This window comes from Phalangium opilio, unplaced genomic scaffold, assembly GCF_054372755.1.
Source record: "Phalangium opilio isolate 3A_F unplaced genomic scaffold, DU_Popi_V2 ptg000059l_1, whole genome shotgun sequence".
Lineage (NCBI taxonomy): Eukaryota > Metazoa > Arthropoda > Arachnida > Opiliones > Phalangiidae > Phalangium > Phalangium opilio.
Genome location: NW_028324176.1, coordinates 419,954 through 492,042, shown reverse-complemented (window position 1 = coordinate 492,042; position 72,089 = coordinate 419,954). Strand labels below are relative to the sequence as shown.

At 38.1% G+C, this 72,089-nt stretch overlaps 2 long non-coding RNA genes and 9 other non-coding genes across 11 annotated transcripts in view; 2 read left to right on the top strand and 9 right to left on the bottom strand.

The window, feature by feature from the left end:
• Window positions 1-45,898: 45,898 nt before the first annotated feature.
• Window positions 45,899-45,971, bottom strand: TRNAT-CGU (transfer RNA threonine (anticodon CGU)). Its single transcript has one exon. It is a non-coding gene; the product is annotated as a tRNA-Thr (tRNA).
• A 124-nt stretch (window positions 45,972-46,095) lies between these two features.
• TRNAT-CGU (transfer RNA threonine (anticodon CGU)) lies at window positions 46,096-46,168 on the bottom strand. The gene has a single exon. It is a non-coding gene; the product is annotated as a tRNA-Thr (tRNA).
• A 321-nt stretch (window positions 46,169-46,489) lies between these two features.
• TRNAT-CGU (transfer RNA threonine (anticodon CGU)) lies at window positions 46,490-46,562 on the bottom strand. The gene has a single exon. It is a non-coding gene; the product is annotated as a tRNA-Thr (tRNA).
• A 313-nt stretch (window positions 46,563-46,875) lies between these two features.
• Window positions 46,876-46,948, bottom strand: TRNAT-CGU (transfer RNA threonine (anticodon CGU)). Its single transcript has one exon. It is a non-coding gene; the product is annotated as a tRNA-Thr (tRNA).
• Window positions 46,949-47,261: 313 nt separating this feature from the next.
• TRNAT-CGU (transfer RNA threonine (anticodon CGU)) lies at window positions 47,262-47,334 on the bottom strand. The gene has a single exon. It is a non-coding gene; the product is annotated as a tRNA-Thr (tRNA).
• A 124-nt stretch (window positions 47,335-47,458) lies between these two features.
• TRNAT-CGU (transfer RNA threonine (anticodon CGU)) lies at window positions 47,459-47,531 on the bottom strand. The gene has a single exon. It is a non-coding gene; the product is annotated as a tRNA-Thr (tRNA).
• Window positions 47,532-47,654: 123 nt separating this feature from the next.
• Window positions 47,655-47,727, bottom strand: TRNAT-CGU (transfer RNA threonine (anticodon CGU)). Its single transcript has one exon. It is a non-coding gene; the product is annotated as a tRNA-Thr (tRNA).
• A 124-nt stretch (window positions 47,728-47,851) lies between these two features.
• On the bottom strand, window positions 47,852-47,924 carry TRNAT-CGU (transfer RNA threonine (anticodon CGU)). The gene has a single exon. It is a non-coding gene; the product is annotated as a tRNA-Thr (tRNA).
• Window positions 47,925-48,046: 122 nt separating this feature from the next.
• TRNAT-CGU (transfer RNA threonine (anticodon CGU)) lies at window positions 48,047-48,121 on the bottom strand. Its single transcript has one exon. It is a non-coding gene; the product is annotated as a tRNA-Thr (tRNA).
• An 11,871-nt stretch (window positions 48,122-59,992) lies between these two features.
• On the top strand, window positions 59,993-60,368 carry LOC149667219 (uncharacterized). Its single transcript, XR_016368177.1, has 2 exons — window positions 59,993-60,083; window positions 60,143-60,368. It is a non-coding gene; the product is annotated as an uncharacterized LOC149667219 (long non-coding RNA).
• An 11,445-nt stretch (window positions 60,369-71,813) lies between these two features.
• Window positions 71,814-72,089, top strand: part of LOC149667218 (uncharacterized) — a 1,474-nt gene continuing 1,198 nt past the window's right edge. The window contains exon 1 of the long non-coding RNA XR_016368158.1: window positions 71,814-72,047. This is a non-coding gene — a long non-coding RNA (uncharacterized LOC149667218). The remainder of the gene's footprint in view (window positions 72,048-72,089) is intronic.

Genomic DNA, 72,089 nt, shown 5'->3' with positions numbered 1-72,089 from the left:
ATTCAATTTATGAAAACTATTAAGTATAAATTAAGGTCATATTTTAATTCATTTTGTCGCTCTATTTACAGAGTCAAGTGGACTCATGTTCCAATTCCTTACTTAAATTCATTATATACCGAATCTATGCTACACTTGTTCACTGTAAGTGATTAAAACGCTTATAGTTAATTACGTAATTAAGAGTTATAAATACCTAATCCTTAAGATGGTTTTAGAAATTTCATATCTTCACGTTGGATACGCCACGCTCAATTTTCGACAAACGACTGGAATATTTCACTCCGTCTTTTCCCTACGGAACGACCAACACGATTATCCTTTCGGCTGTTCCGAAGAGAGTCACGTCCACTTCTTTGTCCTTCTTAAACATGGACACGCCAGTAAATTTCGCTAAATTAACATTCCATTCACCACCAAATAATTTTCTTTTCCCACTCTCCGTTCAATTAGGTGGTGATTTTAATTGTGTTCACTTTGGTGCTTCTCTCACTTTTGCTCGTCGTTCACTCCATCGTAACCAACAAATACGAATCGGTACCCAGCAGGAAAGTTGCCAAGAAAATGGCCCGAGAAACTTTGAAAAATGTTTGGGAGAACGTGTCGCTCTTCTGCGCTGAACGTAAGCGATTAAGCGCACCCCTAACAGTTGATAACAATCGACCCTCAAGCGAACCAGTTTCCAATGAGGGACATTCTAAACAAAGAAAATGTCCCGATAAAGAAATATGGCTGGCGCTTTAACCATTTATGGTAAAGCGAACTAGATAATTTTATTTCCTACAGCGATTCCCTCCGTTTTGCCTCACATTACTTGTCGTCTGCTGGCTTCGTCGTGGATGATCGGAGTGACTTTCATTCTGTTCTTCTTGGGTTGTTATTTGCGGACGGAGTTCACGACGGAAAGCTACAATTGCATCGACACTCTCTCGGACTTGATCAAATCGGGAATTGCACCTACAATGTTGCCGGAAACATACGATCACCTCCGAGTTTTGGTGAATATCCATCTGTATGTTAAGTTTACCAATTCTTCTGACATCATTGTTGCGTGTCTACAGGCAGCCCAGGACCCGGCTGTTAAAGAGTGGCTTGGCGCATTCGATAAGCCGAAAGTATATGAAGAAACTGGAATTACTTTGAAGAAAAATTTCGAACCCATTAATTCCGGGAAAAAAGCTATGATAGTAACGGTCGAAATGCTGCTTTGCATGCTACCACATTTAAGTATGAACATGGGCCTACACAATTTCGAAAAGGACATCAAAAATTTCGTAAAGCTCATCAAGAGCAAAGGAGGACTTTACTTTTCGCAAGAAGACGTCGTGTTCGACTACGTACACACCATGTTCAACACCTCTTGGGTGAGAAGCAGTCCCCAACTGCACGAGTCCGTCCAACTGAGGTCTGTAAGAATTTTATCGTAAAAATATAAGTTGGTTTGACGAATGTTCTATTGCAGTATGGCACCCATTTTCGAAACAAAAGTTTTCAAATTTCTGAACTTTGAGCTCGATTACAGGATTGAACAGATCAAGTGGGAAAAACCGTTGAAAAGCGTGAATGATTTGGACCTGAGTAGCGTCTGCGTTCCTTTCTACTTTCTCTTCATGTTCTTGTCAGGAACAGCAGTCGTTGTTATAACCGAAATTATCTTCTATTATTTAACTTGAAAGATGCAAACTAAATACGCCTCGAAAGGAAATGGAATTCCTCGAGGATTCACAAATTGTGTCTGTTCTTCAAAATAACTGCACGTTACGTCACTTCAAATCTACCCTTTTAACGTATAGTACACAAAAAACAGTGTTAAGGATCTAGAGACTTAAACAAGAATACGTAACAGATTTTTTTATCATGTTTAAAAACAGATTTTTTCATGTTTAAAAACACTGTTTCAATAGCTTAGGTTTGCAACACCTTATGTTTAAATTATAAATTATGTATGCATTATATCATAATTGCATTGCCTTTAAATGATGTAACGTATGCTAGTGTACATAATTGTCAAAGTAAATAATTAATATTGATTATATGTAATTAAATATTTAAGAAAAACCACTAGCTAGGAATCTTGAGATTGAAATTGAAATCTCGGGTAGAAAACCACTACCCTATTCTACCCTTCCGAACCTATTCTTTGTGTTAGAGAATTTGGGCTAGAAGTATTATATCATGTATTTTACTTCAGAAGTGTTAGTTATAATCAGCACGCCGGAGCTAAAAAATCTCTGTAAAGGAATCTGTTAAGTCCTTTTCTACTTCCAAGGTACGATAAAATACCACCAGAAGCGCTGAAACTCTAAAAGGTTTCATTATACACCTTATATTTCCAAAATATCTTTTACGAAATCATATAATACCCGCACTGTGAGACAACTAATAGAGTACGTTCATGGGTACTAAGAAGGTAGTACCTTCAAAATACCTTTTTTAACAGTGAACTTTTTCTATTATTTTAGATCTACTTGATTATTTTGGTTCTTTTTCTCTTCCAGATGTCCCAGAACGATGAACCATCGACTCCCGCTCGATCCACCAAACTTCAAATTCGAAGCGGCTTAAATTTAAGGACCAGAGTCGTAACCCCTGTTTCCGAAACCAAACTTGCGAAGGAAAACCTAAATTACTGCCGTCCTTTGCTGAACCAAAACTACCAGAAACCAATGAAGAACTTGCACCATTGGAAACCGTTGAGAAATCTAATTCAAGTCAAATCGTTGATGAATCTGTGACCGTCCACACCAAGAACCCCCTTCCCGGGGAAAGAACTGCGTCATCTGCTTTGTTCATTCTTCATTTTTTAAATTTATTTTTGTATAATGTTAAACTGCCCCGAAGTGGCGCCTTACGCGCCACTGCTGTAAAACTTACTAAAACACGTTTACGCGGGAATAAACACCCCCGCCTCCGTCTGTAACGGGGGTCAGTTCCGGTTAGTTCTTTTTGTATTCGCGCTCCTGTCGAGACGTGTCTTTTTTTGGTTGTCAGAATAAATACGAGTGTTTACTGCGTATTTCACACTGCGTTTTCGTCTGCAATGGCCTACCTGGTAAATATTGCTAGTCATGAATAATAAGTCCTTTAAACGGGAACCTGGGAACTTCTTAGTTTTGCTAGTTTTAATTTACATTCTTTGTGTGCCGTGAAATTAGGCCCCCTTTCCTACATTTAATTTTTACGGTTACATAAAGTGGCGAGCTAGCCAGGACTCGTTAAGACTATCATTACCAATTGTACTTCCACGCGAACTTGTGAATATTACTTGTGCCATTGCTTGAACTAACTGTCGCGTCATGAATCCCGCCGATCCGCATGCTTTAATCGCCGCGATTAACGCGCAGTTACCGGGATCCTATACTCCCCCGAGGAGGAACACTCCTCCTCCAAGCCTTGGTACTAGTCCGGCCCATGGACAAGGACAAGCGGCAGGAGGAATCCCACCTCCGCCGCCGCTACCGCAAGGTGCAGCGTCCAATGTTCTGGTTCAAACTATTCAAACACTGGCGACTACGTTAGCAAACATAGGAACTAGACCAGCCGCCAAAAATAGGCCAAAACCACCCCGCACAAAGCGTGCCAGAATTCCTGCGGACTTTAACGGAATTCGCTGAATATCACAGCATGACAGACAATGACATTATCGCGCTTCTCCCACAAATATTAAGGGGCCGTGCCTTAATTTGGTTTAGGGACATGAATAGGCCAAATCAGACACTAACGTGGCGTACAGTGAAAGGCGCGTTTAGAGACTATTTCTTTTCGGTTAGAGCGGAGGAATCCCTTCGCCTTGAAATAGCGCAGTTTATACAACCCGCCGGTGTGTCTTTTGACGCGTACATCGCGAGTATTACCGCGATGAATCAGAACCTACGTGTTCCGTACACTGACTCCGAACTTGATGGTATTTGCAAGAGAAATATCCTCCCCGAAATACGCATCCATGTCGTCAACGACAACATAAGGACAACGCGCAGTTTTATAGAGAAGGGCCGCGTAACAGAAGAAATTTTACGAGCGACCCCCTCTAGCTCATTCTATCCTAGAGACAGTGCAAAGTCTACCTCGCGTAAATCCAGTGGGAGAAGAAATTCTCCCGCAGCCGCGGGGGAGGTACAAAATCAAAGGTTGCGACATCAAATGCAAGAAATACCAATAGACCAAAGACTCCTACGCAGGTTAAGCCAGAATGTTATAAGTGCGGACTATTAGGGCATTATGCCACAACTTGTCCGGATAAACAAGAAGTCGCGCAAAAACCGGCTTCGGAAAACGCGAAAGCGGGAAGACCAAAAGGGGATCGTCTTCCCGCCGCACGAAGAAAATAAAGCCCCTTATGGAAATTGGCTCTATGGATGTGCGTCGCTGTGAGGTTGATCCTCCCGTGGCCATAGAAGCCGTGTATTCGCATGGGACTTTCGCGACCAGACTAGATTCAGGCGCTGATGCATGGTTTATCAGCTTATATCAGTGGCGTAATTTAGTCAGAACTTTGAAACCAGACTTAGTACTTCCGGAAGAAGAAGAGACTCAATGTATAGTGTTAGGCGATGGACGTTATACCTTTACAAAGGGACGCGCGCGAATAGAATTCCGCTTAGGACAGTTGAAACTAAAGCAGGAATTTCACGTAGTTCTCTCACTACCAAACGACTTTATTTTGGGAAAAAATTTCCTTTATAAACATCGTGCCGTTTTGGATTTTGGTAAAAAGACTTGTCAGATTGACGGAACTACGTTTCCATTCGTGCTTAATCTCCCGGGGTTAAAGACTCCAACTCCTCAGATTATCGAGGATATTGAACAAGCTGTCGCGTCGCCTAAACTGAGTCCGAAACAGAAGGAAGACTTAAAAACTTTATTATTACGATTTCCAAAACTATTTTCGGAAAAAGCGGGACGTACTAATTTAGTATATCACGAGATACATACTACCACCGATGTTCCCGTTAGTCAACGCGCGTACCGTGTTAGCGACGAGAAAAACCGGATAATTGAAGATCATCTTCACGAAATGATCCGCGACGGAATCGTGAAACCATCCGTTAGTCCTTACGCGTCGCCTGTGGTACTTGTACACCAGAAATGCGGAAAGATACGTTTCTGCGTAGACTATCGCGCATTAAATAAAGTGACCGTGAAAGATCCGTATCCGCTTCCGCGAATAGAAGAACTGTTAGGGAAAATGGGCGCCCCAAAGTTCATAACAGCACTGGACCTTAAGAGCGGCTATTGGCAGATAGATCTCTATCCGCAGGCAAAAGCAAAGACTGCTTTTATCACGCACGCGGGGAAGTACGAGTTCGAGGTACTTCCGTTCAGTCTATGCAATGCGCCGTCGTCGTTTCAAAGACTCATCGACGAAGTGTTCAGGGATGGACATCACTTTTCCATCTGTGTCTATCTGGATGACATCGTCATTCCATCCAGTACTTGGGCAGACCATTTACAAGCCTTGGAATATGTCTTTCTCCGACTGTCTGAAGCGGTACTTACGCTTCAGACCAAGAAATGTTGCTTTGCGCAAAGCGAAGCGACCGTGTTAGGGCATATTGTCAATGAACGAGGGATTCATATTGATCCCTCCAAGACTAGGGCTATAGTAGACTTTCCCGTCCCAAAGAACGTGAAAGAAATCCAAAGATTTCTGGGCATGGCGGGATGGCACTCTCGATTCATCCCGCAGTATTCCAAGATTGTTGCCCCGTTAAACCATCTCAAGAAGAAAGACGTTCCGTTCCAGTGGCAGAAAGAACAGCAGGAAGCGTTCCAGGCCATCAAGGATGCGATCTGCATGGCGCCTCCTTTAGCGGCTTACAACCCCAAGTTGCAGTGTATCCTGACAACGGATGCTAGCGACGCCGGACTTGGAGCTTTCCTTTCACAAATCCAGGATGACGTCGAGGTACCTATCGCCTATGCCAGTAAACAACTGACCGACGTCCAGCGAAGATATACCACCACGGAAAAGGAATGTCTTGCCATCTTGGGGAGTTGGAAAGTTCAGGCCATACTTGGAGAATATACCGTTCACTGTGATCACCGATCACAAAGCACTCCAGTGGTTGTTCACTCTGAAAGAACCAAATTCTCGACTTGTCCGTTGGGCAATGTACCTGCAGACGAATGATTTCAAGATCATACACAAGAAGGGAGTTGAGAACAAGGTTGCAGACGTATGACTTCAAGATCATACACAAGAAGGGAGTTGAGAACAAGGTTGCGGACGCATTATCAAGAGCGCCTGTCTCGCTATTAGCCATGTCCTTGGAAGACATGACTTCACCGTCCTCGTCAGAAGATTCCAGTCCAGCGGAATCCTCTTCAATGACGTCGACTTCGTCCTCAACCAGTAGCGGATTAGCTGCTCCCGCCAATCACGCATTGTACCACTCTTTCACGCTGGAAGAAGTACGAAAAGCCCAACAGGATGAACAAATCACCAATGACATCATAGTCCAGTTATCAGGAGATAATCCTCAACGACATCGGTACTACGAACTAAAGAACGATGTCTTGTATCGAAAGGCCTATGGTAGACAACCAGCGAAAATCTATTTGCCACAGCGGTTCCGGCGGGACGCCATCCGCTTATTTCACGACCACCCTCTATCTGGACATCGAGGTCGAGATCGTACCTTCGACAAAGTACGAGCCAGATACTGGTGGCCATCGTTAAGGCAGGACGTTACCCAGTACGTCCGCGGATGTCCTTTGTGTCAAATGCATAAGGCCCGAAATAGAAAACGTCCAGGTCTCATGCAGCCTACGGCCATTACTGAGCCATTTGATTTGCTGGGAGCGGACATAATGGGTCCTCTACCAAGAAGCCGTCACCATCACAAATACCTCCTGGTTTTTACGGACTATGCTACCAAATTTGTTGAACTGTACCCGATGAAGAACATCACCGCCAGAACGTGCGCGAAGAAACTCGTCTCCATGATAGTTCGCTACGGATGTCCGAAAGCCATCGTAAGCGACAATGGGACACAATTCGTTTTTCAACTTTGGAAGGACATTCTCAAGATGTTCAAAGTCAAACCACGATACATCACTCCGTATCACCCTCAGAGTAACATCGTGGAACGCACAAACAGAGTTCTGGGCGAGATTATTTCGATGTTCGTTGGTCAAGATCACCGAAGATGGGACGAGAACTTACCATTTATCCAGTTCGCCATCAACTCGACTACACATACCCCAACAGGAAGAACTCCTTTCTACCTAAACATGGGTAGGGAACCGAGATTTCCCTGGGACTTGGACGTAGGTATGCCAGTAGCGGACTTTGTTGAAAGGTCCGCATCGCTCTCAGCTTTAGCGAAGTAGCTTGCTTTGTCTAAAGAACTTGCCAAGAAAGCGCAAGCACACCTGGGACCCTATTCTGTAAGCGTTTTTGGCCGTAAAGTTTTCGTGAACCGTAAAGATTACGGTCGGCTAAAACCGTTTTGAGAAAAAGTCTACTCTGTAACTTTTTGGACGAAAACTTAACTGTAACGGTAAACGTTAACTTTTCGTGAGCTCGAAGGCATCTGTTAGGAACTTTACGGACTAAAAACGAGTTGTTAAGCCTATTTCTAAACCGCTACTAAACTGATATATACTTAATTGTTACAAATGTATTTATTTTTGGTCATAATTTCAATTAAGTTTGAGAGCGATATTTAAAATGACCTACAGATTTATGAAATTGGGAATTCTTCACTTTGCTGAAGAAGAAAAAAGGTAATGTTCTGCGTAACAACGCGTTTTCGCGATAAATGAAAGTGAATTAAGTTGAAAATTTATAAACAATTATAGAAAAACCAAGTGAACTATCTTTCAATAATTCTACTTAAACTTAACGAAAACCCTACGGGAATTGAAACATCAACGGGAAAAAAGTATTTAATTAACGGAAAAGTTATAGAATAGCATTTTTCTGGATTTTTCAGTTGACCGTTATGCGAAAAACGGAAAACTGGAAACTTTACCGGAACCGTAACGTTTACGGTCGGGATCGAGAAAATTACAGAATAGGGTCCCAGAAACGCTACTACGATCAAAGGCGGGAAGGAATTGAATTTCCCGTTGGTGCACTTGTCTGGAAGGAGACGCATCCCTTGTCTCAAGCGGCACGTGATGTCGCCGCTAAGTTATGTCCCAAATGGGATGGTCCCTACAAGATCGCAAAGAAGATAAATCGATTGCGATATCAATTAGCAGACCCAGAAACTGGAGAAAACAAAGGAATCGAGAATATCGCTCATCTAAAGATGTATTGGTCAAACAAAGATGTCTGCCAACCGAACGGAAGCCAGACATCCTCAACTTCAAGCAGTTCCTCTTCTAGTTCTACAACGTCACAGTCCGTACCTGTACTTCGGGATGCTGAAGTCAGTACTGGCGACGAACGTCGTGAGACTCGACGAGAAAGAAGACAACGACTGTTGAGAGACCAAGAAGCACAAACTGAGTCGTCTGGAGAAACCTCTTCCTCAACATCATCTTCATCCAAGGAAGAAGTACCAGATCTACCTGCGGCGGAATCTGAACAAGACGCTTTCGCCTTATTCTCAGATCCTCCCGCGGTTTTCCGAGTGAATCGGATACCGCCAGACCTTTCTCCTCCTTCCTCTCCCGATAGGAGCTCGAGGGAGAAGTCTCTTCCTCTACCCTCTCCTCTATCTCACCCTGACGATTCCAGTTCTTCCTCTGAATCTGAGGAAGACGATAAGGAATTGTCCAACCCTGTTCCCATAAATCCTATGAGATTTGTCAATCCTTTTCGTAAAGGATTGAAACGTGAGATAGTGCTGTGGAAGCATCCAAAGCCTGGAGGTCCTGAACTGGACATTTATTATCACCCTCCAGCAAGATATCCGCATCAGACTCTTCGGTCTCGCCCAGACGTAGAACAATATCTACGCCTGCATTCAATCACAGATGTGACGTCTAGTGATTTTAATTTTGCCCGACAAGCAATCTCGCGAGAACCATGGGAGACTATTCGGAACAAACCATAACATTTTGACGAGCCCATGGAATTCGCCATCGCGAGAACTAGCAGCGACAGAAGACTGCTGCCGAGGCCAGGAGGCCCTCCTCGCCGCTTGCCAAAGACTCAGCGGATTGGCAACAAGAGTGCCGCAGCAGACGACTTTTCTTTGGGGGGGAGGATGTAACCGTCCACACCAAGCTTCTCCTTCCCGGGGAAAAACCGCGTTGTCTGCTTTACTAATTTTGTATTTTTTATACTAAATTTTGCATAATGTTAAATTGTTCCGAAGTGGCGCCTTAAGCGCCACCGCTGTCAAACTATTAAAAAATATTAGTTCGCGGGGATAAAAACCCCGCCTACAATCTGTAAAAAAGGAGTAGTCTATCGGCAGTCTCAGCAGTCAGTCAAGTTTTGTAACGCGCACCAGTTCGGACGTGTTTGTTTTTGATTAAATAAAATTCCAAGTATTATTTCGAATACCACGACGTTTTTCTTCAAAATGGATTATTTGGTAAATATGTTTTAGTCATGGACAATAAGTCCTTTAAACGGGAACCTGGGAACTTCTTAAATTGCTAGTTTTAATTTCAATTCTTTGTGAGCCGTGAAATTAGGCCCCCTTTCCAAGTTTTAAATTTTACGGTTTCATACCAATTTTTATCTTTATTTTCAAATGTTCTAGGTCAAACCCTAAAAGTCCTGGGCTATAGCCCAATAGTGAAATAAATACACAGCCCACCTTTTTTCGGTGTCCATTTACGTGTTTCGTGATTTTCGTTTGCTCTACAATGTGTTCCTCGTAAAACAGTAAATCGAAGTCATACCAAATTAATTCAACTGCCACTTTTAAAACAGTACTCACAAAACGCAATAATATACCAAAGGTTTTTTTAATAATATATTTTATCGAAAGTTTAATGTTTGATTCATAAAACATTTTGAATCATCGACACAAAAAGGGAGCCAATGAAATCATCGCCGTATAAATGCAGGCACAAAACGAAAGCACCATAAAGCGAAGTTTAAAATTACAATCATGATGAAACAAAAGATTTTATCCTTCGGTTACAATTAGTCGTTTGAGGCAACGTTTTTTCTTATAGTTCGAAAAGACAAACCTTAAAAAAAAACCCATATTCATATTCAGATACTTACACTAATACTTTTCATTCGAAAACTGTTAATACCAAAAAGTAATATAGAAAGAATATTCTGTCTTTCGAAAACAATGCCAATGTATTTTTGGTGAAAAACACAAAGATAAGTATTTTGTTCAAATAATTTATGTATTATAATCATTTCTTTCTAAAATTTTTAATTCCACTTTGTTCTCTTATCAATTTCTTTTTCAAGTCTTTGTCCACTTGGACATTTTTTATTAATATCTGGTCGTTCAGTCCTCATTTTAATTAGGGATGTTAAGAAACTGTTGGGTTTTTAAAATCTGCAGTTAGCAGAAACATTAATAAAGGGGAGTGCTACTTTGGCTGTATTAGACATTTATCTATAATAAGACTTCAAACAATTCAAAAAACTTTAATCTTTAAAAGTTTGTATTATGATTATAATTAACATAATAAAAAGTTTTAGAAGCGTGTATTAAAACGTGAGGCGCTCCCCTTAAATAGCTTTGGTCCCATTGAACCGAATTCCCATTCGACAGAACGGCTTTTTTTGGGGTATCCCATTCGACCGAACGAAGCCAAAAGGTGCGATTTTATTATAGTCCCATTGGACCGAAATTCTATTGAGCTGGAAGAAGACATATTGTGTAGTTTTGCATTAAATATATTTTTAATTAATAGGAAAAAGTTTTGGAAAAGGTGGCAGCTAATTAATAGGAGAATATTTTAGAAAAGTTGGTAGCTAATTAAAAGGAGAATATTTTGGAAAATGTGGCAGCTAATTAGTAGGAGAATGTTTCGGAAAAGGTTGCAGCTATTTAATAGGAGAATATTTCGGAAAAGGTGTTAGCTAATTAATAGGAGAATGTTTTGGAAAAGGTGGTAGCTAATTAAAAGGAGAATATTTTGGAAAAAGTGGCAGCTAATTAGTAGGAGAATGTTTTGGAAAAAGGTTGCAGCTAATTAATAGGAGAATAGTTTGGAAAAGGTGGCAGCTAATTAATAGGAAAATCTTTAGGAAAAGGTGGCATCTAATTAATAGGAGAATGTTTTGGAAAAGGTGGCAGCTAATTAGTAGGAGAATGTTTTGGAAAAGGTTGCAGCTAATTAATAGGAGAATATTTTGGAAAAGGTGGCAGCTAATTAATAGGGAAATCTTTTGGAAAAGGTGGTAGCTAATTAAAAGGAGAATATTTTGGAAAAAGTGGCAGCTAATTAGTAGGAGAATATTTTGGAAAAGGTGGCAGCTAATTAATAGGAGAATGTTTTGGAAAAGGTGGTAGCTAATTAAAAGGAGAATTTTTTGGAAAAAGTGGCAGCTAATTAGTAGGAGAATATTTTGGAAAAGGTGGCAGATAATTATTAGGAAAATCTTTTGGAAAAGGTGGCATCTAATTAATAGGAGAATGTTTTGGAAAAGGTGGTAGCTATTAAAAGTTAGAATATTTTGGAAAAGGTGGTAGCTAATTAAAAGGAGCATATTTTGGAAAAGGTGTCAACGAATTATTGGAACCAAACCAAACCCAACCCACCCGAAACCAAAATATTAAAATTTAATTTAAAACTTAAAGACATTGATGGAACTACCGTTAAGACTGTACTTCATTTTAAGCACAATTTGTTTATTTTTATTAATTCTATATATCTCTTGCCTTGAAAGGAATGAAAGTGAACGTTTTAATTAGTTTCACGAAACATTTACTTTTAATATTATTAACATACCTTTCGGAGATTCGAACCAACAACCTATCGCTTCGCAGTCCAACATCGTATCCGCTACACCACCGAATCGATGACGGCTACAGTGTTTCAAGTTATATTCATGTATTTTTTAGGGGCATATTCGGACGATTGGGATTTTGGTCCATCGGGAATATAGCCATTGGGCTGGAAATCTAAAATCATTGCGGGATATTCGGTCGAATGGGATTTCGGTCCATTGGGAATTCTGTTGAAAGGAACGATACCCTTAAATATCCATAAATACGACCGAATTGATAGCTTTGCACAGTTTGTACAAATGCTGTCTTTCTCCCGTTTCATATTTAGCTCAAATTTTTCTAAAGCCCAATATGGAGTCCAATTACCCTTGAAACTTTACAAAGGCGACCCGAGAGGGCCGAGACTGTCAATTACAAACTCTTTTCGAACATTAACTAACGTCTGTTTGACATTATGCTAGAAAAACTTCACACACAATATAGTATGGGACTCGATGCTTCCCTAAAATTCCACAAAGGCGACCAAAGATTTTAAATACGCCTCAAAAAAGCCCTCTTCAAAATATGAAGCATGGGAAATGAGAGCGTGATCGACTGGGCTATGCTGGAGGAATTTGGGTTGGAAGTCTCAAGGCTCGGGACTCTGGGAAAATTAAATCTTCTCGTCACTTGTCAGGCCAGTCCCCAGAAGACTCTCCACCCCAGTCCGCGGCCCAGGCTTAGGTATAAGGTTTTCTTCTAAACTAGTCCACCGTACAAGTGGCAGTGACCCCTGGTGTCTTAAATATTAAACTGGTCCCGGGGACCCTTTCTATATTTATTTTTCTACGGGTCCTAAGACTCCGGTAAAAGGGAGGGTGAAGTGGAAAATCGAGTGTTTTTTATTGATTATTGTATTAATTATAAAACCATTCTCACAGATGGTTTCCAAGTGAACAGCAGTTAAAATGGGTCATTCGGTCCTAAGGAACAGGAGAAATCCGTTCTGAGGCAGGACCTCTCATTCGTAAGTCCCGCTGGTGTGACCGAAGGGGAATCGGGTTAATATTCCCAAACATGGATATCGTCCCCTTCGGGGGTACATTGCGGTAACACAAACGAGCTCGGAGACATCGACGTGAGTCCATAGGCGTAGAGTTTCGTAAATGTTTGGTGGGGCCCGGCCTGGACGAATACATAGATAGCCTCATGCATGATGCATGCATATGATGTATATAAATTCCTAACGTATATTAAGTACTAAATTTATGTATACTACATTATACAGTGTGGAAAAGATCAGAGTGCCCACATTTTTCGGACATTTTATAACAAAAAAAAGCTTGAGATCAATGAGGAAATTAATTGTAGTACATTTTTCAGACTCATGGAAATTTAATTAAAGAATTCTCTGGCATCCACTAAACAAATCGTTCATGTAGTTTCAAATTATCACAAAAATGAGAATTTGTAAGAAATTAATACAATAATGTTAATGAAAAATTAGTTTTTGTAAGATATCATAAATTTTGCAAGATTAATCCTGTAACAAACAGGAAATTAATGTCCTTTAGCGCAAATGTTCGATGTGTCTACCATCTTGATGTAGACATTCTTCAAGTCTACTGGCCATTGATTCGCGGGCGTGGCGAAGCATTCCTGGCAATGGCGATTCTTATTCTGGCTTTATGGTCGTCGGGTGAATCTTGTTCAGTTGCGTATACCTTTCCCTTGAGGAAGAAATCTAACGGAGTTAGGTCAGGAGACCTATGAGGGCAGGGCGTTGGTCCACCCCTACCAATCCATCGGTTAGGGAACTCGTTAATCGTTATTCAGCCACTCTCTTACGGGTACGGCGAAGTGCGGTGGCGCCATCCTGTTGAAACCACATATCCCTCACTACTGCCAAGGATAAATTATTAATGGCATCAGTAAATTATTGACGCAAAAACTTCAATTAACGTTGCCCGGTGATGTTCTCGTCAAAAATGAATGGCCCAATGATTCTGTCGCCAATGAAGCCAACCCACACATTGGTTTTCAAACGCACCTGATAATAATGCTCCCGAAGCCAGTGAGGATTTTGCTGCGACCAATACTGAAGGTTATGTCTGTTGACTGTTCCATCTTGATGGAATGTAGCTTTGTCAGAGAACATAACCTTGCTAAGGAAACCTGGAATTTCTTCATTGGCATACAAAGGTCCTGACGCCTAAGATAGTCATCCCCTGTTAACGCTTGGTGTAGGTGATTTCGATAAGGATGGAATTGGTTCCGATGCAAAATCGACAGAAATGTACGATGGCTAATGCCACACTCGTCTCCTACCGCTATACTGCTGGTGTGAGGGTCGGCTTCGAACCTTGCCACAATGTCCATCTCTCGGGCTTTGTTTCCAACTATCCGGTCAACCCTACGTTGCATGATGTTGAGGATTGGTGTAGGGGTGTTAACCTAACCGTCAATCCCAACAAGACTGTCCTTATACCGTTTACTCGGAAAAGGACTAATGACCTATTCAACGATATTTCCTTCTTTGGACAGGTTTTAAAGAAGTCCTCCGAGGTCAAATACCTTGGCGTGACTTTCGATGCCAAGCTTACATGGAAGTCCCACCTTGATCTGAGTATCAAGAAGGCCAAAATTTTATTTTGGCGTTTAAGAAGTTCAGTCAGCAAGTCCTGGGGCTTAAGCCCTAGCGCTGTAAACTGGATTTATACCAGGATCATCAGGCCAGTGGTCTCCTATGGAGCTCTTGTCTGGTGGCCCAGGGTTCGCCTTAAAACAGCCCAAGATGAACTACGCAAGCTTCAAAGGCTGGCGTGCATCGGTATCACGGGGTCCATGAGAACAGCCCCCACAGCTTCTCTGGAAATCCTTCTCAATATGCTTCCTCTTCACCTTTTTATTGAGGAGGAAGCTATTATGGGAGCCTGTAGGCTCAACAACCTCGGCTGGTGGAAGCCCAAGCATTGGGACTTCAGTCACACCAAGCTTTTCAGTGAGTACAGCAGTACTGAGCCATCACTCGTGATGGTCTCAGATAAATCTGTTATATCATACCACTTCGACAAGCCCTTCAGCGTGCACTTTCCCAGTCGCGCTGATTGGGAGACAACCCCAGTCCTCGGGACTGGGGGGGAGTCCGTCTGGTTCACGGACGGCTCTAAGACGGACTCTGGAGTTGGTGCCGGGGTCTACTGCTTGACCAAGAAGTTTGGTTTTTACGAGAGCCTTGGCAACTATGCCAGCGTTTTCCAGGCAGAAATCATGGCCATTTGTTTATGCGCGGATTTCTGCAACAAGAAAAACTATCGCGGACGGACGATTCAGATCTATTCGGATAGTCAGGCCGCCCTCAAGGCGCTGAATCAGTGCCTTGTCGATTCCAGACTGGTGCTCAGCTGTCTGGATCTGCTGGGTTCTTTGGCTGCCTGCAACAAGGTTCAATTGCTGTGGGTGCCAGGGCACTGCGGATACCTGGGCAATGAGAGGGCTGATATGTATGCCAAAAGGGGTGCTGAGGCGAAGTTCTTCGGACCAGAGCCTGCGGTTCCCATCCCCCATGGCATCATTCGCCATAGGATTCACTGCCGGATGTCTGCACTTCAACTGCAGCTCTGGCTTGACATGGATGGACAGAGACAGGCCAAGGAGTTTGTCCCGGGTCCTTCTATCACTAGGGCAAAGGAACTGCTTGCCCTCACCCAAAACAAAATTAGGCTGGTCACCAGTCTCCTCACTGGACACTGCCGGCTGAATAGACACCTGCACTTATTGGGCATCGTTGATGACCCGCTCTGTAGGTTCTGCCGGGAGGTAGAGGAAACCTCCTCCCATATCCTCTGTAGCTGCGACTACCTCGCGGCCATGAGGTTCGAGCATTTCGACATGCATACTATGGAACCTCACCAGTTCTCTACTGTCTCGGCCAATCGGATTCTCCGATGCATCGAGGCGACAGGACTCTTCGTAGTCTAACAAGCTCGGGGCGCACAATATACCCTTGGTATCGGTGCTCGGCGCGGCGACGCGCCACCCCCTTCAACAATAACAATAACATGTATACTACATTATACAGTGTGGAAAGATCAGAGTGCCCACATTTTTCGGACATTTTATAACAAAAAAAAGCTTGAGATCAATGAGGAAATTAATTGTAGTACATTTTTCAGACTCATGGAAATTTAATTAAAGAATTCTCTGGCATCCACTAAACAAATCGTTCATGTAGTTTCATATTATCACAAAAATGAGAATTTGTAAGAAATTAATACCATAATGTTAATGAAAAATTAGTTTTTGTAAGATATCATAAATTTTGCAAGATTAATCCTGTAACAAACAGGAAATTAATGTCCTTTAGCGCAAATGTTCGATGTGTCTACCATCTTGATGTAGACATTCTTCAAGTCTACTGGCCATTGATTCGCGGGCGTGGCGAAGCATTCCTGGCAATGGCGATTCTTATTCTGGCTTTATGGTCGTCGGGTGAATCTTGTTCAGTTGCGTATACCTTTCCCTTGAGGAAGAAATCTAACGGAGTTAGGTCAGGAGACCTTGGAGGGCAGGGCGTTGGTCCACCCCTACCAATCCATCGGTTAGGGAACTCGTTATTCAGCCACTCTCTTACGGGTACGGCGAAGTGCGGTGGCGCCATCCTGTTGAAACCACATATCCCTCACTACCGCCAAGGGTAAATTATTAATGGCATCAGTAAATTATTGACGCAAAAACTTCAATTAACGTTGCCCGGTGATGTTCTCGTCAAAAATGAATGGCCCAATGATTCTGTCGCCAATGAAGCCAACCCACACATTGGTTTTCAAACGCACCTGATAATAATGCTCCCGAAGCCAGTGAGGATTTTGCTGCGACCAATAGTGAAGATTATGTCTGTTGACTGTTCCATCTTGATGGAATGTAGCTTTGTCAGAGAACATAACCTTGCTAAGGAAACCTGGAATTTCTTCATCGAGGAACCGCATTGGCATACAAAGGTCCTGACGCCTAAGATAGTCATCCCCTGTTAACGCTTGGTGTAGGTGATTTCGATAAGGATGGAATTGGTTCCGATGCAAAATCGACAGAAATGTACGATGGCTAATGCCACACTCGTCTCCTACCGCTCTAATGCTGGTGTGAGGGTCGGCTTCGAACCTTGCCACAATGTCCATCTCTCGGGCTTTGTTTCCAACTATCCGGTCAACCCTACGTTGACGTTTTTTGAACCGTAAAGCTACCTTCTGCTAGTAGGTTAGCTTCTAGCTTACCAAAAGTCCTTCGAGCAGGTGGCCTTCGGTTCGGAAAGCGTTCGGTGTACAAAATAACTGCCTGGCGAGAATTTCCTCGGCATTCACCCATAACGTAAATCATATCGAACTTTTCGCGATTAGTAAAACCCGCCATCATAACGAAGTACCAAGCTAATTTAATTCGTAGGTGGGGCACACTTCCGAAGTAAACTACCGTGAGATAACCTCGTATTTACGGCCTTAAGGCCACAAACCTAAAAAATAACCCTTAATGCACATTGACCCTTGTTAACAGCCGCAATAGTTCTGCCTTCCATGGCAGTAGGTGTTTTTTTGTTGTCGTTAGAAGGACATTAATTTCCTGTTTGTTGCAGGATTAATCTTGCAACATTTATGATAAAAAGCAAATTTTTCATAAACATTATTGTATTGATTTATTAAAATTTCGCATTTTTGTGATTATTTGAAACTACATGAACGATTTGTTTAGTGGATTCCAGAGAATTCTTTAACCGATTCCATCCTACACCAAGCGTTAACAGGGGATGACTATCTTAGGCGTCAGGACTTTTGTATGCAAATGGGGCTCCTCGATGAACAAATGCTAGGTTTCCTTAGCAAGGTTATGTTCTCTGACGAAGCTACATTCCATCAAGATGGAACAGTCAACCGAGATATCCTTCACTATTGGTCGCAGCAAAATCCTCACTGGCTTCGGGAGCATTATTATCAGGTGCGTTTGAAAACCAATGTGTGGGTTGGCATCATTGGCGACAGAATCATTGGGCCATTTTTTTTGAGAACATCACCGGGCAACGTTAACTGAAGTTTTTGCGTCAAGAATTTACTGATGCCATTAATAATTTACCCTTGGCAGTAGTGAGGGATATGTGGTTTCAACAGGATGGCGCCACCGCACTTCGCCGTACACGTAAGAGAGTGGTTGAATAACGAGTTCCCTAACCGATGGATTGGTAGGGGTGGACCAACGCCCTGGTCTCCAAGGTCTCCTGACCTAACTCCGTTAGATTTCTTCCTCAAGGGAAAGGTATACGCAACTGAACCAGATTCACACGATGACCTTAAAGCCAGAATAAGAATCGCCATTGCCAACATCACCCCAGGAATGCTTCGCCACGCCCGCGAATCAATGGCCAGTAGACTTGAAGAATGTCTACATCAAGATGGTAGACACATCGAACATTTGCGCTAAAGGACATTAATTTCCTGTTTGTCACAGGATTAATCTTGCAAAATTTATGATATCATAGAAAATCTAATTTTTCATTAACATTATTGTATTGATTTCTTACAAATTTTCATTTTTGTGATAATTTGAAACTACGTGAACGATTTGTTTAGTGGATGCCAGAGAATTCTTTAATTCAATTTCCATGAGTCTGGAAAATGTACTACAATTAATTTCCTCATTGATCTCGAGTTTTGTTTTATAAAATGTCCGAAAAATCTGGGCACTCTGATATTTTCCGCCCTGTATAGTATATTTATTAAGTATATCCATGTACTATGTTTTCCTCTAAAGATAATCTAGGACGTTTTAAAACAAATTTATCCGTATTTGCGCATTACAATGCGAATGTAAAAATCCTTACAAAAATTTCGAGACCACTTTCAAAACTCGGGAAAATCACCAAATTAGGAAACTATGAGAGCGACTTAACCCATAAGACTAATTTATACTTGTGCTTCGAAAAACATTTTGAAAATTGTTTATCTACTCTATGGAGTTTTACCAGCGCCGCGCCTTACCAGGGATACTAGATGTTTAAAGAGGGATTATCAGCTTGAGCCTTTTACGAACGTTCAGACGAGACTGCGCCAGAGGGTTTTTTAACGGGGATCTATAACGCGCGCCGTCTTGTTTTTCCCTATCAAGGACAAGTTGAATTCTTATTCCGAGTTTTCCCCCATTTTTTGCGTTCCACCGGACCTAAGCCGTTCCACAGCGCGCCTATTTCTCTCAGATTTCGCATCCTCCCGCCATCATCCTTGATTTGGCTTTGAATTGCACTAAAATCTACAAGTCCGGTAGACTGTACAGCGCATGACACGCCGATATCTCTGTCGCAATTTCCGTCTCCCTACGAATCCCTCTTAAAGTATCTAGTATCCCTGGCCTTACATTTGTCGCACTATTCAAAAAGCGGATTATGCTTCACACATAAAGCACGTAAGTCCCACTTTTCCATAGCTTTGGCCATAGATTTCATGACATTCCCGAAGTTAAAACCAAACAGACGAACAAAAAAGTTTTTAACCAATCGTAAATCCCCTAACCGTAGATACCCTCTTTAATGCCAGACCAATCAGCGACGGCTATTACTATTTTCTTGCATGGGACCTCGACTCGACCTCGCCGGCAACATAACCGGAAAGATCGAAAGGCAAAATTGTTTTATCGTTCGTTAGTCGTTATATTATATTAAACGTTTCAAAGCTCAAGTTTCGAAAATTTTCGAGCCATTTAATAAGTCTTCAACTAAATATTATGAGAATTTTTTTAATTTTAACAGAAAAATAGCTCTGCGAATAATCGTACACTCGAAAACTAAACTAAGCCTCGGCTAGGTATCGGCGGTATCCCGATTTCTGAGCCGCCAGCGGCTGGGCTCGACGTAGCCGCGACAACAGAAAAAAATCCTCGTAAAAAAACAGATACACGGCGTCTTAAATAGTCTAAGCAAAAGCTTGACTAGATTGATAAGATCTTCATGCCTTACTCCCAAATAACCTTTGGTATTGTGTATAGTTTTAACTAAAGAATATTCAGTCTTTATAGTTGTTCCCTAATTTATGTACCTTGTAAATCGGTTCTTAAAGCGGAAGAATCACATTTGCTCTATGTTTCAAGCGAGAGAGAGAGGATTATGATATAGCCTTAAAATGGAAGGTTTAATACTCCCTTTAAAATTCCTATCACCCGTCGACAAGTATTTCACGCTTTCAATCCCACTCCCCTATTTCAACATTCAAAGAAATCGTGGGGAATTTTAAAAGCAAAAGCTTCTCGGAACCGGGTTTTACAATTATAACATAAGTAAATTTCAAGTTCTCTGTTTATGTCGCACTATTACAATTATAACATAAGTAAATTTATTGAAGTAAGAATAATTAAGTAGATAACGATGTGGCTACTATTATGGCCCAGCCCTTGGGTCGTCTTGTTTACATTTTATAGAACAAAATAAAACTATTCTGTGCGGAAAACACTGCTCTGTAGTGGTTTTATTGGTTTTTTGCAGTCAGCTAAACGCAAAAATTATTTTTATGAGGTCTCTATCTTCATGATTTCGGTATTATGGATGACAAATTTTTGGAGGGGCCCGTGGCCACCTCTAAAAGTTTTGGGGGGGGCTCGGGCCCCACGGGCCTATAGAACTCTACGCCTATGGCAAATAGAGTTACGGGGCCGGAATTTACGCGTAATTCGAAGAGATTATCTTTTAGTTACATTTAGAAACTACGTTTAAATAAACGCGTAAAAGTCCAACTAACCGCGAGACAAAAACTACTTATATAACTCTGTTTCACGAATTGTTCGTTAAGCCAAGGTCTTTATTCAACGAGTTAACAATAGGAACATGGGTCTCCGAGGACCAATGATACTCATCATTTTCTTACTAAAGTTACGTTTAACAACGGATAAGTAGACCCGTGGCACGACGGTACGTTTTGTTAATATGCGCGTCTTGAAGGTGAGGTCATGCGTGACCTGGACGATTAAGGCCCGAAATTCATTAACACGTTGATTATTTTTCCCGGCTAGGTAGTACGGGTATGGTAACGCAGGATTAGCTTTGGCGCGCGCAATTGAAAGTACCATGGATTTTTGACTTTCGAAGGTAAAACCATTATCAACAGACCAGGTCGAAAGCCGAGTGAGGTCAGCTTTTTGAAGACTAATATCATTAAAAGTGTGAATTTCGCGGAAAAATTTAAGGTCATCCGCAAATAAATACAGGGGGATGCTAAGGTGTCCGGAAGGTCGTTGATATAGATTAGGAATAATAACTAGCCAAGAACACTGCCCTGGGGTAAAGCAAGCTTTGACGTGCACTGACTGTGATCTGTTTTGGAGGTAAGATTTTATGCCAACATAAGATATTGTTACGGACGCCCAAATGGGGGCAGTATCGAATGCCTTGGCAGGATCAAGATATACAACATCAACACGTGTGCCTGAATCATAGGCGGCCAACCAGGTATTAAAGGCGGATAGCAGGTTTGATTCCACTGACCGGTAATTAAGGAATACGTGCTGAAAGCAACTGAGGACGGGGCTAACGAACTTTATCAGCGGGGCGCGAATGCATTTTTCCAAAACCTTACAAGCTGTAAAAGTGAGACTAATAGGTCTGTAATTATCGGCATCATTTTTTTCCCTAGCCCTTTTAGATAGGGGTAACATGTGCAGCATGAGATTTTGCAGTAGCATAATGGAGGAGTTTTTTGACAAGTCGTGATTCTTGTTTGTAGGCCATTTACGTTAAATTATGACGAAGTGAGTTACCACACTTCGAATGCCGACATAGTTTCTTCCAAAGTCTTTTTTTTGGGGGGATCGCGCGTTTGGTGGATACTGATATCCTAGGACGGGTTGAACGGGCATCCGAGTGGTTAAAGAGGGGGTTAGACTTGGCAATGTAGTCAAAGAGTGTATTTTTAAAATAAGTCCAAGCCCCTCCAGTAGATAAACCGGAGATGGCGGACATAGTCACCACGCGTGTAGTCAAAGTCCAGGGTGAAATGTACAGAGTTAGATTGAGATGTGCCAAGAAGGGGATATATAAAACGTGTAGTAACGAGTGGTCACTAACCCCAATTGGTGGTAGGGTGGCGACCGTTGGTATTATAGTAAGTTTGGTTAATATAAGGTCTAGTGTATTGGCACTCACTAAATGGGTTTGGCTGAAACGAGTGGGGAAATTAACTTTTAGCTGGAGAGCCGTGGAATGTAATAGTTCAAGGAAAGCTTTATGAAGCTTTGTCGATCCTATGGTACATGTTAAAGTGGACCAGAATATTTTAGGTAGGTTGAAGTCTCCCGTAATGATAATTTCTCCAGCACGAGTTGAAAATGACTTGATATTTGGTAGAGATTAGAAGTGACCGTTACAGACGTATTGGGAGACGTTAGACGGAGCCAAGTATGATCCAGGAGGCTGATGAACGAAATTTTATTTCAAGCCAAACAGCTTCAGATTAACTCACATGGGAAGTTATTCGATGAAGACTAGATCTTGAGGGAGATAAATAAACACCTCACCACCAGGGCGATCAGAACGGTCTTGACGTAATAGGGTATAGCCAGGCAGATAATAGACCGCATCACTAAGTGAGGGAGTAGCCCAGGTTTCGGCTATGCATCATACAATCAGCATTCCAAGTGTGAGATAACGCAGATAATTCTTGACGTTTACCATATAGATTTTGGGCATTAAATGAAATTACGACGAGGCTGGTGGTGGAAGGTGGGGTATCAGTTAGCTTTCTTTCATGGTCAAGATGTTTTTGGAATGAAGGGGTTGGTATTGAACAGGAATGGAATTAGGAGAGGAGAGAGGTATCAGCAGACAATGGATGGGTTGAACTTCCAGGGCTGGGCGTGACATGTGAAGCAGTTCCACGGATAATTAATTTGCCCTGACGAATGACAAGGTTTGTTTCACCCCTGGCGCGACGGTCGCATAGTTACGCTTGTAAACTACGATGGAGGAGACGCTGGGACTCGGTAAGGTCAGAGGAGACCGCGTATTCATAGATAAGGTGTGTCTGCCAATTAGCAACGCCGCGAACAAAGAATTGGCAGTAATTGACTGAACGATACTCATGGCGTATAGAACGGCAGTAGCCAGGACGAAATTGCCGAGACGCGTGACGCGAATAAAGGTCCATTAAGCATGGGTAAACTCCATATCACGAAGAATGTCATAGGCTAGAGAGGTGTCCGCGCGTGGATCAGCGGTATCAGGAACGTGAAAACGAAAGGCATTTAGTTTTCACTAGTGGTATTTGTAGGGGTTTTTGTGGTGCTCATGGTGGAGCCATAGATATGTGCATTCAAGGCACAATGGGGAGGGTAACAGTTTTCTTTGGCAGTATTATGCATTGTACTTGGCGTAATTGTATTTGTCGAGGCCGGAGGACCACCATTACGGTAGATGGTAGGCCGGGTAATGTTTGAATTGATGCTGGAGTTACTGGGTTGAGAGGGCATCGTCGCGTTTGAGACGTAGTGGTTTGCGGTGCTTCAGGTCGCATCATTGATGATGTCACTTAGTAAAGTACTGTCAATATCAAAGGCAGAAGTACGTGACAATTCAGTTGAGAGATTTTGGAAGGTAACGGATTTAAAGTATTAACCGTTGTATGTGCTAAATTAGCTCTAAATCAGAAGTTGATCAGACTAAGTACACGTCCCGACCCAGTGAATAAAATTCACTATAAAGCAGAGAATATATATATTCTAGCTCTGGAGAGATAAGATATATATATTATATCTCCGATCCCCCACCCTTATAAAATCGGTTCGGAATTGTTTCTTCAATAGTGGATATCATAAAAACTCAAGACTTTTAAGTAAAAACAAAAAACACATTTTAGGGTCCATGTGGTAGATATGTATAAAAAAGACTCTATTGGCCATTTACGCTTGTGCCCAAAGCTTACGGACAGTCACGTTTATTTAGAAGCTTTTTCAGCAATGAGGGTGAAATTGGCTACCCAAATAATGAGTAGCACCGTAGCCGAAGCAATAAATGAATTAATTGGGGAAAAAGCCACCGAGACTGTAAAATTTATCATGATTTTCAACAGGTTTTTTGGTATCATGAATTCGAAAAACTCTCCCGAAACCATTCTCAAGCACTGATGATTGGAGGTTTGCAGTATGTATTTAAACAACTACTTTTCTTAAGCATTACTTATTGTTTTTCTCGATTTCAAACTAGTGGCTTGAGGACACATTTTTAGGATATCTCAGAGAATGGGCGGAAGAAGCTAGACAAGCGAATTTCCCTGAAGAAGGGAGGGCAATGATGCAGCTTAGCAGAGAAACGCTTGACGGAATTCAAACTACTGTTTATGTTTACTCTATAATTGAAGCAGTAAAATTTTTTACCAACCAAGGAGCTCAATTTGTCTTAGCCGACCGATTTAACCAATACCTAATAGATCGTCATTTTGGAAGGCATGAGAGGTCTGTTGTTTGTCATGATAACCCAACGTTACTTGCCTTTAGCTTCAATGAAAAAAAATTAAAATTATGCGTTGTAACCAGTAAACACAAAAATGGTAATTTAAGTCATTGAAAGAAGGTGTCTTAAAAGGTTTTTGTTTTTCTTTTTAATCATTAAAATTCGTTAATTTAATGGTTTTTTCTATCATTTAAAATAGAACAATAGCACAATTCACAAATAGCATGCGAGATCATGAACAATATCCCATTTCATTAATAAAGCATATTAAATGGAAAATATGACTGGACTAAAGTTAGAAATAGGAACTAAATTTATAACCTTAGTTTCGGGTCATTCTCTTTAAGAGATTGTCTAAGCCCTTTCTTTTTAAAACGCGAGTCATCGTGAGCTTTGTTAACTTTTCTTTTAAAAAAATCCTTCATTGCTTTTGCTCTGCAATTGAAAAAAATATCTATTACTAGCTTTTTGCACTTTTCCCTTGTGGTTACGTTCTCCTCGCCCCATAAATCATTCCACCTATTTGTCACTACATTTGTTTTGAGAACATCTAAAATCTTTTTTTTTCTGTTTTGGTTATCAGTCAATATTGATTGTTCGAATATTGGGGCTGTTAATTCGTTAATAAGATAAAAAAACCCAAAAGCTTTTGGCTTCAAAATTATTAGCCCACCCCGATTAAGCCCTTAACTCCAGCTTGAATAATTACAAACGTTTCCCTCGATTTCAGCGATGCAGCGTTCAAGAAGAGTACAATCTTAATAATTGTAAGAGTTTTTTTTTAATTTATCCCCCCAAATGATGGATAACCTTTTCCTCCTTTTCTTTAATCTGTCTATCTGACAATAATTTCGGCTCATGAAATATAGCTGTTCTTGACTTAAGCTCAGAAGTTCAACCCATTTAACATGCAATACCACAAAAAATGCCTAAACCAATGATTTATAATCAGGTATTGTTTTTCTAGTGTCAATTGCTTAAAAACTTTGATTATTTCAAACGATTTTATAGCACTGTTTCAACTTTTGATTTTCCCGTAGCTCTTGGGAGCGAACAATGGAAGCATCTTTGTCACGTATTTGATCTTCATTTAAACCTGCCAATATTTTGACGGCGTCATCGATAATCCTTATCCCATCACTGCTGACCACTATCTCACTAATTAATTCTTCAACATCTTGCCCCTGGGTAAGCTAGTTTGCATGATCCCATATGTTTCGACGTTTTTACCAAGAGTTCTTTCATATGTGTTCGCAAAAAGAGCTCGTTGAAATCTATATGGATGACAACTTTAAGTACACCTTCGAAATTGTTAAATAGAGTTAATAAGTTAATAACAAACCATTCTTGTTGAAGGTTTGAACGGAATACAATTTCTATTTTTTATTACACTTGATGTCCCATTCACTAAATTATCAGCTAGCTTTGAGATAGACAAATCGAAAGTCTTGGCTCGCTGTTTTGAAAATGAGCTGGATTGTCCTCATGAAAGTTTCCCCATTAAGAACGATAATTAAATACATTTATGACACACAGTTATATACTCACCACGTTTAAAACACTTGCACCAGTCTCCGAAAAGGATATTGGATCCTGAAACTTATCAGAAGGTCCAAGTCCACCAACGAAATGATTTGAACAAACATAACGTGTCTTTTTAATTAGATCTGCTGTTAAATCAGTTCTACCACAAGCTATACTATCCATTTTTTAGCATTTTTTCATACTTCATTTTTGGTTTTGGAAATGGGAGAAAAAGCAGGCTCTTATTTAGATTCTCTTCATTATATTAGCTTTTGCTTTTGCAGCCCCTATAACAGCATTTTTTGTAATTAACCATTGCAATTATTGCTTATGTTAACTTAAACATACTAAAATTAACTTAAATGTACCTTAAAAGATTAAGCATTCTTTGAAGGGGTAATTTTATGTTGCCTGAACATTTCCTTTGAGTAAGGTTTGGTTATTGGAACCCCAATAGTATTAAGTCAGTTCAAATGTTGTGATTTGAACCCCAATTTTATTATGTCAGGTTAGGTTTGGTTATTTGAAGGTCAAGCAATGTTACGTTACGTTAGGCTATGGCAATCCAAATGTATTTAATTTGTAGGGTTTAGAATTATTCATAACTCTAGTTAACACTAGCTGCTATTTCCCAAAACATCGGCTGCTATTTCAAAACAGCAGTTTTGAACCACGCCGCAGTTTTGAACCACGCCGCAGTTTTTTTGGAATCGCGGTTTCTAGTTATGGAAGTGCACCCGATTATATGGGGAGTTACCAGCCCAGCGTAGCGTTTCGAACGGTGGCACATTAAGACTTAAATAATACTTCCTCTTAATATCACAACCTTCATGGGGATATTTTAGTCAGCAACGTCTTCTGTGGTTCTTGATCTTTTTAAAAATATATTCACAACAGAGAATAGTACGGCAGTATAGGGTAAGGATCTCCCCCGCGACCCCCCTTTGGTATTATAGGGAAAACTCCCCCTCCCCTCCCCCCATTTTGTACTCTTTTTCTGCAACCCCCCTTGCCGACCCCTCTTTGGTATTATAGGGAAAACTCACCCCCTCCCCCCATTTTGTACTCTTTTTCTGCGACCCCCTTTGCTGACCCCATTTGGTATTATAGGGAAAATCTTTTTCGGGGTTTATAGGGAACCTGGCCGACCATATTTTCCTCCACCCCTTCCCTCCCCCCTTTGGTATTATAGGGAAAACTCCCCCTCCCCTCCCCCATTTTGTACTCTTTTTCTGCGACCCCCCTTGCCGACCCCCCTTTGGTATTATAAGGAAAACTCCCCCCTCCCCCCATTTTGTACTCTTTTTCTGCGACCCCCCTTGCTGACCCCCATTTGGTATTATAGGGAAAATATTTTTCGGGGTTTATAGGGAACCTGGCCGACCATATTTTCATCCACCCCTTCCCTCCCCCATTTGGTATTACAGGTAAAATATATGTTTTAGAGAGGCGAAACTCTTTTTTGGGTTTATAGGGAAAGATATTTTTTCACCGCTAGATGTCGGTGTGGTCAACCTTATTTGAGGGAAAAAAGAAGAAATTCTTCGAGTCGAGAGGGGTCCTCTTTAAGCTCAAATTTGTTCTTTTCGCATCTCATTTAAAAGGGTACGTTGTAGTAGGAAAACAAGATGACCAAGACACTAATATATGTTTTTTAAAAAAATAACAAATGTGTATAAAGTTTAAAAACTTTATTACATAACTAAAGTTATAAGAAAATTGACAATACAATTGAAATAATATCCAAATGTCACAAATATTCTAATAAAAACATAAAAAAGCCTTTAAATAAGACATTTTTTTAAAAAAATTAATGCAATCCTTTAAAATATAAAGTTGTCCAGCTAACATACTAAAGATATTGTAACTGTTAAATTCGTTTTCAATTTCTTGATTTTTCAATTTCTCTTCAAATTCTTTTATAATTTTAAAAGCGGAGATGTAATTTGTAAAATAACTGTAAACGCGATCAAATTTTTCGTGTTCTTCAATCATGTATAAATGAGAGGGGAGTATTTTAGTGTCGAAAAGCATTTCGTATATACTTGAAAGATATTCACTTAAAATTTCAATCATGGTTCTGAATACGACCTTATGAGATCTTAGTCTATGTAAATGAGTGTTAATGGTTTCGGAATTTCTATTTAATTCGTAAGCTTCAAAGGAGTTAAGAGTTATTTCGTACAATTTTTAATCATTGTTTTCGGAATAGAATTTTAAACAATCTTTAGACGCAAGAGCGACTACTTTTCTATTGTCGTTGTTAGAAAGGAGCGCTTCGAATTGACGGTGTTCGTTCCCCGATGTCCAACCGGCTAGAGGACCAATCTTTAAGAGTAGATTGTGAAACTCATCGTCGGTTAAAGCGAAGGTTTCGAAAGAGTTTTGTTGTTAATACGGAGTTCTATGTCTAGGTGTAAATTCTCAAATCCAAAAGTTAAGCATAATTTTTCGCTTAAATGAAAACGGGTATTGATTTTCTTAATCGAAGAAATAGAAATTTTTCTTTTGACGCCGGTATTCGGGTCGTAGAAAGAGACTTAAATAAAGAGACAGAGTTTCTTTAAATATTAAGAGAGAGTTAAAGGGCTAAAAAATATATATTTACTGTTAGAGTCTCCGTGTTCCATGTTTCTTGGTCGGTGTTCGTCGAGAAAGTGTGAGTAATATGGGAAAGTAAGGGTTCTATTTATACTCGAAAACTAACGTTAGAGCTATTGGGGTATTGTTGTAAATGTAAATAAGATGGATAGTCTTTAGTCTCATAGTTCGATCTTAAATTTATCTTAATGTCAAAGTTCTGAAACCATAAATTTACAAATTCCAAAATGCCCAAAATTATAATAAAACACAAAGAAATAATAATAGTATTTGGTTTTAACGATGGTATTTTCCTTTCATTACGACTTGTTTCCATGTTGACAGGTGAATGACAACTAATAATTATCAGTAACTAATGGTCTGGTTTTATTAGTGGGGTAGTAACAATATAGCACCTGGACATAATTGGAAAGTAAGTCGTAAAATACCTCACAAAGAGTTTCTATTATTCGTATCTTTCTTATTTTCTCTTAGACATTAAGTGAAATATGGCCTTTTAAAAGTTGGTAAATTCCTTTTCATTTCACCTTTTTGACAACCAATAATTGACGTTCCTCTTTTATTCGAAATTCTCCCTTTTCTTAACAATAGAGTATTTTTGGGTTATTTTACTTGACAATAATAGGTTGAGGGAAAGTAATTTATGTATGTACCCAAAGATCACCTTTTATGCGACTAAAGTTTTGTTTTTGAATTAGAGGTCCCCCTATAAATGTAGGCACTTCAACGATTTACTGACAACTAATAATTACCGGTCCTCTTTAAGTTTCATCACTGTTTACATGATGACAAATTTGAATGAGGTGTATTTTTAGGGGATAGTAATTTATCGCTTATAGGCAACTGTGGCTTTTATACGAAATAATAACGTATTTGCTATTTATTGTTGACATGATTCGAATAAAGGTACTATTAGGTAATTAATTTTGCCAGCTTCAACATGTCAAAACTAGAGTAAGGAGTAGCCGTAGAGGGTGCGAGGGAGGGGTTAGTTATAAGAGAGTATAAATACGGAGTTGAACTCAAGTTGTAGGTAATAGTTTTCCAGAATACGTCTTGAGAAACACGCACCTATCGACCTAAACCTTCCGAAATTATGGACGCGGAAGGTTTGATTTGGGAATTGGAGGAATTAGCCTGTTGTAGGCCTTGGCCTATCGAAAAAATATATAGATTTTATTTTTTCCTATGCCATTTACTATACGTCGATCCTTTAAAGAGTTTTCCATTAGAAATACCAACATTTCTTAAGAACGCGAGTTTCGGAGTTTTGGAGGCGTTCGTAGAAATAATTCGATTTATGAGCGCCGTTAAACTTTCGCCGAAATCTTGCGAAACATTAGAAGAACTAGAGACTTTACATAGTTTTATACCGCAACCATTTAGATCTTTATACGAACGCGGTATAGAAGAAAGACGTTTAGAATTAAATGAAAATTTAACACTCGAGGAACACTTTATGAATTCTCAGTATGATAGGGATATATTGAAATATCTCGAAGAAAATAACAACAAATTAGAAGGAGACGCGATAGAAGAGGAACCAAATGAAAACAACGAGATTGATGCAAGCGATGACGAATCAATGTGGGAAGTTGAACTTTTACCCAGTTCTAGCGAAGAGGACGATATTACCTACAACCAAATAGGAAGAGAGGTGGAACCTTCTTTGATTAACGATTTACCGTGTTGTCAGATCATAAGTCAGAATCAAAAATACATTGAACAATTTAGTTTACACGGAAGAGAATTAGTCGTTAAAATAACGGACGATATAATGGAAGGTATTCGGAATATAGTAGAAACTGTTTTAAGACAGTACAAACCAACAGATTACATTCAAATATCTATGAGTAGTTACAATTTACCATTAAGAAACGAGTTAGAAATATCTTTTCAAAGAGCAGATCAAATAGATATTGATTCGATATTTGAACAAATAGCCGAGATATTGTACGATGATGAGCTAGAGAAATTTTTCATGGTTCCTATAAATATAACGTTTCACGTGGTAAAGGTCCCCGAAGGCCACGGCCGTAAGAGACCGGGTGGGCTTAAACCTTACAATTTACTTTGTCGCGATCGAAGGGGAATTACTCGTATAGTAAATACCGATGTATTGTGTTTACCACGTGCCTTGGCTGTCGTGAAAGCGTATTGGGAGTATAAGAATGACAATACCAACGATACGTTTATTAAACGTTATTAGGAAAAGATTAAAAGACCGAGGGCCTCTAATCCGTTACAGAAAGACGAAGTGCTCAAGCATTGCGTCAAAGCGGGAGTTAGACCTAACAAAGATTGCGGTAGTGCCGAATCCCTCGTTAAATTTAGAAATTGTTTAAATCAGTTTTCTATATTAATATATAAATTCGATAATAACGTACCGATATTAACATTGGGCGAAATTGACGACGAGAGACCGAGGTTGTTTCTCTTAAACGAAAAAAATCATTATAACTTGATAACGAACATTAGACCCCTTTTTGGACACGACAGATTTTGTTTTAAATGTTTAGTTCCTTATTGGCAATATCAAAATCATCAATGTAACGATTTCTGCTATAGATGCATGAGAGGTAAAATTTGCGTAGGCGAACACCTAAATTGCGACAAATGTTTAAGAACGTTTAAGGGCGAGGAATGTTTTCAAATTCATTTACAAGGCCCTAAACCTCTTTGCGAAAAATTATTCCTCTGTTCGTTATGTTTTACGGATATAGATTATAGCAAAAGAAAAGAAAAACATATCTGGGGGGAAATGTATTGCAACGTGTGTGGAAAATATCAGGGTCCCGACCATCTTTGTTATATTCAAAAAATCAAAGATACTCTGATTTTAGCTTCGTCAGCGAAGAAAAGACAAACTAATCTACCGAGTTTCGTCTTCGTGTTTTTCGACATAGAATCGATACAAATAAAACGGTACGAAGAAGACGGTAAAGAGAAAGGGTTCGAACATCAAGCGATATTACTTATTAGCCAAATTGTTTGCGAAAACTGCGTCGTCGAAATAAATTTAAGATTTTGCTCGTTATGCGGTCAATTTGGAAACAGAGAAAGAAAATTCGCCGGATCGAATCCTATACACGGTTTTATCGAGTACCTAAGAACCATGGCCGACGTTAAAAACGTCGTTATAATTAGCCATAACGGTAGTAAATACGACCAGCAATTTTTATTAAGAGAAATAATGGGGCGCGACGAAAATTGGCAGCCGGAATTAATCGTGAATGGAACCGAGGTATACCAGATTAAACTTTACAATTTAATTTTCTTGGACTCGTACAAATTCGTCCCAGTAGCTCTGGCTAAATTTCCCGCCACTTTCGGCTTTAGAGAGGATGACGAATCTAAGGAGTATTTCCCCCACTTTCTATTTAACGTAGTCGATCATAATTTCGACATTAATTATCAAGAAAAGACTAATTACGTCATAGAGAAAGGATTACCCCCTAAAGAAGCCTACGTATGCGAAAATTTTACCTCGAAAAATTACGAATCGTTTCTTAAATGGTATAACGAAGAAACACAATCTGAAAATGGTTTTAATTTTTAAAAGATCTTAATAAATATTGCTCGAATGACGTGACTATCTTAAGAAAAGGTTGCGTGATATTACGTAAACTTTTAATAGCTAGAGTCGGTGTAGATCCGTTTCGATGCGGGGCGGTGACAATGCCAGGGGTTTGTAGTCACGTCTATCGCAAAACCTTTTTAAAAAAAGATACCATAGCAATAATACCTAAGAATTTATACCGCCTTAAAAAAATCAATCTCGCGTGGCGAATGGTTAGAATGGTAAGGCCATAAAATAAACATTCCTATTCAATCGGCGTATACGGAGAAAGAAGCGAGAGTCCTTAATATGAAAGTAGACGGGATGTAGGAGAATGAAGTGTTTGTATTTTTCGGATGTTGGTTCCACGGGTGTAAAGTTTGCTTCCCTTTAAATAGACATAAACTTAGATCGGGTGATCCGGGCCAAACTTTAAATTCTAGATGGATTCGAACGATGAAAATAATTAACAAGCTGGAATCGTTAAATAATATAAAATTGTCAACGATTTGGGAATGCGAGTGGAATTTAGAAAAGAAAAATAATCCCGAAATTAGCGATTTTCTATCGAACGAGAATTTATTAACTAAAATTAAAGAACCCTTGAATCCTAAAGATAGTTTTTTCGGAGGTCGTGTAAATACATTGAAAACATTCCACGAAACAAGGGGTACCGAACAGATTCATTATTTAGATTTCACATCTTTATATCCCTATGTAAATAAATGTAAAAAGAACGTGTTAAGTCACCCCAAAATATTACTCGAGAATATACCCGACATTTTTGAATTTGAAGGGTTACTTAAATGCGAAGTTTTGCCCCCGTCTAACCTATACCACCCGGTTCTTCCGATTAAAATTAATAATAAATTAGTTTTTACATTGTGTTACACGTGTTGCAAAACTAAAAATCAAGAGGAATGTAACCACGAGCCTCACGAAAGACAATTAAACGGTACTTGGGTAATTGACGAACTTAGGCACGCGGTTAATAGAGGTTACGTGATTTTAAAAAAGATCGAAGCTTGGGTTTATGAAATAACCGAATACGATAAAGTCACCGGAAAGGGAGGCTTATTTCAAGAATATATCGATACCTTTTTAAGATATAAAACAGAGGCTAGCGGTTTTCCATCAAATTGTAACACCGAACAAGAGAAGCGAGAATACGTTAAAAATTACAAATTAATGGAAGGTATCGATTTGAATCTAGATAATATTAAGAAAAACGAGGGTTAAGATCATTGGCAAAATTTATGCTCAATTCTTTATGGGGAAAATTCGCGCAAAGAACTGTTTTAACCAAAACGGAAGTTTTGAAAACTGGTCGTTAGTTATTCGAATTATTATTAAATCCCGAAATCGAAGTTAGAAGTATTATGACTATAAACGAAAAGACGCTTCTAGTTAAATATATACCTACCGAAGGAAACGAAATTGAACACAAACACACGAATGTAGTAGTCGCGTCGTCAGGGTTGGCAAAAATCCGGATAATTTGAATAAAATCCAGACCAGTGGTTTTTATTGGATTAAACCGGATTTTATTGGATTTATCCGGATTTTTTTAAAAAAATGAGTAATTTTAGGTTTTTTTTGTAGGCAAAGTACTTCTGTTTAGCTCTTATTTAAGTTTTGGGGCACTCCCCGACCTGACCCCTAGCCTCGGTTCCAATATAAAATCGTTTAACTGCTAAAATGTTTTCATGAAATCTATTTCTTTCCTGAGTGCACGAGCCTAAAACTAGCGCGGCTCCAGTGGATCCCTTACAAAGGGACTTTCCTTCTAAACTCCGGGTTTGGCTTGGCAAAGGCTAGTGGGCGGGATTAGACATGCACGTATAAATCCTGCCCACAAATGCCTCCAGCTTTCCCAAGCCAAAACTGGAGTTCGTAAGGAAAGTCAACCTGTAGGGGATCCACTGGAACCACGCTATGCTTTAAGTTCGAGTGATACTGGTAAAATATTGTAAGCTGAAACTGGACAGTAACTGGTAACATAACTATTAGTTTTATCATTTACAATAAATAATCTTTAGTTATCGCTTCATACATTTTTGCCTTAATTGTTTCTGGTTGTATTTTAATTATTTTTATGGCACAAATTTGATTTTTCCCCATTCATAATTAAGCCGGATAATTTAGGTGGATTTTTTTAAGTGGATTAATCCGGATTAAACCAGGTGGTATAAACCGGACTGGATAGGTAGTTGCCAACCCTGCGCGTCGTACACTACAGCAATGGCGAGGCTACATTTACTAGAGTCTTTAGAACAAGTTGGTCAAGCCTGCTACTATTGCGACACTGACTCATTACTGTATTTAACACCTAATGGAGACCCTTTATTACCTACGGGAGACTATTTGGGACAACTTAAAAATGAATTAGAATGTTTTGGCAAGCGAGCATATTGTCAATTATTCGTAAGCGGAGTTCCTCAAAATTATAGCATGTCAATATTTGATCCTGACTCGGGGAAAAAATATAATATTAGTAAAGTGAAAGGATTTAGGTTAGACACTAATTCGGAAAAAATTATAAATATAAAAAACCTAAAAGCCTTATTGGGCGTTGAAATTGAAGAAAATGAAACTACTGATTTTAAAATACGTAATCCTAAACAAATAAGAAGATTACCAAATCATATTGTTGTATCTCGCGATGAAACTAAAGTATACAGAATAATATTAGATAAAGTAAGAATTTTACCTAATAATTTCGAAACTGTACCATACGGTTATAAACTTTAAAGGAATGTAAGTCTAAAAGTGAAAAAAACGCAATTTACAAATTTAAACTGTTTTTTCATTTATGTTTATGAACTATTTTTTTTACAAAAAAAATCATTTTCAAAAAAAAACAAAATATTATTTTGATTCATTGTGTCTTTTTTAGAAAAACTTAAAATAAAATTAACAAAAATTTTTTAAAATTGTAAATTCTTCAGGAGCATATTAAAAAATTCTTTTGAATTGAAAAGATTTTTTCAATCAATATTTTTTAATAGCATGTGTCAAAATGCAAAATATTCCTTCAAATAATGTTTCGTCTAATTGGCCGTGGCGAATGGTTTGTTCGATGTTTATTTGAATTATTTGCATCCTCGCTCGGAAAGTGCGAAGCTGGACTAATTCCAACAGCATGCTGATTATAAAAATAATAATAAAATAAACTATATAAACAATAATACTAGTTTTATATAAACAATAATACTAGTTTTAAGGTATATGAAAAAAACTTACGCGAAACCCTTGCAATTATTAACGTATTGACTAATTAAAAAAAAGGGTTAAATTTTTTTCTAGTAATGTTAATAGAGAAAACACTACTCACTTTTCGCCATTATTATTAACAGTGTTGTGTTCTACAAGTCTATTCAGTTGTAACAACAACACTTCAACGTAGTCCTCGTCGTTGATGAAAGGGCGCAAACTTTGAACGTATTGTTCTAACATTCCTTTGACTCTATAAAAAAAAATAAAAAATTGTGAAATGAAGACACGTGTGAGGTTGTGTTAGCGATTTTAGTAAGAAATAAAATCAGAAAAAAATTACATGTCCGAGTGACAATTGAGGGTTTCAAATGAGGGTTCTGGCATTCTACACCAAGGTGTTAAGGTGTAAGACGGTTCTTCAGTTTCGGAGTCGTTGTTCGATTAGGGAGGAGAAGGAATTGTAATTTGGAAATTTTCAAAAGGGGCCAAATTTTCCAATTCATGAAAAGGCGAGGGTGAAAATGGCGTATTAACGCCGTGCAAAAGACTACGAGAGAGAGAATAAAAATTAAACAAAATCGCAATAAAGGTAATAGTATCATATTACTTACCAATCTGGTCCAGCGGAACATCGTACGTTTCGATCCATTTTCTTTTAGACTGACTTCTTTTAACCGCTAAAATTTTGCTCTTAACTCGTGTTGGGTCAAGTCAAAAATGATGGTCCCGAAAATAGGCCTAAATGCTCTTTATATTTAGAGAAGAGGGATAGTAAAAAAAGGGTTTTCCAAAATCATATGGTCTTTTTGACCACCGATGAAGTTTATTTAGGTGTTAGAATAAAGGACCAGTACGTAGTTAACATTGACATGAATGATTGGGATTCCTAGCAACAACCCCCCATCTCTTTACATTTGGGATTTTAAGTTAGAGATTATGGTTGACGATGTAACCACTCCTACCCCAAAAGAGAAAGTTGTCAATTTTTTTTTCTCCAAAGAGTATAGGGTATTTTTAGGTAAGAATTTTTGTTGAAAATAGAAGAAACCAGCCCCCTACATTATATGTAGGTCAAGAAAAGTTTGTCAGCTTAATGATAACGTTGGTGGTAAAGGTTAGAGCAGAAAAAGAATTTAGTAAATAGTCAAGAAGTAGATGTCTTTTTTTTCTTTACAAAATACTTTAAAAAAAAATTATTTCGAGGGACTTTGTCCCTCCAAAAAATTTTTGTGGGGGTGAGGGGGGGCGGCCTCCATCCGCGCGCGTGCGCGTAAAATCCGCGCGCGTTTAAAATTAATTTTCCTCGCGAACGCGTTAATTATTTATTTAATAGCATTTCTTATTTTTGATTCATTCGTATTTATATAAAGTTCGAAGTAAGACGTATGATAATACCTTTCGAACATCCAACATCGATATTATTAGCCGGTAGTTCCGGTAGCGGTAAAACAGTATTCTGTTATAGAATTATTAAAGAATTAGAATATATGTTTAAACCTAAAATTTATCAAATTGATTATTATTATTCGGAATGGCAACCTTTTTATGACGATATGAAAAGTAATAGTGATATTAATTTTATTCGTGGATTACCGGATAATATTACTATTTACGACGGTTCTAAAAATATATTAATGATAATTGACGATTTAATGAGCGAAAATAAAAGTACTTTAATAGCCGATATATTTACTAAATATAGTCATCATAGATCTATATCGGTTTTATTTTTAGTACAAAATGTATTTCATAAAAATATAAGAGAAATATCTTTAAACTCTAAATATATTATTTTATTTAGACAAATTAGAGATAAAATGCAAGTCAATTTTTTATTCAAACAAATCGATCCGTATAATTGGAAATTTATTCAAGAAAGTTACAAAGACGCTACCAAAAATCCTTATTCTTATTTATTATTCGATTTAAGTCAAAATTGTCCCGAGGAATGGAGAATTAGAACTAATATTTTCCCGAATGAAAAAATTACTATCTACGTTTCTAAATAAAAGAAGATAAATTTCGATACCTAGCTTCATTTTTAAGATGGCTATGAAACGTAAAAGACCTTCTTCGAAACGACGAAGGAAAGGAAATTTTTGTCAAAGTTTAGCTAAAAAGAATATACACTTAATTAAAACTTTAAGCAAATTAAAAAGAAATCAACGTTTAGGTCTTTTGAAAAACGCCGATAAAGAACTTAACGAAACTCTAAGGGAAGTCCCGCTTAATACCCTTAACGGAAATCTCGAATTAAGTTCGAACAATATTAAAAAATTATCTAAATATAAAACTAAATTAAGAAAAATCGCCGATAAAAAAGTTAATTGGAAATTAAAAAGATCGCTATTAATTAATCAAAAAGGCGGAGGGATCTTTTCTTTGCTTTTACCCTTGGCCGCGTCTGTTATTGGATCTTTATTTAGTTCTAGAAAATGAAATTCGCTAAAAAAATGACTTTAGTACCCTACGAAAAACCCGAATCGTCTCCGGTTTCCAACGACGTCAATACGTTAACTAATTTGGAAAATGATATGCGCGAAATAATTAACAACGTTAATTTAGACGATAAAACTAAATGGGTTTTATATCAACAATTATGGCAAAGATATCAAACGACTAAAAATCCTCAAGAACATAATTCTTTACAACCTTGGATTAATTTATTTTCTATGGAATATAGATCACGCGCGAAAGATATTTTAAATTATTTGTCGACTAACGAAAGAAGAGTAAAGTGGTCTGATAAAGACGGATCCGTTTTTATAGACGATTATCGAGTATTAAATAGCGATATTAGCGAATTAGTTTATTACGCTATTAAATATTTCGACGAAGGAAACGTTTTATTATCCCCGCCTATTGGATGGAAAGAATTCGAACCATTTGTCGAAAATTACGTTAAAAAAACTAAGCCATTATTTCTTCAACAACAACAACAACCGACCCCACCACCACCATCAACACCCCAATCATTTCAATTAACAACAACTCCGAGTTCGTTACCGATTAAAAAAAGACTTAGAAATAAAACTACTACCGCAAAAACGCCGAATAGGTCAATTTTAAAACCTAAAAGAAAACGCGTTCTTCCTATAACCCCGGGAATAAAAAAGAAAAAATTTAACAAAGGAGTAGGAGTATGGGAGACTTATCGAACAATCAAGGAAAATCCTTAAACGAAATCTATTTCGACGTTTCGCATCCCGCTTCATTTTCGAGTATCGAATCTTTATATAAGGCCGTAAAAGATAAAGGAATTTCGAGAAAAAATGTACGCAAATTTTTAGAAACTTTGGAAGCTTATACTTTACACAAAACTCCTTTAAAAAAATTTCCTAGACGTAAAATACCCGTTTTTAATATCGGCGACAGATTCGAATTGGATTTAGTCGATATGAAAACCTATTCTCAATATAACGATAATTTCAATTATTTATTAATGGGTATAGATTGTTTCTCTAGAAAAGGTTTCATTGTCCCTTTAAAGCGAAAGACGGCCGACGAAGTATTGAAAGGTTTAAAAATTATGTTCTCTCCGGATAAAAGCAATTCGCCTCGCAAAATCTATTTCGATTCGGGTAAAGAGTTTGTTAATTTCAAAGTCAGAAAGTTTCTTAAAGAAAGAAATATCAAATTCGACACGATGACTTCCGAACCTCACCACGCCCCTTTCGTAGAAACATTCAATAGAACGATTAAAACACGAATGCATAAATATTTCACCCATTATAATACTTACAGATACATCGATCAAATTGATAATTTTCTTAACGCCTATAATTCGGCTTATCATTCGAGTATTAAAATGGCTCCGAATAACGTCAACCCTACCAATATTTTAAGAGTTTATAAAAATATTTATAAAAAATACCAGAAAACGAAGAAAATAATCGTTAAGACTCCCAAATTTGAATTGGGGGACTACGTACGCGTGTCGAAACTGAAATCGGTCTTCGCTAAAGGGTACGAAGGAAACTTTTCGATCGAAGTATTTAAAATTGTCGGTATTTTAAAATCGAGAGTTCCTCATTTATAAAAATTGCAAGATTTGGAAGGTTCAGATATAAAAGGGTATTTCTACAGTTAACAACTCATTAAATGCTCCAAGCCTCGTAACTTCAAAATAGAATCTATTCTCAAGAAAAGAAAACGTAAAGGAAAACTAGAATATTTCGTGAAATTTTTAGGTTTACCCAAATCTCAAAATTCTTGGGTGTTAGCCGAAAATGTCGAACAAATCGGGATTTTACCTGACGCTACCGAGTGATTCCTCTATGGATTTTTTTCCTTCGAACAAAATCTCGTCGTATATTACAAAATTACCTAATCCTATTAATTTAGAAAGTTCCGATAAAAATTGGGAAGTAGCTTTAGTAGAAATTATATATACAAACAGTTTCTATAACGTTTTAAAAGAAAACGAAAAAGAAAAACTCGCGAGGAAAAAAGAAATACATTCAAAAGCTTGCAAACGAAAGAAAGAAAAAATCAAAAAACCTCTCCCTTCTAAACGCTTTTCTGTTACCACCACCGCCCCTCCTCCACCCAGGGAAGTCGTTGACAGTTCCGAGAAAAAGGATGGGGAAGCGAAAAAGAGAAAAAAAGATCAAGAAGTTGATGAAGAAGAAGTTCACGTTGATAAATACTACGTGGAGGATATTAGGTCTGGAAATTATCAATCTATAGATCATATATTGCAAGTTATTAACAATACCGAAATATGTAATTCGGCATTTATAAAATTAATTCACGATGGAATTAGCGGTCACGTAATAGTAAAACAGAAAAATAAAGAATCTATCGACTCGACGGCTTTTTTAAGTTTAAGTCGTCATTTGGCGGATATTTTGGGATTCGTCGATAATAAAAATATTCAGGGCACAAGCCAATATCCTGCGCGTCTTATTTTCACGTACCTTCCGAATTATATATTTATACGGATATTGTCGAAAACGAAATTGTCGGTAATTCGACAGTGCCTTTATTGAGAATCGTACCCGTGGATTATTATAATAAAAACACGGTTCTACGATCGTCAAAACATTCGATTCCCCTCATTATATCCCCTTATCGAAAAAATATTTCGATACGATAACCATAGATATAAGGAATCATCTTGGACAAAATGCCCCATTTCAATTCGGGACTTTGTCTTGTAAATTACATATAAAATGCGTCGAACAGCGGCGATAGAAAATATAAACCATCAGCAATGTTATTATAATACTTATTACTTAAATCAAGCCCAAACGGGTCAAGGGGTTATAAATAGCGTATATCTGGGAAGACCGTTTCAAAGGGGCTATGGTGGACAAACCGGATTAGGTATTGGATCTATACTGGCCAGATTCGGTAGATACGTCGCCCCTTTTCTAGTGAAAGGAGCAAAGTTTGTTGGAAACAATAAATAGGAACGTCTCAAAACGTTTTAAGCGACGTAGTTAAAGGCGAAAATCTTAAAGAATCTGTTAAAAGAAGAGCTACTGAAACGTTAGAAAATGTTAGAAAACAATACGGATCTGGTCTTAAAAAAAGAAAAACTACTAAGAAAAAAGATAGCCTAGAGAAGAAGAAAAACACTATAAAACGTCGTGTCAAGAATCATTTGAAATCAGTTGAAAGAAAACTAGCGTTTAAGACGCCACGTGATATTTTCTCCAAATTTTAATTAAAAAAAACAAATTAAAAATGGCTGAAGGAGTTCTTTCGGAATTGGACATACATACAATTCCTCCAACGCAAACGTCTGTCGAAAATATAAAAACTATCGCTGTACAACCTTTAACATCTCTGAAAGGAGATCAACCTATCGAATTTGATTGCCCAGGTACGGGTAACGAATATACCGATACTTCTTTAATAATGTTATACACTCGAAATAAATTAACCGATGAAAATGGTGACGATATAGGCGATACAGATAACGTAGGTCCGGTAAATAATTTCGGACATAGCCAATTTGAAAGAGTAGATTTATACGTCGGAGATTGTCTCGTTACGGCTTCCGCTAATATGTACGCTTTTAACGCCTTTATATCTACTATAACGACTTACGGTTCCGACGCTATGAACTCTCATTTACAAACGGCTATGTTTTATAAAGATACTGCCGGGAAAATGGATTCTCTAACGGAAAACCAAGGATACCTAAAAAGAAAATCGTTTTGCGCGAAATCTAAAGAATTCGAAACATATTTCGCTCTTTGATCGGATTTTTGTAACTCTTAATTAATGGTGTAGGGTTAAGATTGAAACTTTATAGAGCCAAATCTTCGTTTTGTTTAATGGGGTCTGACGGAAAAGTGTATAAAAACGAAATAGTCGAAGCTATTCTGTACGTTCCTAAAGTTCAAGTCGCTCCTAAAATATTATTGGCACACGAACACGCCTTAAGTGTCAAAGCGGCTCAATACGCTTTCACTCGCACCGAAACGAAAGTTTTCACAATTTCTCCTAACATATTAACTACTTCTATCGAAAATATATATTTAGGACCCAATCCTAATAGGTCTTTAGTATGTTTCGTAGATCACGAGGCGTATAATGGGTCTTTCTCGAAAAACCCTTTAAATTTTGAAACTTTCGGACTTAATTATATAGCGTTTTTTGCAAACTCTGAACAAATACCTTCCAAACCTTTAAGACCTGACTTTGACAAGGGGCTGTACGTACGATCTTACTATACTCTTTTCAGCGGCTCTGACACACACTATAGTGACCAAGGAGTAAACATTAGTTTCGAAGAATTTGCAGCTGGTTACGCCATATTCTGCTTCGATTTAAGTCAAGATAATTCCGCTAGTCAAACAAATCATTGGAACCTTGTTCGAAGAGGGCAGCTGAGGCTTGAACTAGGATTTAAAAAGGCTCTCGCGAAAACACTCAGTTGTATCGTATTTTCGGAATTCCAATCTTTGCTAGAAATTGACAAGAATAGAAACGTCTCTATTGTTAGTTAAACACAATGAATGCCCAAGAAATAACGACCATTTTAAAGAATTATAAACATTTCAAATGGGTTTACCCTAGTGACATGTTACCGAAAATAATAGAAAATTACCCTTCATCGGTAATAGTAAATTTAGATCCTAAAAGGGCTGAAGGCTTTCATTGGATTGCTATCTACTTTGACGGACGTAAAAACGCCTACTACTTCGATTCGCTAGCTATTGGGAATGTAGTACCATCAATCAGGATATTTGTCAAAACGAATTCTTCTAAATGGTCTTATAACAAAGGAAGACTACAATCCTTATCAAGTTCATCTTGCGGACCCTTTTGCATCGCCTATATTTTACATAGATCTAAGACAAAAAGTTCCGCCTCTTTCATGAAAAAATTCAAGAAAGATCCTTTGAAAAACTAATTTATTATATCCAAAATGTTTAAAAACATTATTTCTACCAAACCAAAAGATGTTCGGCAGTAATTACTATAGTTGACAGGGTATTATTAGCATTAAGCTTCGCGCCACTTTTGTTTTCTCGGGGTAGTATAAATAGGACCTATCCCTATTGGGACTATTCGTACTCTTCAACTAGAACTACGCTGGTACGGATCTTCATTTTTTCTCCGACAATATGTCTAAATCAGTCGTAGAATTCGACTATCTTTTATGAAAAACTAAAGAAAATAAGCGTCCGTCGTTTATACCTAAAGAATTGGCCATCGCTACCGTAGAATCAACACCCTCCGTCATTTCATGGACCTTCAAATCGCCGTACGATGAATACCACGTAGATCCCGATAACCGAAGAACCAATTTTTATACTACCCGATACATCCACGGCATTTCTTTCCGAGATAGTGACGTACCTTCCCATAGACTATCGGCATGCTTTAATTACGCAACGCGAGACGTTGCCACCTATTTTTCTAAAGGAAAAGAAAAATGCGCTTTTTTAGAAGAAAAGTTTAATATTAAAGACGTTATTGATTTAAACGAAATTGTTTGCCTAAGGCAACGGAAATTGAGGATGAGCCCCCCGTGAAATGTTTATTCCCCCATTGATTTCTCTCCCATCGCTCAAAACCGTGCGCTTTTGAGAGAAGCGTACTATTTGCTTCGTATTTGTATAAAAACCAAGAAAATATTAACTTTTAAATTATATTTTTAATTGTTTCATTCGTAATTATATTGTAAAACTTTTAAATTTTATTTTTAAATTTTCATTCTTAATTATTTTGTATTTTTATTTTATTGTAATTAAATATTTTTAAAATGTATATATCGATCTTATTCTACAGGGCCGGTAGGCCCTTGTTGATATGACATGACACCCTTCCCTAATGTTTATTTTGACGTCATACACCTTTTTTTTAACTTCCTATAAATATCTCTACATCGTCGACAAATTTCTCATTTACGATTTAGACTACGATGAACTACGAAATTCAAAGATATCACAGTTTTTGTCATTTTCCTTTCCCCGAAATTGATAAAGGAACTTTAGCTAGAGCGGGCTGTTATTATTTACATTATGGTGATCATGTACGTTGTTTTCACTGTAACGGTATTTTAAATAACTGGATGAAAATCTCAGACCCTTTCGAAGAACATTGGAAACAATTTCCTACTTGTAAATTTATAAAAGGATATCCTACAAATAACATTCCGAGAATACCCGATGTACCCGATATTATACGTCTTAAATCTTTTAAAACCTGTCATGATTTAACTAAAATAGAAGAAGAAAAATACATAAACTAAAAATTATGGTTAAATTTAATAATGTTATAAAAATATATCATATTCCCCACGAAGATCGAAGAAATTATTTTTTAATAGATAAATTAAGATTTAAACATAGAATGCATCACATAAATATATTATTAGAACCTTTACTTATTAAAAGAATCAACGAAAACACTTACATCATTCCCTCACCCCCCCCCCCTTCCCGATCAATCATTATATAAAAGAGAATTCGAACGCTTTCGAATCAACATTCGCTAGTTTACAACCGAACGAGCAAAATGACGCCAAAATGTCTTCCGAAATTTCTAATAAAAGACCTATCGAAAACCCTAAATCTACCGTTACTAAAAGAAAGAAGATGGAAGGACGTCTTAAGAAACTTAATTCGAAATTTCATCTTAGTAAAACGCTTTATCTTACATTCCGTCTCGTCGATGATATGGAAATTGAACTTTTTCTTAGAAGAAAAACTAATCTTAAAGGATTTCCTTTACCTCTCGAAACCTGGAAACATTTTATGGACAAATGGAATGATATATATCAATTAGTAACTTCGAATCCTGATAAAAAATCTAAAGAATTTACCCTTTTAGAGGATAAGACGAATCTGAGTTATATTAAACTTCACGCGTCTTTAAACGGAATAATTTTTACTTTTCAAGATATCGAAGACTTTAATTTTAAAATATCACCCAAAGAAGTCCTAACTTTAAACAGACAAATACCTAAAATAACGAAACATTTAGAACTTTTAAAGGCTAATACTTTATCTCTGGAATGCATGACTGAAACTGTATACGATATTCTTTTCAAACTTAACAAATATTTATTCGAAGACGAACCGTACATACGTATTCTCGAATCATTCTACGAAAACTTCGATGAATTAATTAATTATATTACGAATTATATTACTCCTACTGAAATCATTCTTAAATTTAAAGAAAACCTAGAAAAGAAAAAGTGCATGTGCACTTTAAATCCATTTAATCTTTATAACTTAATAATTTCCCAACAAAAATATTTTAAAACTAGATTGGAAAAAGATTTGTAAAATCTTGTAAAAATAAAATTTTTAAAAAAACATATATTAGGGTCTTGGTCATCTTGTTTTCCTACTACAACGTACCCTTTTAAATAAAATCCGTAAAGAACAAATCTGAGCTTAAAGAGGACCCCTCTCGACTCGAAGAAATTCTTCTTTTTTCCCTCAAATAATGTTGACCATAACGACATCTAGCGGTGAAAAAAATATCTTTCCCTATAAACCCAAAAAAGAGTTTCGCCTCTCTAAAACATATATTTTACCTGTAATACCAAATGGGGGAAGGGAGGGGTGGATGAAAATATGGTCGTCCAGGTTCCCTATAAACCCAAAAAAGATTTCCCCTATAATACCAAATGGGGGTCGGCAAAGAGGGGTCGCAGAAAAAGAGTACAAAATGGGGGGAGGGGAGGGGGAGTTTTCCCTATAATACCAAAGGGGGTCGGCAAGGGGGGGAGGGGGGAGTTTTCCCTGTAATACCAAAGGGGGTCGGCAGGGGGGGTCGCAGAAAAAGAGTACAAAATGGGAGGGGGGAGGGGAGGGGGTACATGTGGCGTATAAACCAAAAGGGGTCGGCAAGGGGGGTCGCAGGGACCCGAGTGGCGTATACTGCCGTATTATTCTCTCGCTTTAACCACTAAGCCACAGAGCCCTTGCTTTGAAGCGATATGAATGCTGAATATTTCAGTAAATTTACTCATCGGAACTTTTACCCTATTGTTTTAATTTTTCAAAATTTAATAACTACGAAAACTAGTTCAAGTAACATAACAGCGAGGCTCCGACGAGAATCGAACTCATGATCTCCTGTTTACTAGACAGGCGCTTTAACCACTAAGCCATGTAGCCCTTGCTTTGAAGCGATATGAATGCTGAATATTTCAGTAAATTAACTCATCGGAACTTTTACCCTATTGTTTAAATTTTTCAAAATTTAATAACTACGAAAACTAGTTCAAGTAACATAACAGCGAGGCTCCGACGAGAATCGAACTCATGATCTCCAGATTACGAGACAGGCGCTTTAACCACTAAGCCACGGAGCCCTTGCATTGAAGGGATATGAATGCTGAATATTTCAGTAAATTAACTCATCGGAACTTTTACCCCATTGTTTTAATTTTTCAAAATTTTATAGCTACGAAAACTAGTTCAAGTAACATAACAGCGAGGCTCCGACGAGAATCGAACTCATGATCTCCTGTCTACGAGAGAGGCGCTTTAACCACTAAGCCACGGAGCCCTTGCTTTGAAGCGATATGAATGCTGAATATTTCAGTAAATTAACTCATCGGAACTTATACCCCATTGTTTTAATTTTTCAAAATTTAATAACTACGAAAACTAGTTCAAGTAACATAACAGCGAGGCTCCGACGAGAATCGAACTCATGATCTCCAGTTTACGAGACAGGCGCTTTAACCACTAAGCCCAGAAACCCTTGCATTGAAGGGATATGAATGCTGAATATTTCAGTAAATTAACTCATCGGAACTTTTACCCCATTGTTTTAATTTTTCAAAATTTAATAACTACGAAAACTAGTTCAAGTAACATAACAGCGAGGCTCCGACGAGAATCGAACTCATGATCTCCTGTTTACGAGACAGGCGCTTTAACCACTAAGCCACGGAGCCCATGCTTTGAAGCGATATGAATGCTGAATATTTCAGTAAATTAACTCATCGGAACTTTTACCCTATTGTTTTAATTTTTCAAAATTTAATAACTACGAAAACTAGTTCAAGTAACATAACAGCGAGGCTCCGACGAGAATCGAACTCATGATCTCCTGTTTACTAGAAAGGCGCTTTAACCACTAAGCCCTTGCTTTGAAGCGATATGAATGCTGAATATTTCAGTAAATTAACTCATCGGAACTTTTACCCCATTGTTTTAATTTTTCAAAATTTAATAACTACGAAAACTAGTTCAAGTAACATAACAGCGAGGCTCCGACGAGAATCGAACTCATGATCTCCTGTTTACGAGACAGGCGCTTTAACCACTAAGCCACGGAGCCCATGCTTTGAAGCGATATGAATGCTGAATATTTCAGTAAATTAACTCATCGGAACTTTTACCCTATTGTTTTAATTTTTCAAAATTTAATAACTACGAAAACTAGTTCAAGTAACATAACAGCGAGGCTCCGACGAGAATCGAACTCATGATCTCCTGTTTACTAGAAAGGCGCTTTAACCACTAAGCCCTTGCTTTGAAGCGATATGGATGCTGAATATTTCAGTAAATTAACTCATCGGAACTTTTACCCCATTGTTTTAATTTTTCAAAATTTAATAACTACGAAAACTAGTTCAAGTAACATAACAGCGAGGCTCCGACGAGAATCGAACTCATGATCTCCAGTTTACGAGACAGGCGCTTTAACCACTAAGCCACGAAGCCCATGCTTTGAAGCGATATGAATGCTGAATATTTCAGTTAATTAACTCAGCGGAACTTTTACCCCATTGTTTTAATTTTTCAAAATTTAATAACTACGAAAAGTAGTTCAAGTAACAGAACAGCGAGGCTCCGACGAGAATCGAACTCATGATCTCCTGTTTACGCGACAGGCGCTTTAACCACTAAGCCACGGAACCCTTGCTTTGAAGCGATATGAATGCTGCATATTTCAGTAAATTAACTCATCGGAACTTTTACCTATTGTTTTAATTTTTCAAAATTTAACAACTACGAAAACTAGTTCAAGTAACATAACAGCGAGGCTCCGACGAGATTCGAACTCATGATCTCCTGTTTACGAGACAGGCGCTTTAACCACTAAGCCATGGAGCCCTTGCTTTGAAGCGATATGAATGCTGAATATTTCAGTAAATTAACTCATCGGAACTTTTACCCTATTGTTTTAATTTTTCAAAATTTAATAAATACGAAAACTAGTTCAAGTAACATAACAGCGAGTCTCCGACGAGAATCGAACTCATGATCTCCTGTTTACGAGACAGGCGCTTTAACCACTAAGCCACAGAGCCCTTGCTTTGAAGGGATATGAATGCTGAATATTTCAGTAAATTAACTCATCGGAACTTTCACCCAATTGTTTTAATTTTTCAAAATTTAATAACTACGAAAACTAGCTCAAGTAACACAACAGCGATTCTCCGACGAGAATCGAACTCATGATCTCCTGTTTACGAGACAGGCGCCTTAACCACTAAGCCATGGAGCCCTTGCTTTGAAGGGATATGAATGCTGAATATTTCAGTAAATTAACTCATCGGAACTTTTACCCTATTGTTTTAATTTTTCAAAATTTAATAACTACGAAAACTAGTTCAAGTAACATACCATCGGGAACAGTGATAAGACGCGCAGTGAAATTATTGCGTTTATTGGAGGTTAACGAATAACATGTTTAATGTTAAAATTAATGTCATTTTTATAATTTCTGTTTGAAAATTTGAGTTTGTGTAATTTCATTTCAATCTTTTCATAAATGTTTAATTTCTTTTGAATTTTGATGAGCATGCTCATGGCCCGGGAGTGTAACGAATTGTGAAGTAGTTGTGGTTTTCTTCATCTTGTTTTGGAATTTTTTGGGACTTTTAAGAAAGACTCGGTCAACATAGTGACGCATGGGTTTTTACAAGCAGGGCTCGACATCGTAGGAGATAAAGAAAGTTTTTGAGAAAATAGGCGCCAAAAAAGGACAGTTCAATAGAGGTTTCCACAAGGTACGGGTCGAGGAGTCGCGAGAGAAAAATTTGTAACTCGCGTTATATTTCAAGTTAATTTAGTCTTGTTTATTAAATAAATTTGCGTTTTATTAACCATAGTTTCTTTTTCTTAATAAACTTCACGCCTACACGTCACGCGGTGCCACCGCGGTGGTATGGGGAAATATAGAAACGTGTGAAGCACACCGCAAGAAACGCACATCCACAAATACAGTGTGGAAGAGATCAGAGCAACACCTACCTTTGTGGAAAACCCCCAAAACCCCTGACGGACTACTTCACTGCAGTACATTTTCGAGCTCGTATACAGGGTGTGACATGTGTCATTGTATGCAAATGAGAACGTGCAAAAAGTATCATAGTGAATATCGTTTAATGATACGCACTTTGAAACGTTAAAGACCTACGATTAAGCTTAGGAACTAAGGCATCACACTACAAATTATAGGGATGTTTGGTAAACCCATCAGCGTAAATGTTCGATGTGCCTACCGTCGTGGTGTAGGCACTCTTCAAGACGATTTTCCATGCCTTGTATTACGTTTTCTAGCATTTGAGGAGTGATTCGTTCAATTGCGCTTCGAATTCTGGCCGTCAAGTCGTCTACATTTAAAGGTTCTGTTGCAAACACCTTCCCCATAAGAAGAAATCAAGTGGGGTTAGGTCAGGGGATCTTGCTGGCCACGGAATTGGTCCACCTCTACCGATCCAACGGTTTGGAAAGTGCTCAGTTAGCCATTGGCGAACATTGACCGCCCAATGTGGTGGCGCACCATCCTGCTGGAACCACAGGTCCCGCATCACTGCTAATGGTAATGCGTCTATCGCATCATTAAACTCGTGGCGCAGGAAGTGCAAATACCTGTCACCAGTAATGTTGTCCTCGAAGAAGAAAGGTCCGATGATTCTGTTCCCCAGAATGCCACACCAAACATTTATCTTCCATCGAATTTGATGGTAATGTTGCCGTAACCAGAATGGATTTCGTAGGGTCCAGTAATGTAAGTTATGTCGGTTTACCGTACCATCCCTGTGAAATGTCGCCTCATCAGAAAAAATAACTTTTCTTAAGAACAATGGATCGGCTTCAATTAGCTCGCGCATGATAAGACAGAAGTCTTGACGTTTTAGGTAGTATCATGATTACCAATTATACGGTCTCTTCTACGTTGACGGTCTTGCACGACGAAACTCCCGAAATCTCGTAGGTTGTCTCTAATGTTCGTGAAGGTTCTTCGAACCGACCTTTGTCGGTTTGGGAAGTGTTCGGCATAAAGCAATGCCGCTTGTTGAACGTTACCACGACATTCACCCAAAATAAACGTCATGTCCAATTTTTCTCGGTTGGAGTAGGCTGCCATTCGTCTACGACACAGGACTTACAACGTTTATACGAACTAAGCTGCTAGTAACGACGCGTACGTTTGATTGAATAATGTGCCGAATTCTCAGTGCCGCGGAAAATTCTGACCTTCGTAACCTCGTATGGATTCCTTATCTAAGTAGGCCAAAGCCACGAGTTCAGTGATGCGATAGACGCATTACCATTAGCAGTGATGCGGGACCTGTGGTTCCAGCAGGATGGTGCGCCACCACATTGGGCGGTCAATGTTCGCCAATGGCTAACTGAGCACTTTCCAAACCGTTGGATCGGTAGAGGTGGACCAATTCCGTGGCCAGCAAGATCCCCTGACCTAACCCCACTTGATTTCTTCTTATGAGGATATGTTAAAGAGTTACTGCCATAATTTTCGTCATCCACAAACTTAAAATACGAAAAAAATCCTTGAAAAATCTAGTTTATTATGATATGTTTACTTTTGTATTTGGTTTCGTAGAAATTTATAAAATTGCAATCAAAGTTTTGTGTTTGGAAAAGGCCTAGCTAAATTTTGTTTCGTTTGATGACGTAGTAAGGAGAAATTTTCTCTCTTGATGTCGCTCACGTGACGCCTGTTAGTGTCTCAGCGCCGCGTTAAGCCTAATTTATTCAGATTCACACGGCATTGGTATACTCGCTCGGGAGTCTCGGGCGCGCGCTTGTCTTTTCCGCGAGATGCCGTGAGTGACGTAGCAAGGACAAAAACCCGCCAAAAATCTTCTCCGCAAATTTGCTTTTGCCCCCTAATTTCAAGTTTTCGAAGTGTTTTTTTCTGTGTTTTCCCTCATGTTTAAATATTTATTAAGCATATTTTAGGAATCAGAAGAGTTTAAACTCTCAAAAAAGTAAGATTTTCTTTAGATTTGAGATAATTTTTAAATCAGTTCGGTATTCCTTTAAGGGGAAGGTGTTTGCAACAGAACCTTTAAATGTAGACGACTTGAAGGCCAGAATTCGAAGCGCAATTGAACGAATCACTCCTCAAATGCTAGAAAACGTAATACAAGGCATGCACAATCGTCTTGAAGAGTGCCTACACCACGACGGTAGGCACATCGAACATTTACGCTGATGGGTTTACAAAACAGCCCTTTAATTTGTAGTGTGATGCCTTAGTTCCTAAGCTTAATCATAGGTCTTTAACGTTTCAAAGTGCGTATCATTAAACGATATTCACTATGATACTTGTTGCACGTTCTCATTTGCATACAATGACACATGTCACACCCTGTATACGAGCTCGAAAATGTACTGCAGTGAAGCTGTCCGTCAGGGGTTTTGGGGGTTTTCCACAAAGGTAGGTGTTGCTCTGATCTCTTCCACACTGTATTTTGACTCCACCCACAAATTCTGTATATAGCAATTTGGAAAAAAAAATTAACCACGAAAATAGAGATAAGAATGACATTTTCGATCTCTATGTACAGAATTTGTGGGTGGAGTCAAAATATAAGCAGACGAAGTTTCTCAATAAAGTATGCGAGGATGGTACCAGAGGCTAAAGCGATGATCCAACGTTCATAGTACATAAATCCGTTTTTGGTACCCTGGTTATGGTAAAACAGTCAACGTGGTCGTCCCTTAGCAAAAACGTTGAACTGACCGGTCCCAGGTGCCTAGAAAGGCTTCAAATAAGTGTAAACATATTCTATACACTCATTGCAAGTAGAATCATCTTGATTTTGAATAGAAAACCCCATTTTGATGTTTTTACGTTGGTACGCCAAGATAACAAATAATATATTTTGATCGGTTATAGTTACTAAACCTCTGATCTAAACTTACAGTTCACAACAAAAATGGCAATGAAACATTTTTGAAGGCAATTTTAGCGTGAGTCAAACCGTTTAATGAGCAACACATTTCTAAAATTAGAATTCATAACTCAAATTTAAACCCAGTTATATTATAAACCTAACTAATATAAAAATAAAATTTTATTTACTTACTAAATATGGGCGAAGTTCTAATATGGCTTTTTTTTGAGTAAATTCTGACTTTTGACGTGTCAAGCACCAGCGAATGAATGTACCCCATTCCCAAATTTTTGAACCTTGGCCTCTCGGCATGAGAAGGGGTTAAAACCGATTCACCAAATAAAATATTAATTATTCTTCCTCAGATGCTCGAGTTAACTACATACGTCAATATGTTTATATCCTTTACACCTAGAGTAGGTTTTGAACACGTTTTAACCCTGGCGTTTCGGTTTATGCCCACTTTACGATAAGTTTAGATTTTAAACGTGTTTTTAAAGGCTTTCAATGCGCTGTTGTGTTTAGTTTTTATATGTTTAGCTATTACACCCATTGGTATTAGTTGGTGTTTAGTTTTCGCACGTCAAATCTAGGGGTTTAGATTTTCAACATGTTTAAATCAAATGGATGTGCTCAAAACCTATACGTTGTTTTTTCTGTGTACTTAACATTCCACCAGAGAAAAGATCTAACGTCAATCACATTCAATTAATTTCCCTGTGTAAAGAGGCAGACATGAAACATTTTGGCGTGGTGAAGTTTTTTAGTAAGCTAATATTAGATTTAACGGCTTTAGAAAAGAATAGAATAGAACTACTAAACGGAGAAAAGGTGAAGGTAAATCTTTTTGGTTTGATTGGAGATAATTTGGGATCACACGACGCTGGTGGATTTCAATTAAATTTTTCAAATGGTTATGTTTGTCGCTATTGTGAGATTGAATATAAATATTTAAACAAATTTAATAATTTAATAAAAAGGACTGTTCAATCTTACGATAATGCTATAGAAAAAGTGACCACCAAAGATTTTGACTCTTTTAGTGGAATTAGGTTTAATTCACCATTTAACAATCTGCGAAGTTTCCATGTATGCGCACCTGCTTTACCGCCGTGCCTTGCCCATGACGTATTTGAAGGTATAATAGCCTATGATTTGAATATTTTTATCTCATATTGGATTAAGAAAAAAAAATGGTTTTCATTGCCTCACTTCAATTTAATGCTTACTGAATTCAAGTATAAAGGTTCAGATTCTAGTAACAAGCCTTGCCCTCAAAAGGCGGGAGCTTCAAAATTGACAGGCAATGCATCACAAAATTGGTGTATGCTTCGCATCCTGTCTTTAGTACTGCGAAATGAAGTACAATTTCTAGACCCAGTTTGGTTGCTGTATATTCAGTTAAAACAAATTGTGGAAATACTTTGTGCGCCAAAAATATCAAAAGGGGAGGTAGCAATTTAACTTGTTTTTCTAAAACAGTACAAACTAAATTTATTAACAGCCTTCCCTGACTATAAGTTAAAACCTAAACACCACTATGTAATCGATCACTATCCTGAACTGATTTTGGAATTTGGGCCACTTATAAGAGTATTTACATTACGTTTCGAAAGTAAAAACGGGGTTTTTAAAAAATGGGCTCGACTAACTAAAAATTTTATTAATATCACAAAGAGTTTGTCTGAGAAGCATCAAAAACAACAAGCTTATCTATCTAGTGGTTCATATTTTCCTCCTGACTTAGAGTTAACAGACTGTGGGTCTCCATTTCAAAGTGAATTGTTTTTTGATGATTGCATAAACACGGACGCTATAAAACACCATTTAAAAAGAACGAATTCAATCATTCTTTCAAAGTTAACATTCAAAGGAACACAATATGAAGTAGGACAGTTTATTGTGATTTCAAGTAGTGAGGATGTGATTACGTTTGGGAAAATTAAATCATTAGTTGTGAAAGGGAACGATGTCTATTTGATATCAGAATGGTATAAGTCGAAGTTAGAGTTGAACTTATTTCTGTACGAGTTACCGTGCAAGCCAAAACCACTATCATTCCTTTACAAAATATTGTGGATTACTCTCCATTAAATGGGTATTATTTGGAAAGAAAATGCTTTATTTACCTAAAGCATTCAGTATATCATCCATGATGAAAATTATCAATAAAACTTGAAATAATTTTCAATATTAATTTAAAAGCTTTGATTTATTTGAAAATCTTGACTGAATTATTGGATATTCTAAAACCTGAGACAATAGCCAATGAGCTCCATGTTTTTCCTCGAAACCAGGTTTTCTAATGTCAATTTTGGGCCAAATCAAGATGTTCGATGGCTGTATTTATATTCTTATCTCATTTCAAACTATAGATGGCATCTAACGTGGCTGCGATACCAGTTTTTTTTGAATCGTGTTGATAACGTAGAAAAACTAGCGAATTATTTTGTGGAATTGGGTGTTGAAGCCATTGAAGATTTAAAGTTTATTAAATTCGAAGATTTGAAAGATAAAAGCATCGTGACTCCAGTCCAATTTCGAAAACTGGTGGATTATGTTGAAAGGTGCTCCTGCAACCCTAGCAACTCTCCACAACTTAAAGCTGACACTAGAGGATCTGCTTCTGATAAACTCAATGAAGTAAAAATACCACTCAATTGAATATTATATTTTTTCCTAAATTAATTCTCATTGTTATTAGTCAATTCTTTCGCCTTCGTTAAACCCAAATTGGATGAACCATTTCAATGTGAATATCAATATGTTTAGACCCACCATTGCTCAAGGTTTAAGAAATAGCAGAAGATTGAAAGACAAAGAGCGTCGTGAAGTTGTGCGAGTTATAATAGCCGAGGTTTTAAAAGTATGCTCAAGACCCCTCTATAGTCAGTTAAAAGAGATAGCAAGGCAATTTCATGTAGACTTTCCTCTTGCAATTTGTGATAAAGTAGATGGCGAGGTTTTGGGATCAGGTTATGAAAGTTTTGCAATGCAGCTAAAAACTAGAGTTGAAAATCTCTCCCGCGACAAGGACAATGAAATTCCAACTATAAGGAGAAAATCCAAAAATGCCAGCAAATATGTATATAGAGTAGATTCGATACGTTCAGATGGTCTACCTAGTCCAGACCAGTTAGAGTTAGCCAAAGCCGCTCAAAATCAGTTGATAGAGTTAGTGCATGATCAAAATCCAGATTTGGAAATGGTAAAGCAAAAATTGAAGGAAGGATATTTATTGCAAAGACGAGAGTTTGATTCCCAGCTTGATTTAAAAACGATTTGAAAAAATTGGCCGTTTCTATTTGAAATTTACGGCATAAATACCTATTCCACTTTACTTCTTGAAAAGAACATTTTTAATCTTTTTCAGGCGTTTTTTGAGCAAAGAGGGGGGAAAATATTAGCTTTTTTGTGCACTTAAAAACCATCCCAACCACGATGGAGTCATGTTCAGCGCAAACACCAGCATCCATATGCCAAGAAACAAATGAGAAAAAAACAAAAAAAAGCAAGGGGAATGGAAAGCTCCCTATGAATCCATTGGCCGATTTCAATTCAAATATTGGGTACAGCACTAGTCAAAATGCTGTCGCAACGATTATTATGTGTTTAATGGCCCATTTTAATGAAGACTTCAACGTCCTCTTTCCTAGTTTTGAGGTATGAAAATAATTTTTTTTGAAATTCAGAGTTTTATTTAAAATTATTTTTACAGCCTGGGACGTCTGTGGAAGACATTGAAAAAGACCTTGTGGTATCAAGAGGTCACCCTTGCCTTGCCGTTGCAGCTTGGTACAGACTAAGACCATTAAAAACAGATGGACTGGAATGGAGATACAGCGTGTGGTTCTTTTAAAGCAGCGCCTCTCTAGCGCCACGCCACGACCAATATTGAACGTTTTTCGACTGATCACTGGGTCGAAAGGTTTCGAGACTCTCCCTTTTGGGTTACGACAGGCGATGCCATAGGACGAACGGGGGTTTTAGCTTATCATCCCAGTCAATCTGTGTCTTAGGTACAGATAGTCTATTTCAGATTTGTTCCAAAAACTTTTCTCTTTGAAGGAAAACTCGTGGACAGCAAATTAATGATGCTAGCTGTTGATGGTCATGTGGTAAACGACCACATCGACGGAAACCTTGTAGAGGCGTTGAGCTCATTATTTGCCACATACTACATGGCAAATATAAAATATCAAGACGAGTGCTTTTGCACCTTGGAATTTTACAGAGGTAGGCCTAGCTTTTTCATTAAAACCATAAGTATGACACTTAATATTACCCTAGATTTAACTTTACATATTATTCTAAAATCGAAAATTATTTTCGGTTTAAAAATTGGTACTTATTGCTATGAAAACTGGGTCTCGTACATAATCCCCCTGTACAAAATCTCCCTATTTTGGATTTGCCAAGACTTTTTCCCCCCGATTTTAGACGTGTTTGTTCAAAATCCCCCAGAGAAAACGTCCAGGACAAAATCCCCCAAAAGGAAAACTGTTCAACAAAATCCTACCGAAAGGATCATTTTATGGAAAATCCGGTAAAATTCCACTATATCTATTTACATGAAATAACGGTCTTACCTGACTAATTAGACCATGGGGAGTTCAAATAAAATAGTTAAAAAAATATTGGCCCGCCCAAGCATTTTTAATTTTTTTTTGCGAAAATTTCAAAATTGAATGTTTTTACCGTAACTTCTATATACCGTATTCCGCTCTCAGTCTTGTAAAAAACGTAATTGATAGCCGATAATTTGGAAAAAGCAAATTATTTTGCCTGAAGAAACTAAATTTTGAAACTCATATTTAGGAAAAGAGGCATAATTTTTGGTGAAGGCACTAAATTCAAAAACCGATATCTTGGAAAAGGTGGCAACTAGTTAGAGAAGGGGCATAATTTATGGTGAAGGCACTAAATTCAAAACCGATATCTTGGAAAAGGTGGCAACTAGTTACAGAAGGGGCATAATTTTTGGTGAAGGCACTAAATTCAAAAACCGATATCTTGGAAAAGGTGGCAACTAGTTACAGAAGGGGCATAATTTTTGGTGAGGGCACTAAATTCAAAAACCGATATCTTGGAAAATGGGGCAACTAGTTACAAAAGGGTCATAATTTTTGGTGAAGGCACTAAATTCAAAAACCGATATCTTGGAAAAGGTGGCAACTAGTTACAGAAGGGGCATAATTTTTGGTGAAGGCACTAAATTCAAAAACCGATATCTTGGAAAAGGTGGCAACTAGTTACAGAAGTGGCATAATTTTTGGTGAAGGCACTAAATTCAAAAACCGATATCTTGGAAAAGGTGGCAACTAGTTACAGAAGGGGCATAATTTTTGGTGAAGGCACTAAATTCAAAAACCGATATCTTGGAAAAGGTGGCAAATAGTTACAGAAGGGCCATAATTTTTGGTGAAGGCACTAAATTCAAAAACCGATATCTTGGGAAAGGTGGCAACTAGTTACAGAAGAGGCATAATTTTTGGTGAAGGCACTAAATTCAAAAACCGATATCTTGGAAAAGGTGGCAAATAGTTACAGAAGGGCCATAATTTTTGGTGAAGGCACTAAATTCAAAACCGATATCTTGGAAATGGTGGCAACTAGTTACAGAAGGGGCATAATTTTTGGTGAAGGCACTAAATTCAAAAACCGATATCTTGGAAAAGGTGGCATATAGTTACAGAAGGGGCATAATTTTTGGTGAAGGCACTAAATTCAAAACCGATATCATGGAAAAGGTGGCAACTAGTTACAGAAGAGGCATAATTTTTGGTGAAGGCACTAAATTCAAAAACCGATATCTTGGAAAAGGTGGCAACTAGTTAGAGAAGGGGCATAATTTATGGTGAAGGCACTAAATTCAAAACTGATATCTTGGAAAAGGTGGCAACTAGTTACAGAAGGGGCATAATTTTTGGTGAAGGCACTAAATTCAAAAACCGATATCTTGGAAAAGGTGGCAACTAGTTACAGAAGGGGCATAATTTTTGGTGAGGGCACTAAATTCAAAAACCGATATCTTGGAAAATGGGACAACTAGTTACAAAAGGGTCATAATTTTTGGTGAAGGCACTAAATTCAAAAACCGATATCTTGGAAAAGGTGGCAACTAGTTACAGAAGGGTCATAATTTTTGGTGAAGGCACTAAATTCAAAAACCGATATCTTGGAAAAGGTGGCAACTAGTTACAGAAGGGGCATAATTTTTGGTGAAGGCACTAAATTCAAAAACCGATATCTTGGAAAAGGTGGCAACTAGTTACAGAAGTGGCATAATTTTTGGTGAAGGCACTAAATTCAAAAACCGATATCTTGGAAAAGGTGGCAACTAGTTACAGAAGGGGCATAATTTTTGGTGAAGGCACTAAATTCAAAAACCGATATCTTGGAAAAGGTGGCAACTAGTTACAGAAGGGGCATAATTTTTGGTGAAGGCACTAAATTCAAAAACCGATATCTTGGAAAAGGTGGCAACTAGTTACAGAAGGGGCATAATTTTTGGTGAAGGCACTAAATTCAAAAACCGATATCTTGGAAAAGGTGGCAAATAGTTACAGAAGGGCCATAATTTTTGGTGAAGGCACTAAATTCAAAAACCGATATCTTGGGAAAGGTGGCAACTAGTTACAGAAGAGGCATAATTTTTGGTGAAGGCACTAAATTCAAAAACCGATATCTTGGAAAAGGTGGCAAATAGTTACAGAAGGGCCATAATTTTTGGTGAAGGCACTAAATTCAAAACCGATATCTTGGAAATGGTGGCAACTAGTTACAGAAGGGGCATAATTTTTGGTGAAGGCACTAAATTCAAAAACCGATATCTTGGAAAAGGTGGCATATAGTTACAGAAGTGGCATAATTTTTGGTGAAGGCACTAAATTCAAAAACCGATATCTTGGAAAAGGTGGCAACTAGTTTCAGAAGGGGCATAATTTTTGGTGAGGGCACTAAATTTAAAAACCGATATCTTGGAAAATGGGGCAACTAGTTACAGAAGGGGCATAATTTTTGGTGAAGGCACTAAATTCAAAAACCGATATCTTGGAAAACGTGGCAACTAGTTACAGAAGGGGCATAATTTTTGGTGAAGGCACTAAATTCAAAAACCGATATCTTGGAAAAGGTGGCAACTAGTTACAGAAGGGGCATAATTTTTGGTGAAGGCACTAAATTCAAAAACCGATATCTTGGAAAAGGTGGCAACTAGTTACAGAAGGGGCATAATTTTTGGTGAAGGCACTAAATTCAAAAACCGATATCTTGGAAAAGGTGGCAACTAGTTACAGAAGTGGCATAATTTTTGGTGAAGGCACTAAATTCAAAAACCGATATCTTGGAAAACGTGGCAACTAGTTACAGAAGGGGCATAATTTTTGGTGAAGGCACTAAATTCAAAAACCGATATCTTGGAAAAGGTGGCAACTAGTTACAGAAGGGGCATAATTTTTGGTGAAGGCACTAAATTCAAAAACCGATATCTTAGAAAAGGTGGCAACTAGTTACAGAAGGGGCATAATTTTTGGTGAAGGCACTAAATTCAAAAACCGATATCTTGGAAAAGGTGGCAACTAGTTACAGAATTCATCAAACCTAACCTAGAGCTATAGGGATGCGAATTTTTTGGTGAATTCAAATTTTCAAACGAAGTTTTGACCCAGTTCCGGCGGACGAATATCTGGGGATTTCGTTCCGTAAGCGGGGGATTTTGTTCCGTAAGCGGGGGATTTTGTCTCCAGTTTGGGGGGATTTTGTCTGCAAATGGGGGGATTTTGTCTTATGCCCATTTGGACGGGGGGAAATTTTTGGAGGGATTAGTCCAGGGGGATTATGGGAGTCACCCATGAAAACTATTCAAATTATTCATTTAGTGTTATACCAGAAATATATACATTTGTGCTACTTGGAAAGTTTAGCAGGCCAACCATCGCGCATACGTTCCAACGGCGTAGCGCAAACAACTCAAGTAAACAATGAATCACAAGTGGGAGAAGGTCACGTTTTAACAACGTTTTTAGGCCAGCCCCTTAAATTCGATTACAAATTAGTATATGGATCTATGGCCTGTGAAAGATTCCAAGTAGCGGAAATCTATACATTCCTGGTCATACTTATTGATATTATGTTAATTATGCTGAAACCAATATTTCTACTAATGTCCTTTTCAAACATGGTTTGAAAACTTCAGACACGCAGTAAAAAAGAATCCAAAACAAGGGGGAAATGGATTAAAAAAAACCCATCAATACATCCTAAGGTTCTGTCACTCATAAATAAAATTTCAAACTATGAGTGGTCAAAAGATTGGTGTGTATTTTACTATGATGAATTATTATGCTAAAATTATAATATGTTTTCTGCCGTAGAATTCTTGTCAAGGACATCTTTGATTTTTCATTTTTCAAAATTCTGGTCATTATCAATATCTAACTTTATAGTAAATTATCTACTAAGCTTCTTTTTTTCACTACTAAACTGGACGAGAAACAATAATATGTTTAAAAAAAATGAAGTATTGTAATCGCGAGGCTGACTAAAGGCTTTAAAATGCACGATTCAAATTGATAATAAAAATGTTTCCTTGCAAGTATATATGCGTTTTTCTTCTTGTGAATAAATATAATTTTGTATAAAATAGTCTGATATTAATCCTTTCACTTTAAAGTGTACATTATTTACATTAAAGGGGATTTATCATTGGAATTTTTTCCCTGACCTTGAGCAACGGCTAAAGTCTTTTTAGCGCAGGCATTTAGTATTCGCACTAAGCGTTGTAGATTGTTTGTGTTTAGTTCCGTGGTATAACAGCCCCTTAAAGCTACACCTCGAGGAACACGCTTAGTTAACAGGAATTTTATAAAGTGTGAATGTTGTTGAACGGACAGTTAGCTGTACAGTTTTAAAGAGTTAATATTGTCAAATTAACAGTAAGCTCATTTGACTTTACAAGGGTGAATATTGTCGAATTAACAGTAAGCTCATCTGGTTTTACAAGGTTGATTATTGTGCACATCAACACTAAGCTCATTTGATTCTACAAGGGTGAATATTGTTGAATTAACTGTAAGCCCATAAGGGTGAATATTGTCGAATTAACAGTACACTGTTAAAAATAACCGTTTCTTCCAGTTGAATTACCGTAAAATTTCAACAAGTAATATCCAATACCAGATATTACCGTTGGATTAACAGGATATTTACTATAAGCAACAGTAAAAATGTAATTATTTTAGTAACTGTACATTTAGCAGTAAATGTTCAATAAATAACAAGAAAGTTCCTGTTATCTTAATATACCGTACCATCAACAATAAAGTAATAGTAAAAATACTGTCGATTAAAAATACTGTAAAATCAACACTAAGTAATAGTAGAAACATTGTCGTTTACAAATATCGTAACATCAACAATAAATTATCAGTGATCAACTGTGAGGATGCTGTTAGGTTAGGAATAATATATCAACAACGGTATTCTTTGCATTGGGTTTCGTACTACCCCAAATGAAATAAATTCAAATAAGTTCACCTTTTTTCTCTGTTAAGGTGCATTTAAATGCTCGCTAGTAGCGGGTAAAACACCCTAAAAATCCGCTACACGCACAAGTTTGTGTCGTTTTCATGCGCGATCAAGCCGAAATTAACCGCGGATATCGCCGAGATTAAGCGGGTTTTCAAATTCCGCGCCGATCAATTTGAAACAGATATTTTCCGCTTCCGCTATTCGAATAAGCTTAAGCTCAATATCACGTGACTTTTTTTATCGAATCAGAGAGACTTTCAAACGTACGATTCTTTTTGGGCGGGAAAACTTTGTTGTCTGTTGTAAACTTGGCGCTACTCTTCTCACAATTTTTAGTAATTTATATTTAAAATTCCAAGAAATTTAAATGAATTGTTAAAAAAACAAAGAGAAGAGAAACGGCGTTTAGAAACAGAGGCACTGAAATTGGAAAAATTAAATGGACTTTCTTCTGAGAGACATTGTTGCTAAAAGAGCGTAAGTGCTACTTACTAAGTTTTGGACACACAAATTATGAACAAGTAATATATTTTAGAACAAGCACCAACTACAATCCTACCGATGAAGACTCTGGAACCGTTGATGTATATGACTTACATTCCTCTAAATAGTTTTAATTATATTAAGAGTTTTATAACAATTTATGTGATTGAATTAGCTGATGGGCGTGAATTTGAGGTGGAAGAAGTCCTTCAAACTACTGACGCGAATGAAGGGGCTTCAAAAACTAGCTGCGCTTTTTACCTCTCCGTGTGACGTAGTCCAGGAGAGGTTCTGTAACGGCCGTATCTGTCTGTCTGTCTGTCCGTTGTTACACCCACGTGACCGCGTTCGCAGTTTGCGTATCGGAGCAAACGTGTTCGCCATTTCCGAACTGCTTTCACAGTCACGGAAATGGCTCCTCTACTTGAGTTCTCACACCACCTGAGTTGAGTTCTTACTGGTTTCTAATCACCACCATCTTGGCTTCTAATCACCACCATATTCTGGTCTTCGTCCATTCCACTTGGACACCAGTCTGCACTTACACTGGCCTCTAACACCACCATCCACTTGTCTTCCGTCTATTCCACATAGACACCAATCTGTATCATTGGCTTCTACTCCATTATCATCGTTTGGTTTTAGGATATACGCGGCGATCAGCTAGGGTTACGAGAAACGTCTAGCCTCCCTAAGGTGGGATCGCCACCAAAGGTTTTCGCAATTGCGCTTTTTACTTACTATTATAATGGAAACGAATCGTATATATACCCCAAAATCTGAAGAAAGCGGGCAAGAGGGGTACCCTTCACTTTAAACGTCAATATTAGCAAAGTTTGAGAAGATAATAGGTATAACTTTATTTTAAACGATTTAACTATTATTAATGTTAATTATTGAAGATTAAAATAATTAAAAATAATTATATTTATTTTTATATTAAAGATAAACCTCTCGTGCAAAGAGAGATTATCATTGCCTCCTATATCTACCAAGGCCCGTGCATTGTGATATATTTCATTCATTGCCTTCTATATCAATCAAGGCCTGTGCATTGTGATATATTTCATTCATTGCCTCCTATATCTATCAAGGCCCGTGCATTGCGATATATTTTTCAAAACAACAACAAAAATGGGAAACCCCAACTCAGAAACATAATAACGTTTTCATTGGATACTTAAGTTTATATAATCTTCTTAACACGGAGAGGTAATATTTTGGTTTTCCCAACTTGTTGTTCCGTGAATTGTTCAGAGATTTCGTGATTTCTCAAGGGGCGTACGGGATTTCGGCTTTCCGAGTAAATTTCGGATTCTAAAGACCTATCGCCGGCCAGTCTTAATGTGTAGCGAGTTTGTGGCGTTATAATTATAGGCTTGACCATCTAGTTTTTTTCAAAGGAAATAGGGAATGTATGATCAAGGTCTCAAAGGGATAATGAAGTTATTGAAGTTTTAAAGTACTGGACGCAATTATAGGTAGCAAAATGACGTTTACTAATATACCGCCAATACACATTTCTGCCAACGGAGGGTGAGCAAATCTTAGTTTATATACACATATTAAAACCTGATAGTAATAAAAAACAACAACACCAAGATATATATTTTACACAATTGATCATGAAAAAATATTAAAGGCCAACAACATTTTTTAACAGAAGTAGTACAAACAGATATTTTTAATCTATTAAGGCTTTTAATAAGTATAATTTCTCTAGACATAGGATTTTTCTGCGAGCAATCACTGACCGTTTATCAAAAGCAATTTAAATTTGTCGGCCACTTATTGATTGCGGAAAAATTTTCCTCAAACGTTTTTTTGCAAAACGGTGTTAGGCTTAATGATCTGAAATAGCAACTTTCAAAGTAAATTATAAATTAACGAGAAAGTGTCTGGTGAGTTATTCTAATGTTTTTAAGCATATTTTAACAGCCTTAACCGATTGAAAATAAGTTGTTGTCCTCCTTCATTATCCCTTTAAGAAGCATTGTGCGCCCGAACTCTGTCTAAAATAGGGTGTGTGAAGTTTTTTCTTTGTAACCAACAGAAGTGGCTATGGCCGGTCGCGCGATGGAGGAGCTTCTAGCGCATCTGAACTCGATTTTTTCGGCACAATTTCAAACCAATACATCACCAGATTCACTGCGATTACCTTCGACTGTAGTACCTAATAGTAATATTAGTCGTGCAAATTCCAGTTTAGGTCAACATAATAGTCTAGCGAGAAACCCCCAAGTAACCGTATCGCCAAATTTCGATCCAAATATTTCGGGAAATGTGCGTAACCCTAGTATGAGCCGTCAATATCCAACCGAAATTTTACAACAAACAACCATGTCACCGAATATGGGTTCGGGCTCATACCTCTCAAACCAGGGAAGTCCATGCAATCCCAATGATCAACAAGGGATTTCAGGACCAAATCCACAAGTTGGGCGGTGTATGGAAACATGTGTCACTGAAAGCTCCACCCAAGCTCCAAATGCGAGAATAGACCAAAGCTTAAGGCAGCTTTTTCGCCCAAAAACAATGAGGAATATTACCCTTCCAAAAACCAATTCACAAAGGAAAAGGAGATACAGAAAAAGGTAGGAGTTTTCATAATTTCTAGTGGTGATTAAAGGTCCAGAAAAAAATTTCTCCTCTCTTTAAGCATTAAGTTAATTGCAGGGAAAAATCAAGTTCAGATAGACCAATATCAAAGGTGGGTCGAAGGGAGTCGAAACAGACCGATAGGGAGATAGATCAGGAGAAAAAGGGTGTACTAGAAACCAGTACCTATCACTGTTGCGACCCCTCGCCTCTCCTCTTGATATTGTAAATCTTAAAATTATAAGAAATTCTATAAAAAAGCTTCTGATCTTCCTTTTCACCCTCCCTTTAAAGTGGTTTTTTATGTAATATTAATGGAGCCTTTTTTCTTTAGCTCTTTAGCGAGAAAGCGACAGCTGATGGTGCTCCATCAAGAACGAAGTTTTTCCGAATGGAAGTAGTCTTACTTTCTGGACCAAATATAAAAATTGTACCCAGAGGAAATATTAAAAAATTTCTGAGACGTAAGTCTTTCGTCCGCGATGCAATGATATTCAACAAAGCGTGGTCAGAGTCTGATGTGCTACGTGAAATAAGGAGAGCTTTTGAATTGGAAGAGTGTGTACAGTAAGTTGTTCAGAAACTTAATATTAAATGTTCAGACTTATGACATTTTCAATATTAATGCCATTTGTATAGACTAGTAAGTAAACCTCGTGTCAAAATGTGATCCGCCCTAAACTTTGGTCTTTATACTCCCTTTAAGTTTTGTCAACGGATTTCTTATTGTCTTACCCATCTAATTCTATTAAAGTGGTCGTATGGGCAGACATTTAATTCTACCTTTAACGGCTGTGACTCAAACCAATGGAGTCCTAGCGCATGAGTATTTTGAAAATTAAATAGGTATTTTAACTATTTTAGGGTAGAACTTCTGAACTCGTGTGGAGGCGAGCTAGTGAAGGCAGAATTGGAAATTGGCGATTGTCTTAACGCGGTTCTGATTCACAAAATATGGAAACAAAAGCCTTTATACGTAAGGCCAAGTACACAACTTTGTAAATTATCAGAATGCTGGGAAGACACATTAGATGCAGAGGCGCGCAAATTTGACTCGAGCGACAATGATAGCCTTCCAGATCCATTTGCATCTAAAGTCGAGGAAAAATCAGAATCTACGAAAGAAAACAATCAAGAAACCCAGTCATGTCCTGATAGCATTGGTGTCCTTTCTGACCAGTCTCCGATTCCCCCAACTAGTTTTTGTGATGTTCAAACGTCGTGTAAGGAAAAAGAAGTTAATTTCAGTGGATTAAACGCCCTGTATCGGAGGGATCAAGAACCGTTATTACAGGGAAATAAATTGAGCCACATCAGTTGCGATCAAACTGTAGAGAACTATGATAAATTGTTGGGATTATTTGATGACACGGAACTCGAAAATAACCAAGAATCAGAAATCCTTAACATCGACGACAATTACATTAATGAACAAGCCATAACAAGCATCGAAGAGAATAAAGGTTCAGAATTCCCAGATATAAAAGAAATTTTAAAAGAGCTTGCGCAACAAATTGACCATAGCCGTCGATTTTACATCACTATCAACCGCAAAAAGCTCCTTGAGTGCACACTCAGAGCATTTAAGAGAAAAGGCTATGACCCTTCATTGAAAATGTCACTCTGCTTCACTGACTGCCTTGCGAAAACCAGACACAACACTAAAGACGCTGGTGGCCCTACTAGGGAATTCCTTTTACTGTTGGTTAAAGAAATGATCAACTGTCATGTTTTTATGGGCCCTGAAGATGCAAAAATGATTAGTCAAAATTCATCTGCCTTGCAACAAGATCTTTATTTCTACGCTGGACAAAGCTTCTCTATTTCACTGGTACATGGCGGTCCTGGACCAAGAAGCTTAGCCAAAATAGCTTACGAATGTCTTTACAAAGAGACGAAAGACCTGAAACCTACATTAGATGACGTAGTTGAATACGATATCAAAGAAAAGCTGAAAGCAATTGAAAGGTGTGAAGATTTAGACTCCTTACAAAATGTTGCTGCCGAAATTTCAGATCTTCGCTACTTAGCCGGATCAACCAAACCCGTTCTTAAGATGGAAGACAACGAAATAATTTTAAACGAATTGCTTCATTTCTACGTATTCACTGCAACAGCTGAGCCCCGACGCCGATTTGTTGAAGGCCTTAAAACGCTGGGATTGTACGAGAATCTCCGCGATCATCCAGAACAGTTTGAGCCCCTATTTTGTTATAGTAAGACCGAAATTACTGCAGTCGAGTTTTTGGACTTGTTTGGACATATCCATTACACTGATGAACCTCTAAGTAAATTTACATTAGAGACGGATGTCATGGCTTATTTCCGTGATTATATTTTCGAATGCGAGGCGGGTGCCACAAAATCGTCAGTCACAGAATGGTTGGTTTTCACAACTGGCGCGGATTCAGTTCCTCCATTAGGATTTGAAGGATGCCCTTCAATAAGTTTTTTACATCCGGAGGAAAGTTCTCTCGAGGCCACGCAGAAGGGAAGTTCTGTTCCGAAGGCTAGTACATGTTCTCTTACGTTGGAGCTTCCGGTCGTTCACGAAAGCTACGAGGCATTCTGTGATTAAATGGACGAAGCCGTCAAAAGCACATTCGGATTTGGACTGCCTTAATAAGTTTCCAATAAAGTTGACAGTTCTTTTCACGTTTTGAATATTTGCTATCATTAATATTGATTGTTTATAAATTTTCTTTTTTAAGTTTGACTTTTTATGTTATTACTTAACCTTCAAATAAGGGTTATAACCTCCCGACCATCAGGTTCAAAATAAATTTTTTTTAACCATTAAAGCGTTTTTGTAATTTTTAATGTGATTTCCAACCATTAAAGCGTTTTTGTAATTTTTAATGTGATTTCCAACCATTAAAGCGTTTTTGTAATTTTTAATGTGATTTTCAACCATTAAAGCGTTTTTGTAATTTTTAATGTGATTTCCTACTTAAAGTTATATGTATGAAATATACATTGTTTAATGGTGTAATAAAGCCTGCAACAAGTTATTTGTTATTTATTCTTTATACAGTATCGTCTAAAAAGACCCGGTTTTTGAATTCTCATTGAAAAGTTGTTATTTGAAAGTGCACTTTCTGAGTTTTTCAATCTGCTGAACAGGCTATAGTTTAATACTTTATTTAAGCGTTCCCAAATCCATTCTCTCTCAAGGTACCTATGACACTTGTAACTAGGTTAACCCCATGACTTCCGTCTTCGATTGCTGAATTTACTAAGTTCAGTATCACGTTATGAACTTCGTTTCCAGGAAAGAATTGTGATTCGTTGACAATGACATCATTGTCAGTCTCAATTGGTATGTGGGTTATTTCATCTACTCCATAAAGGATAGGCTCATTCTCATATTCGGTATTTTGATTTTCAATATCGATTTCATTCATTCTAGAAGTACTCCAAAGTTGTATTGGCGAATGTCCGTGTTCAGTACTGAGAGAGTGGTGATTCCATGCGTTCAGCAAAGATTGGCAGGAGTGTCTAATTTTCGGCAAAAAAATTAGATGCAAGGCATATATATGCATTTCGTTATCAGGATTTAGTAAACCCTGTTCTTCCATAAGCAAGAAAATGCCTTTGAAGTGCGATGACAGGAGGCGGTTAACTTCGCGCCATAAACGCTCAACTCGTTGATTATGCACTGAGAGTCCTGTTATATAGCTTCCGCGATTCAGACCTCTGCTCATCAGCATAAACCTTGCTACATCCACGTTCTCTGACCCTTTGTCTCCCCGCACACGTTGGGGAAGCCCATATACCTGAACAGCATCGTGAAAAAGCCTTAGGACACTCACGGCTCTATTGTTATTTAGGCACTCGAGGTACACTAAATATCGACTATACCCATCGATACATGCATGAAATACGATCCTCCAAGCAATCAATTTATGGTTACTGTCCATATGCCTGTCAATAAAACAATTAAAATAAGGTTTTCGCTCCAATTTGTTTAACATCCCCTAAAATTTAGCTATTATATGACAATAGACAGATTCATAAAACGTTTATTGTGAGCAGTATGACACTCAGCATAGCTTTGGCATGAAGGGCTGATCACTTATTTCTGAGTTTGCCTGTACACCAATTTCGTGATCTTTCATTGCTCTATTACTCCGAGTAATATGCAACTCTCTTTGGCAGTAACGAAATAGATATATCGCCACCAATGAATCGATGCCAATCATTTACACGTGTTATTGGTCTATTTCTGGAACATGAAAAACTGTTTGAAAACTTGCCATAGTGCATTGGAGCCTCGAACATTGTATCTTCTCCTCCTAATTGGGGTTCTTTGTCGTAAAGCTCTACCAACTGGGTCAATTAAATTCAGTCTTTCCCGAACTCTCCATCGTTGTACTCTGACGCCCAAACTTCTCAGACCACCAATGACGTAAGTCTCACCTATGTTGGGATTGCTATTCAGAATGTTTCTGATATGTTGGTCCAATTGTACATCTGTTATTGGTTCTCTTTCTTCAAGAAAATCTCCGAAATCTGCACGGTGACGCAATAACGTCCTAGTACTAACGCCTAAGAATGACGCCGTTCTAACCCACGACAAGTGAAGGGTATCACGATAAAACATGACCTGCTCCCTTGTTAGATAATAACGGGGTCTACCTACAGCTCCTTCATGAAGGACAGGACATACATAAGGCTCGCCTATCTCGTCATTGGTAATAAGGGCATCTTCCAGTTCATTTAGCAATGTTGAAAGTCTTATGTATACAACGTGTAACAATTCAAGTACATTTCCGTTGCCATCTGGATTAATTTGTAACGCTGTCAACATGGCTTCTACTAATCTGCAATGCCCTTGCAATCGTCTGTGGTTTATTTCGAGAACATTTACATCGTTCGAATATCTTTGCCTTATACTTCCCTCCAAATCGTGAAGTAGCTCGTTGAAATAATTATCCATACTCCAAGCATGTAGAAAATTACTTGAACTTAAGTTTTATCAATTGTGATTTTATAGAATCACGTTATTCGCTTCAAAATTTAGAATGGCTACCTTGTCTGTCTGACCTAATGCAACTGATGATACATGAGACCGAAAGCGGCGTAAAAGTTATACATAGGGCGCGTTGGAGATTTCTCAACTTGAAAATCATTGCGAAATTTAATAGGCCTATATTTGAAAACAATTTGATTGTTTGAAAACAAAAGTTATTAATCAAAACGTCTTGGATTTAACCAAGACCTAAAAAGTATCGATAAGAAGAGAGTTAAGCAAGTGACTGAAGGCCCAGATATTAAAAGTTTTTTTTAAATTAAGACTTACATGCTTAAGATGCTGTTCGGACAGTGGGACAAAGGACGATCTTCCTCATAGAGCTTAACATGGCGGGTGGGTAAAAAAGGAGAGGGCGTCGGACAGCCCCTTTAAGAAACTTATGTTCCATCACCCTATTCCATTGAATAAACTTAATTTACTGGTAGTCAATTTATTCCCTCTCAATAATTTGAAAAATTTACTTATCTCGGGTTTTCGAGCACAATTCCATTCCCCGTTTACATTTTATAACCACATTTATCATTTTTAGGAGAGTACGTGCATGGATAAAGAATGCGCGTGAGGAAATTGGTTTTCACTCTACAGGATAGGCAACTCCCTATCTCGAACGACAGCCTATTCTGTATATTATACTCTGCTACAATATCGGTTGTCAGCACGCGCAAAGCTAGGTCTCTATGTAATCTAGCCTTGCGCGTGCTGACAAGAGACAAAAAACTTCAGGATATTTTTAACGTTTTTAAATCCTGAAGATCCTGAAGTTTTTTGTCTCTTGACAGCACGTACAAAGCTACGTTACATAGAGACCTAGGTTTACTCGTGCTGACAACCGATGTTGAAAAGAGTATATACAGAATAAGCTGTCGTTCGAGATAGGTAGTTGCCTATCCTATAGCGTGAAAACTATTTTCCTCACGCGCATTCTTTATCCATGGTACGTGTATGACATTGTGTCGTTAATAGGTTGCTAACATATCCGCGTTCATGGCCTGAACGATTTATAGTGAAACCTATTGTTTTTGTGCAAATTTCAACAATGGCGGCAAATTCAATAGGGAAGTTATGATTTTTAGTCTTGGTTAAACTGAATATATGTAAGAGGGAAAGACACGGGGAAAATAGTTTGCCTTCCATCTCGGTCGATGGAAAGATCATAAAAAGAGTAGAGACGTCGAGGGGTCAACCCCCTGTATATCCCGAAACTGAGGAAGGATTGACATGTCTCTTTTTTAAGTAGAAAGGGTCTATAGCAGCGCTACGACAGACAAGGGTCACACGGTTCTATGCCAGGCCCATGGCGTCTCTATCATTTCTATGGTTCGCAAGCAGTAGGGGGGTGCATACTCTTCGAATTTTTTTTAAGGGTGTGAGAGTGTCAGCTGGACTCAGCTTGGTCGTAGGCCGAAAATTCTGACTTGGCTATTTTGCAATATAGCCTGCGTTCACCGAGTCGCGTGATCTAGGAGGCTGTGACTCGACTCTGCTACTTAGTCTGTATAAATTCAGGAACAAGGTTAATGAAAGTATTAACGGTTTTTAAAGGAATATGGGATTTTTCAGGGATAGCCCTGCATTTATATACTTGTCGCTGCTTATCTTATCTTCCTATATAAATGTAGTATTTCTAGTAGCCGCAGAGACTTCTGGTGGCACTCTGTATGCATTTGGTAGAATACTTTTATAGAAATTGAAATAGTAAAAAATATTTATAAAATAAAATTTGGTCGAATTATTTCGTAGTTGTCCTATTTCAAGCCGAGGAATGTTCTCAAAAACAATTACTATTTGGTGACGAATACCTTAAAAAGTACGTTTACACGGAATTTTGGATCAGCTTAACGCGTAATTGAGTGGGCTATTGCCTTGGTGACGAGGCCAGCGAAAGAAGGCATGACGCATTGACGCCGCATGAGAGTGGCACAAGGCGTACTTCTAGCCAGGACGATGTATACAACCAGCGTGGGAAATATGGCGGGGGCACAGGGCAAATGACCAGTTTAAAAAATGCCTGGACCAGTTTAAAAATTAAATCGGAGGGGGGGTCAGTGGTCCACGGGACCACTAAGAAAATTCAAGGGTAACCAGAGTCCAGACATTATCTCAACTATTTTAATTACCCACTTCTTTAGTTTAGCAGACGACGCGCCCTGGTCAATGGTCATGGACCAGTTTATTTATTCCAGGCCAGGGGGGTCGCTGGCCCAATGTCCAGTTTTAAAAAAATCCTTATTTCCCACCCTGTAACAACGCATCCTCCTTGCTCGTATCGGGCATAGCAGAGGCTAAAGCAGACTACGACTAAATCGTTTTGTCATTGTTACGTGTTATCATAGAGATACGCGTGTTATGGTTTTTTTCATCACGAAATCCCCTAAAAATGATAAATGTGCTTATAAAATGTAAACGGGGAATGGAATTGTGCTCGAAAACCCGAGATAAGTAAATTTTTCAAATTATTGAGAGGGAATAAATTGACTACCAGTAAATTAAGTTTATTCAATGGAATAGGGTGATGGAACATAAGTTTCTTAAAGGGGCTGTCCGACGCCCTCTCCTTTTTTACCCACCCGCCATGTTAAGCTCTATGAGGAAGATCGTCCTTTGTCCCACTGTCCGAACAGCATCTTAAGCATGTAAGTCTTAATTTAAAAAAACTTTTAATATCTGGGCCTTCA